The 72,089-nt window shown below is 43.1% G+C and overlaps 1 protein-coding gene across 1 annotated transcript; it reads left to right on the plus strand.

Annotated features, from left to right (window-relative positions):
- The first annotated feature begins 6,845 nt into the window (after positions 1-6,845).
- Positions 6,846-50,855, plus strand: PTPRC (protein tyrosine phosphatase receptor type C). Its single transcript, XM_056844725.1, has 25 exons — positions 6,846-7,059; positions 8,858-8,884; positions 11,566-11,790; positions 13,427-13,591; positions 16,450-16,578; positions 17,513-17,677; positions 20,273-20,470; positions 24,675-24,783; positions 25,208-25,242; positions 28,023-28,132; positions 30,999-31,089; positions 31,223-31,299; positions 31,435-31,471; positions 34,222-34,319; positions 36,049-36,174; positions 37,733-37,890; positions 38,309-38,444; positions 39,550-39,699; positions 40,601-40,688; positions 42,535-42,668; positions 43,275-43,409; positions 45,644-45,766; positions 47,196-47,377; positions 49,462-49,597; positions 50,586-50,855. The coding sequence occupies exons 1-25, from the start codon at positions 6,846-6,848 to the stop codon at positions 50,853-50,855; spliced, it is 3,318 nt and encodes a 1,105-aa protein (XP_056700703.1).
- The last annotated feature ends 21,234 nt before the right edge of the window (positions 50,856-72,089 follow it).

Here is a 72,089-nt window from a genome sequence, read left to right on the forward strand (position 1 = left end):
CCAGAGGCACCTTAAAAACTAACATTTATTTCAGTGCTGAAATAACTGTTTTTTTCCTTGTCAGTTGGCAATTTCTAAATAATGTAGGAGTAACTTCTATGAAGCCCTGACGTGGATGGCCCAGGCTAGCCTGATCTCGTCAGATCTCAGAAGCTAAGCAGGGTCAGCCCTGGTTAGTATTTGGATGGGAAGCCCAGGGTTGCTGTGCAGAGGAAGGCACTGGCAAACCACCTCTGTTAGTCTCTTGCCATGAAAACCCCAAAAGGGGTCACCATAAGACAGCGGCAACTTGACGGCATTTTACACACACGCACAACTTCTATGAAGGAAAGAATAGATTCCAAACCTGTGTCTGCACTGTACAGTGGACCCCTTTAACAGTCATAGCTTTTTGCCAAAGAATGATAATTCTGTGAAGGTGTCACAGAAATAAAAAATATGGTTAAATAAAATGTAAAATATTTTATTAAGGCCTCAGCCTTGACTGATCTCTGGACATAAAGCTATGAGACTCACATGAGTGAAGTATGTATGTATCCCCTGAATGGCAAGGGATAATTCACAGAATTGTAGAATTTCTGACCCTCCCTTACAGCCCTTCCTTCTTGTTTGTTTTAATTGCTGGGTGGTCAGCTCTTGGCAGCCCGGGAGCTTCGAGGAGAACAGGTAAAATAACTACACAGAGTTTAACACAGTACGTATATGTAAAACTTAGGGTTACCAGGCACGTAGCCAGAAGTGACATCACGGCATTGTGTGACACTCTAAGAATTTTCCAGAGATTTGGAATATTCCTAGCATGTTGCATGATGCCATGCCACTACTTCCAGGTATGTACCCAAAAAGGATGCTGTGATGTTGCATGACACCAGTGCCCCCCCCCATTTTGCTTTTGCTGGTCCATCAAGCAATAGCGGGAACCTGGGGGCTGGGAGCAGTAGCTTGCCCATGACAGCAGGCAACCTGGTCGCCCTAGGTTTTACATGTATGTATGTATGTAATTTATTTATTATTTCCACTTATTATCCTGCTCTCCCCAGCCAAAACCAGGCTCAGAGTGGCCTACAAAAATAACTATCCCATTAGATCTGTAAAAACTTTAAAACGTTTTAAAATAGCCCTATAAAATCATATAAATATCATCCTAATTTACCTAAGGCGCCTCTAAAGTGTAGCACAAAACACAAACTTCTGTAAAGTGAGCAGATGGAATAAATACAGATTGAATAAAAGATAAAAAGATAGTACCACAGTGGGGAGGTTAGTAGGGTTACCAACCTCCAGGTACTAGCTGGAGATCTCCTGCTATTACAACTGATCTCCAGTGATAAGAGATAATTTCACCTGGAGAAAATGGCCGCTTTGGCAATTGGACTCTTATGGCATTGAAAGCCCTCCCCTCCCCAAAAGATTGTTATTAGCTGAACAAAGAGTCCTCTGGGGAACATACCAGGAGAGGCAGTCCCACATATATGAAGGTCCCAGACCATGTAAGGCTTTAAATGTAAAAACCATCACCTTGAATCTGACCCGATATTCCAGCTGGAGCCAGTGCAGCTGTTTAATCACTTGCGTAATATGTACAGATTTTTTTAAACTGGTACCACCTTGAGGGGTCTAATTGGGTGGAATGCTGGGTTACACATGTTTGAAATGAATGAACGAACGAACGAATGAATGAATGAATGAATGAATGAATGAAATTTCGTCATGCATGCAAACTGTTATTTGGATCAACATGTTACATTACTTCCCTGAGTGAAGCCTTTGCAAGTGATCCAGATTACGGTCCTCTTTTCTCGCTCTTAATGTTAACCTTTTTCATGCTTGAACTTTGTGTCCCACCACTGGTAATAAGTCCATTGTACTTTTGTTACTACAGAAACCTATCCACCCAGCAACTCCTCCCTTCTCTCTCACGCAGTCCTCAATACTGAGTCCAGCAACCAGACACTCAGCAGCCCTGCTGCCCTTTCTTCACTCCCTCCCGCCACCGTCACACACGCACCATCAGGTTTGCTGTAGTCTTTGTAATGACCACAGTGGGTAACTGCTTGAAAGTTAATATTCATTCCATAAGATGGTTACGCTTCCACAGACTTTATCACTTGCCAGAATCTAATGCTACGTAACGGTTGCAGGAGGTATTGCTGCCTTTTGTTTTCAGAATGTCGGGTAAACTGATCAGGGAAGACCCCTTACTTTTGTCAAATAATAAGTCCTAAATCCTTAGGGTTCAAAGGTACCAGAGGTGATATGATAACCATCTTCAAGTACTTGAAGGGCTGTCATGCAGAGGATGGTGCAGGGTTATTTTCTGTTGCCCCAGAAGGTCAGACCAGAACCAACAGAGTTGCCATCTAAACATTAGGAAGAACGTCCTGACTGTTCATCAGGAGCTGTTCGTCAGTGGAACAGGCTTCCTCCGGAGGTGGTGGGCTCTCCTTCTTTGGAAGATTTTAAACAGAGGCTAGATAGCAATCTGTCAGCAGTGCTGGTTCTGTGAATTCAGGCAGACCATGAAAGGGAGGGCAGGAAGGATTGTATCAGTGTTTGGCTCTCATGGCCCTTTCTTATATGATGACAGTAATGCAGATCACCACTTTTGGGTCAGGAAGCAATTTTCTTCCAGGCCAGATTGGCCAGGGATCCTGGAGGTTTTTTTATGGCCATGTTCTGGGCATGGAGTAGTGGTCACTGGAGGTGTTGGGAAGGGAAGCAGTTGTGAACTTCCTGCATTGTGCAGGGAGTTGGACTAGATGGCCCTGGTGGTCCCTTCCAACTCTATGATTCTATGATTTTATTTGTATAGGATAATTCTCATCAGTCATTGTTGTTTGCTGATATTAATGAGGAGATATTGTATAATTAAATAGTTATTACCAGACTTAATGCTAACTTCTTTGTTTATTCCCTGGCAGATGATCTGAAAAATGCTCCCTCCATGCAATCCATCACACCATCCACTGGCATTCCAGCAAACATCTCTCAGACTCCCTCAGACATCACCACAACCCCAATAGGTGACAAACCTGCACACGTTTAAGAGCAATCTTAACACAGCATTCATGCATAATTTTGTATGCAATCCAAATTTGTTTTAGACCGAAAACATTTTTCTGTAAATCCAATCCAAAGGAATGTGATTTGTGTAAGGACTGGCTCAATTCTGAGTTCATCTCTAGAACCAAGCTTGCAAGGTTTTCTGCTTATAGCTGTAGTGCAAGACTGCTTAACAGCCTGGTTGGATGCCTGCTGGTGCCTGAAGTGCCATCAGTAGGAAATAGGGGCACAAGGCAGCATTGCGCCAGCATCCAGAAGTGCTGCCTCCAAAATGCTCTTGGGGGTTGCTCGCTGCACCCTGGAAACCCTAGGAATAGCCCCAGCCAGTAACAGTGATGTTTGTACATGCTCTGGGTAGCATTTTGAGTTGCCCAACCCAAAATGGAACCAGGCAATGTAGGGTTGCCAATTCTGGCATAGGACATTCTTGGAAATTTGGGGGGGGGTGCTTGGGGAGGCAGAGTTTGGGAGGGGATGGAGCTCAGCAGGGATGTGATGCCACAGATTCTACCCTCTGAAGCAGCCATTTTCTCCATGGGAACTGATCTCTGTTGTCTGGGGATCAGCTGTAATTCCAGGAGAACTCCAGCCCCCACCAGGAGGTTGGCAAACCTACCTAGAATCTGGGTCAGGCCTCAGCCCTGATTATGAACTGTAGCTCAATCCTAGTATTGGACAAAAATTGACATTTACAGCTCATTCTTGAGGCTGCAGGCGGGCCACAGCGCAGCAATGGTGCAGCCGGGAGGCCTCCTAAGGGGTTGGCAGTGCGCGGCACCAAAAAAATGGGAAAAGTTTAAAAAGAAGTGAGAGGTTGAGGAGTGGCACAGTGGTGCAGGACCACTGCAGCGCAGCCTGAGCCAAGCCAGGGCCAGCAGAGTTAGCAGGGCAACTTCCAGGGAAGGGCTTTCGGTGGGGGGAGGCAGGCCACGGAATGGGGATGGGAAAGGCAGGCCGTGAGATGGGATGGCCGCCTCAGGGGCAGGAATGCAGAGGGAAGGGCGGAGGCCACAAGGGAGGCAGGGAGAGCAGGGTGGGAGAAGGAGGATGGGAGATCTCACGGAGGGGCCAGGAGAATGTCAAGGAAATAGCCATGATGACTTGGAGAAATGCAGCCAAGTGTCAGAAGCACGCCCTTCACGGGTACCCGCCACCCTCCAAGTTGCACCCAAGCAGCACTCTCTACCTTGACATGAGCGCCAGGGTGGGCCGGGGGCAGGCAGTGACACCCCCCCCCCGAATGCAAGCAGGGGTTGAGAGCCTCTTGGCAGCTGTGCCATCCGGGGGCTCGGCCCCATTAGCGGCTGTGGGAGGACCCCCGACCTGCAGGAAGGGGGCCACCGCAACTCGAACAGCAGTCTTGTGCTCTGTCTTTACACCATGTAAAAGGTTGTCCCCCTGAAGAGGGGGGGAGGGGAAAGGGTCATGCGAGGGGGGGAAAACACAGCTGTCATCTGCAAGAGCGAATGAAATTCAGCTGGACTAGCTGAATCCTTCCAGCCACCGGGGTGAGACGCGGGGATCCCAGCAGCAATTGCATGGGACGACATGGCTTGGAAGAGAACCAGACCCAATGAGGCTTGGATGAGTGGCGAAGGAGCCACCTGTGTGGGAATGGCACACCGACATGTCATGGGGTCCGCGGCACAGGGGTGCAGTGAGGGGGCCTCTCTCCACTGGCGGCGGTAGCACCGGGAGGGAACTCCTGGCCACGAGCGAGCAGAAAAGGACAGCGGAGCCTCCATGCAGATGTCCATGGAGATGTCTGGGAGCTCCCAGTGCACCGACGCTGACCCATGTCCTCTCTGCCTCCTTTCTGGCTCTGTAGCCACTGTTGGAGCTGGCCAGCCGCTGAATCTCAGCCTTACAAGAGTATAGCCACCAAGAGCTGGCCGCCGTGATGGGATAAAAAGGGCCCCTTCAACGGGTGGCCACATCCCTCCAGGTAGACGAGTGCCATGTATGCCCTGGGTGTCCCTACCTGCCCCCCTCCTCCACCAACAAGTCATGAGTCCAGAGCCGCAGCCTTCTGCCAGAGCATCTTTTCTGGGAGGCACCTGGCCCTGGGGAGGTGGAGAACACACAGGAGGGGGATGGTGAAGACAGAGGAGATGGTGAAGACAAAAGAGCCGCAGCCGACTGCCTTCTATTGGGTGAAGGGGTCATGATGGCTAGCACAAGAGGGCCACCGTACATAGGGTGGACCCGGGCGATAGGGGCACCCAGGTGTGCACGAGGTCATAGACGATAGCCTGGTGGGTGGTCAGCATGCCCCAGATGCATGGGTGGGTGCGTATGGCCAGTCAGAGGCCGCTATCATTGGACATGTAAATGAGGTGGCTGCAAAGGCTCATGGCAGCCGCAATCTCTCAGTAGTAGCAACCCACGGCGTCGAGGCTCATTGCAGTGCTGATCGCGCCCCCCTTCCACCCTCGTCCCCTCTTGACAGGGCTCCCACCCACCACATGTGCTCCCTCGCCTCCCCCCAGTTGATGGGGACCGCATTCCGAGAGTGAGGAGCCCATTCCCAGCGTGATGCTGGATCCCTTGGCTGGGCCGCGTGTACCAGGGCAGCCAGTCCCTCCCATCCCCAAGCACTATGCAGGCTGCCGGATTAACAACCACAACTTTATTTTAACATAAGTTGGAGAGTGGCAGGTAAGAGGGCAGGCGGGGAGCGGCAGGGTAGGGCACAGCTGCAGTTCCAGGTGTCAGACTGGGCGTTGGGGGGAGCCAGGGGGTCGGAGATCCACCATGATGCTTGGAGGCGATGGCAGTGCTCCCTCGCCAAGCTGCTTCTGTCCTTGTGACAGCGTGTTTGCGGGAGGGTGAAGGTGGCCGGATGGCCGTCGAAGAGACCTGCAACGAGAAAGACGGGTCTGAGGGGAGATGGGCAGCTGACTGGGCGGCATGGCAGCTGACCATGGGTCTAGCTCCAACGGCATGGCGGTGGTCCTGGCCCGTGGCTGTAGTGCACGTCAGCAGCATCATCAGAAGGCAGTCCGTGGAGGCCTGAGGCCGTCTGAGAATGAGGGCGGCATGATTAGTGCGTGGCCGGGGTGTGGGCATCAGCGGTGAGGGAGAGGCAGAGTGGCATGGAGCTGGTGCCCAGGCTGGCCAGAACTGCGGCGGCATCTGAAAAAAAAACACAGAGAGGGATGAGAGGCGACCTCACCCCTTCCTTCCACGAAGTCTCTCTCTTGAGTGAGGCCAGGTGTGAGCCTCAACAACAGCAATGGTTAGAGTGGAGGAGGACAGTATGGTGCTCGGCTTCATAGGTGGGCCCCCCAACAGAAGCTCCCCCCCAGAGAGGGCAGCTGGAGGAGCCATAGCACCAAGCCCCCCCCCCCCGAGAGTTGGAGTGAGAACCATGCATAGTCCTCGCAGAGAGGGGAGTTGGAGTGAGAAAAATGCTAAGTCCCGACCCCCCGGCACAGACCAATAGCATGGCCGGCCCATGCGAGGCTTACCTGTCAAGTGAGTGCCGGCTCCGAAGTGCCGCTTATGAGGAAGGTTTCTGCCTCCGAGGTCCCTCCTCCAGGGGGGTGCTGCCACTTCCTGGCCTGGCCCGATTGGCCGGCCTCCTAGCCGGGTTCCAGAGACACCAGGCTGAGATGGGCAGTGCCTGGGCTCGGGGGAGAGACGAGGGTCCGGAGCATTAACATGGTGGTCAATGGGCTGCGCTAGGTCATGGCCTGGTGTAACTTTTCGGTGGCAAAAGTGGGCGTTCCAGGGCTGATAGGGCCTTAGGAGGCCTCCTAGCCAGTGGAATGCCCCCATGAATGCCCCCGCGGCCGGAGACGGCCGCTTCTGCACCACTCGGGCACTGGTGCTGTCCTTGCACTGGCACGGCCGCGCCGTCCCCCTTTACCGACTACCGTCACGGGAGTAACTCGCCTGACACTGGCGCCCAGGCTGTTTGCGCCGGCGTAAGTGCCTTTTATGATGGTGCAACGCCCCTCGGGCCTCCTAAGCACCCAAGCTCAGGAATGGGCTGTTAATGTACTAGTTCAGTTTCTCAAAGCACCCCTGAAACTGAGAATAAATGTTAAAACTGGCCTACCTTTAAACAAGGTTTCAAGGGGTTTAATTTGGGTGATTTTCTCAGTGGATATCTGACACTGGGGTATGGTTGAACAGAACCTAGAAAATTAATAGTTAGGATTTGTGACCACAGATGGGAAATGTTGGGGGAGGGGGTTCTCTGAGCCCAATCCTGGGGGGGGGGGGCAAACTGCAGCAGCCAGGATGGCGCAGCTGAGAAGTTTCTTCAGAGGCTACCCAGCCACTGCATGCTGGGGGTGGAAGGTTTTTTCCAAAATAAAAACAGGGAAAAGGGCCTTTTCTCCCATAGGGGAGAATAAGCCTGTGCCACCTAAAAAGGTGGCACAGGACCGCCGGCATGCCAGGAGGCGTTCCCGGGACAAAAGGGGTTTGGAAGCTGCCTCCCAGGATGCTGGTGCAGGGATTTACTCCAGGAGAATGCCAGCTGAAGGCCCTGTTGGTGCCCGAGCCCCGCGCTGCGGCATGGCATCCTGGGGCCTGAGGGGATGCCCTCCGCGGCGGCATAAGTGCCCGTTATCCCAAGATAACTGGGCACTTGTGTGGCTGTGGGGTCACGTCGGCTATTAAGCCAACTCCCCCCTTTCAAGATTGCACTATCTCTAGTCAATTGGGGAGGAGTAAATATGGGAAAATATCCGTTTCAAATGATCAGTTTAGATATTTTGCAATAATGGAAGATTTTATTTGATTTTGGACAAGTATGATACTGAACTTTAGGTATTTGTCTAACATAGTAATGATATGATGACATTTTACTCTGGTTTATTTAATCTGTGTATTGATAATATGTTGCTTTTGACAAGGTCAGTATTTTTTCCACAAGAAACAAAAATCCAGTTGATACTTCTAGCTTCTAGCCGTTTTACCTAGCCCATAAACAAATAATACATGTCTGGTCTTCTGATACCACTTCTGAAAAGGGACTGTATGCAGCAGGTGAACGGCGCCTTCCAGATGACCGGATCAGGGCAAACAGAGGCTGCCTACAGATAGTTCAGAATTTGAAAATAGTGTGGTGGGGAGGCGTCAATCCCCTCCCCCACTATGCTGCAATCCTAATCCAAATTAGACTGCTGTACAACATCTGCTGGACATCCTTAGAGAATTGGCAACAGCTCCTAGTCCATAGCAATATGCTGATGGTACCTACTGTTGGGAGTTCTTACAGCTGCTGAGACTCATTTCAACCAGCTCCATCTAGGGATGCCAGCTTCCAGGTGGGACCTGGGGATCCCCTAGAATTATACCTCATCTCCAGACCAGAGAGATCAGTTCCCCTGGAGAAAATAGCTGCTTTGGAGGGTGGACCCTATGGCATCATACCCCACTGAGGTTCTTGTTCTCCCCAGGCTCCACCCCCAAGTATCAAGGAGTTCCCCAACTTGGATCTGTCAATCCTACTTCCAATTGGAAAATAATTGTATCTCTGATCTGAGACTGTACATGGATTGGATAAAGATTATCTGTCCTCACTGGACCCAGGGGACTAGTTGCATAGATCCCAGCAGAGCGTGTGGGTCATGCTGTGTAAATATTTCATAGCTCATGTTGAAATATCAGGATTAACATAATATATAATTAACTGCATTTAAAAGCAAAGAAAAAGAGTGCAATCACCATAAGATGAAAAAGTATACAATGTCTAAATATGACAACAGTAAATATTTCTTTTCATTTTTAGATGTTTGCTGCCAATTGCCTTCTTACAGTTTGTCTTCTTTTTTTACAGTACCCGCTACTACTCCCAAGGACTGTGGTGAGTTTTATGTTTTCCTGAAGAAGCAATGCAACCTTCTGAAGAAGAATTATTAATTTAACCTAAATCTGATTTCCCATTTGGAAGCACTTGATGATTCTTGAGAATTATCTGATTACAGATAAGACATCATGCACAAAATATGTTCTCTGCAAATTACAAGATTCTGGAATCCAGTTGGTAGTTGACTAAAATACACAGGACCTATGCTAGACAAGACCTGTATCTGTATAGATATTTACATGATAGCTCCCCCCGCCCCCAGTATCTCATATGTCTCTGGAGATACCTTGTTTATCTGACATAGGGAAATGTTTTTTGGCTTCAGTGGCAGGACTAGTATAGGTAATGAGCAATGTCAGTATTTTAGCATCACCCTTTCTGGCATGTGTATATTAAAAATAATTTGAGCATAACAAGAGCCCTGACCAAATGAGTAGTCCATCTAGTCCAGCGTCCCGTTTCACACAGTGGTCAACAAGTTACCCTGGAGGGCCAACAACAGGGCATAGAGGCCAAGGCACCCCCTAATGTTGCCTCTTAGAACTGGTATTTAGAAGTTTGCTGGCTGTTAGTATAAAAGTTCTTTTTAGTCACCAGGGCTAGTAGCCATTGATGGACCTATCCTCCATTAACCTCCATTATCCTCCATTAACCATTGATGGACCTATCCTCCATTAACCCTTCTAACGCCATCCATGCTTATGGCCATCACTATGTCCACTGGCAGGGAATTCTGCAATTTAATTACTCTTCCTTTTTCCTGTCCTGAAATGATTGCCCATCAACTTCACTGGGCTCCCACAAGTAATATGGGAGGGGAAGAAATAGTGCTCTCTATCCACTTTCTCCAGCCTATGCATAATTTTATAAACCTCTGCCATGCCACCCCCACCCCCTTAGGTTTCTTTCTTTTTTTTCTGAACTGAAAAGTCCCAGATTCTTAGCCTTTCTTGACAGGAAGGAGGCTCCAGCACCTTGATCATTTTGGTTGGACTCCTCTACATTTTTTTTTTCAAACTCTGCATATCTTTTATATACTGCATGTCTTCAGTTAGTGGCTTTGGGAAGATTTGGAGATTCATGAAGTTGTTTGTAAAAAGGCTTTTATGTTTTGTTTGGTGTTCCCCCAGTGATCCTTCCTTCCTGCCCAGTGTTTTCTTTGTTGTTTTTATGGCTTTGCATGTGTACTTTAGCTAGGCTTTAAAAAAATTATTATTAATTTTAATTTTATTAACAAATTAATGATTAAACTGTACTTATGTTTTGTGTGTTTTTTGTTTTGTTGGTGGTGGCTGGTGTTGTATTGACGTTTTTTGTGCTTTTTGGGGGGGTTGTATTTTGTTAATAAAAAATTAATTATTTAGCTAGGTTTTAATTGTTTTAATGATGTATTTTTGTTGGGTTCAATGGTTTTTAAGATGTGGTTTTATTATGTATGTTTTTATTTTTATTTTTGGAAATGTTATTTTTCAGCACCACACCACACAAACATATAAATATGCACATATAAACATAAAAATACAATTGTTAACATTATACTGGAGCTTATTTTGAAATTATGTTTCAATTATTATTTTTTTATTTGACTTACACTTCTCCGTATTCTAATTATATTTTCACATCTGATAATACATTTACTATTCATAAGCATTTGTTACTTATATTTCTATTTCTGTTCTGAATTTTTGACTGTAAAGTAAAAAAACACATTCCATTTTTAATAAAATTCAGAAATAAAGATGTTAGTTTTGCCATAGTTACATATTCTGTTAATTTGTTTATCCATTAAATTAATTCTGGAAGCTCCTCTGCTTTCCACTTTACTGCACATACCACTCCTGCCACTGTCACCATATACCTAAATAATTCATTATATATTTTGGCATATTGTTGGGTAAGATATTTAATAACATGTGTTTAAGATCTAATGCAAATTTGATTTTCAATATTCTTTGCATTTCATAATGTATCATTATCCAATATTTTCTTGCCTTCCTACAAGTTTACCATGTATGATAGAATGCTGCATCTGTGTTCTGACATTTCCAGCATTTCCCATTAAAGTCTTCATTAGCCTTTGCTATGTCTTTAGGTGTTATGTACCATCTAAAAACATTTTGTACCAATTCTTTCTTAACGTTTGGAATTCCATGAACTTAATTTCTTTAGTCCGTAAATTCTCCCACTGACCCATATTTATACTTCCTCTGAAGTTTTGCATCCATTTTGGTTTTTGATTTGTTAATTGCCTTGGTGGCCCTTGTGAGGATAGAAAGGTGGGGTATATATTTTGTAAAATATAAATAAATAAATAACTGTTTTATTTTCTATTGAATTGTGAAAACTGCCTTGAAAGAAGCATAGGGCAATATAGACATTGTTAAATAAATAAATAACCTCACACCACAGGAACACTGCAAGCGGCATTATTGAGCTTTTAGGAGGCCACCGTACCTGTCTTATGGGCTGCATTCAGCTTGGTGGATCACAGTTTTGTGCACCTAAATGCAATTGTAAACAATAATTTGAGGGGGGGGGGACTCTCCAAATCCATGCCAGCACTAGAACAGCTGTAAGTGCCCAATTGACATTATTATACACAAGCAAGTTTTATCATTTAAAAAGCAAGAGAATGTTTCAGACCAAGTTTTTCAACATTTTCTTTTTTCGTCCCTTAGATGCTTATCATTTTTCAGTGATGGAATATACGTTTGACGGCCACTCTGTCAATGCAGAAGTTGATCCGACACACTATTCCGAGTTGAATAGTGTTACTTGTGAACATTGTCATTGGAATGAGCATAATAAAACGGTTTCTGGACTTGAAGACTGCGGACGTTACAACATGCTTGCACATTTTCTTCATGGGTGTAACAAGTCACTACCCATTCATGTCCCCCCTGGTAAGACTAATTCTTTATCAATGGGAGAAAAATCAGGATTATTGGCTTCCTAAACCCAGTTTTATGACCTGACATAAGAGGCGCAATCCTGAGCTGTTGGAAGAATATATTCCAGGGTTGGAAGACAGTATCCCAAGTCAGTCTCTAGCCATTTAGATGGCAAAGATACAAGGGAAACCATGGAACTCCCTTTTGTTTATTTCTCTGGGAAGAAATTGTGTGTGTGTGGGGGGGGAAGAGACTGCAGAAGGTGTTAATCCCTTACTGACAAAATGCATTGTCACCTGATCTGACAGCCCTTCAAATACTTAAAGAGAGCAATCATGTCCTCCCTAAACCGCCTCTTCTCCAGACTAAACATGCCCAATTCCCTCAGCCTTTCCCTGTAGGTCTCCAGGCCCCTGGTCATCCTCCTCGTTGCTATCTTCTGCACCCGCTCTATTCTGTCCAAATCCTTTTTGAAGCAAGGCCTCCAGAACCGCACACAATACTCTAGGTGTAGCCTGACCAATGCAGGGTACAGCAGAACTATGACATTTTGCGATTTGGTTGTTATACCTCTTTTGATACACCCCAAGATCACATTAGCCTTTTTGTCACTGCATCACATTGGCTGCTCATATTTAACTTATGGTCCACCCATACCCCAGGATCCTGTTCCCACACACTGCTACCCAGAAGTGTATCCCCCATCCATTATGTGTGTTCCTCATTTTTATCTGGGGAAGGCACTGGCAAACCACCCCGCAAAGTCTGCCTTGGAAAAGTCGGGATGTGACATCACCCCATGGATCAGGAATGACCCGGTGCTTGCACAGGGGATCTTTACCTTTATAACAAAAATGAGGAACATGCATATCCTTTTTTGTGGTGCATTATTAATGCACATATATACATGGGTAACACAGAGGGAGGGAGGAAAGATCTGTCTTAGTGGAAGGAATTGAAATCTGCAGCGAATTGAACATGCACACAGCTCTGTATAAATTTTAGAAATAAAAAATAGAACAGTGGACAGTTTGTAATGTGTAGGTTCCACATCAGAAATAAATAATGTGGTATGGTAAAGTCTGAGGCTAAATGCAGATGCATGGAATTTCTTCAGTAGAAAATTTATGCATCTGTTCTTTTTCTCATTAGAACCAGGGATCTAATGAGTGTTGCCAGGCCACACCTTTTTAAAATAACTGTTAAAATGTTATCCAAAATTCCTCTCAAAATGTGAAGGCTTAATACTGAAAAGATTACTATAATGGGGTGTTCATTTTTCTTTTTTTCAGTTGGAAGCAATTTGATTCCCAACAGTGTCACTAACTCCAGTGTTACCTTAGTGTGGGATATTCCTTCAGGCTGTGATGATGCAAGATATTCATACTGCTGTCTTGGTAGGATTTTTTAAATAGTTCTTTCATTTTTATCTTAATTTGATGAAGAATACCCTAATTAAAAGGACTTTGATTGGGAGCTTGTTTTTAATCTTGTGCATGGATATATAACAATATATGTAATTAATTAGGGTAGAAAATTATTTTAAAAGGCTTTGCTAGATTTAGAAATTGTGTATATAAAGCTTTATAAAGTAAGGGATAAATGATTTTTGTTTGTTTGTTTTTAACATGTATTTCTGGTTTCCAAGGTGCACAAAATACAAATTGCGCTGGAAACAGTGAGTCAAATGGAGGCAGTACTTGTGAAATCCTGTCTTTATCACCCAACAAAAATTATATCTGCAAATCAGAAATAATTTTTGAAAACAAGAAAGTGAACAGCAAAACTGTTCACATAAAGACAGACTTTGGAGGTGAGTAAATCAAAGTTATTTCTTGTGCTTTACAACTTATTGACTTCCCAGAAAGCAACTTTCATAACAAGGATGGCATTGGTATGGACGTCATGTACATCCTAAAAGAAATTAATAATGCAATCCTATGCATGTTTACTCAAAAGTAAGTCCCACTTTCTTAAATGGGCTTACTGCCAGGTAAGTTTGCATAGGATTGCAGTGTCAGGATAATTATGACTTCCATATTTATATACATATACACACTATACTAACAGATAATGTGGGCCAAGAAGATTGAAGACTTCCAAGTGAAAAGGTGATGTACAGAAATAAGGAAATAAATGTCTCATTATTGTAAAAGATACATCCATAGATGAGAAATAATGGAGACGTACCTTATGTTTAGAGCATCTGCAGAATGACTGTGATGCTTTGCTCGTTTTTAAGGACTTCCAAATGAATAGCCATGTTTGTCTGCTATCGCAAAGTAAAACAGAAATTAAGTGGTGCCTTTAAGATTAACCAACTTTATTTCACCATAAGCTTTTGTGAGTCAGACCTCAGATACATTATAGGAAATGAAATTTTCACACAGTCAGCACAGTCCCGGGGTGGGTGGGGAAGGGTTGAGAGCAAAGATGAGTTGAGGGACATAAAGATTTGAAGTACTTCAGACTGAATGAATCCATGTTGTTGTTACACTAGAACATAGTTGTTACGCTTAAACAATTACAAGAGAGGATACAAGTTCCAGCTCCCTGTAGGGTTCAGTTACAAAGAGATAAAAGTGCAGAGAGATAAAAGTCTACAAACAAGTCCTTTCCAGGAAGGTTCAGCGTGAAGCATAAGATGGAGTACAGTGTACTGCAGCATAATATGCCATGATAAGAATCCGTTAACATTTGTAAAGGTTGGGTTACCAGCTATACTAAGTTAGGAAACCAACATATCTGTATAAGGCCCAGATGTGCTGTGATGTTTAAACTTTTTATGAGTTCTAATTCAGAATTTTTGTGTTAGGTCATTCCTTTCTACACTAGGCTTGGATTGAAGACACACAAATAAAGATTTCTGCTAATCTTTAAAATAAAGCATTAAGTGCTATACAATTTTCCCCCATTGAATATTCATTCAGAAAAAAATGTTCCATAATGTTTATAGAGTAAGAGTTCTATGTAACATTCCTGTGTTACATATACAAGCATACCCTGGAGATACTGCGGCTTCGGTTCTGCAATAAAGCAAATATAGCAATAAAGCGAGTCACACAAATCTTTTGGTTTCCCAGTGCATTTAAAAGTTATGTTTACATGATACTGTAGTCTATTAAGTGTGCAATAGCGTAACGTCTAAAAAATGTACTGTAATAATAATGAAAAAGTTTGAAATATTTCAAAATGTGACACAGACACGGATCAAGCACTGTTGGAAAAATGGCGCCAATAGATTTGCTCAGAAATGCAGGATCTATGAGGCGCGATAAAGCGAAGCTCAATAAAGCAAGGTGTGCCTGTATCATTATTACATTCATCTGATGCTTGCCTGGAGATGTGATTCTTGTAAATTTCTGGTGTTGTACATATCGTGAAATTACCTGTAGTTAAGTCTTTGGGGTAAGGAACTTTCAGAAACTTCAATATAGATTTTAGACGCAGTATGTAACCAGTTAATAGTTGGAACAATAATCTGGATCAAAGAACAGGCCATATCCTCTTTCATAGTGAGCATTTATCCCCTCCAAGGCCCAAATGGGCACTCCTCTGTGGCTAAAAGGACAAAAGTTGATAAAACAAGTGGGAAACTGCACATCTTCAAGCACTCCATCAATACCCTCAGGTTGTAACAACTGTAATGAATCTGGTCAAAAGTGACATGATAATGCCCTGGTTATACCCAGCAATTGCACTGCCTGAAGTGGTACCCAAGTGGGAATGAATGCAAAGAATTTCATCAGGTCAGGGACTAGCAAATAAATAACAGATTCATGCTTAGGATACATGCAAATTGCCCTGGGGTGGCAGACATGTACCACTGAGAAAAGTCCCACTGGATAGTGGTGTCCTAATGCAGTGATGGCTGAATAATATCCTTTCTTTACCAGTAACCGCTGTCACTAGAACCTGAAGGAGTGGTCTAGCTTATATTTGGTTGGAGCTGAGCTCTAGCCAGGTCAACAGGAAACTCTATGAAGGCTTTTAGAAAACCATTTGGATCCATTTGCCTTGGGATTAGACGAATCTAACAAATCCTGCCAAGACAGGGCCATTTAAGTTTAAACCTTTTCAAGAACTGGTACATTTATGATAAGGGAAAATTTCTCCCTTCGTCCTCCGCTTGCCTTGTCATTTTGAATATCAGATCCAAGCTGTGATCTGAAATGTGTGCACAACCATTTACATTTTGGGACATTTGCATATCAGAGCCCAGCTTTGACCTCCAATGTGTGTAGAACCAGTTATATTTCAAGACAGTTGTGGCAGCTTGAATAATCCTTGACAACATGGTCTCTGTAGGGATAGTGAATAACCCCAGGACTAAAGCCTGAAGGTCCTTAAAACCAAGTCTAAGGTTACCTTAACTAGGTCAGGTTGGGAGGCTGTGGTATACTAACAGAATCCCTCATTTGCTCTTGGAGTCCAACTCCAGGTACAAACAGTCACACTTGGAAATCTCCCGGAGAGATTGTCCAGAGAGAGTGATGGAATCCAGATAGATCACAAATTATCTCTTCTCTCTAATCATCTTGCCTACACTGAAAACCAAGGAGGTGCAGTTTGGAAAAATTATTGCTAGTGTCTTATTAACTGTTGACTTGTCATTCTGATAGTCATACAGTGCTTTTAAAAGTGCATTTTCTCCTAATTTTCTGTTAACAGTGCCGGAACCAGTTGAAAATGTAACATACAAAGAACGTTCAAGAAATATTTCAATCCACTGGCAGAAGCCAAGGAATGAATCGAATGGTCCTATTCATGGCTACATGGTCCGTATCAGTTCTATAACTTGTAAGTAAATTTTACCTAAATTTTGCATGAATGTGTTACTGTTTCATTGCTACTGTTGTCTCTCTCCAGTGCAACTATATATAGCTAGCATTTTATTGATAAATAGCACTGTTAAAGAAAGAAAAAGCTGTGGCTCCCTGGCGGAGGCTTCCTGCCCCATGGCCGCCACTGCATCCGTTCTCCTCCTCCCCCTGCCATCTCACAGACCCTTGCCTCCTCATGCTGCTCCTCTTTCAGGCTTGCGCCACCCACCCTTGCCAGCTCTCTTCTCATCCTGGGGGCACCACAGTGCCCATGTGAGAGAGGAGGCAGGCAGGCAGGAAGGGAAAGGAGAAGCAGAGCAGAGAAACTGGTGAATCTGAAAAGCAGCCAGGAAAAGTTTCAGCAGTGAGTGTTAAGATCTGGGAATGGAGCGGGGGAGGGGGGAGATGCAAGTTACCCGCTCCCAAAAAGATTTTCATTTCTTTGCGCATCTCTGTTTTGCTTTTGCCTTTAAAAAAATAATAATAATAATAATCCTCGTGTAAAGTCGTCTTTCCATGGCTACTTAAAAAAAAAAAAAATCAAATGCAAGAATCCCGTGGCAGGGCTGACCGGGGCTGGTGATGTCTTTAAAAAAATATTTTTTTACAGCCAATTACATTTTCAGAGGGGAGGGACTCTGATGGTCTGCATTTTCACTAGTGATTTCTTAATTTTAGAAATTGGCTCCTGGTGCTCATGGAAATTCTTCTAGGTTATAAGTCCTTATGCATAGGGTCTTGATAACTCAGATCAGAACACCAAACCCAGAGAGCACCAAACCCAGCACAAATTTCCCCTGCATAAATGGGGGGGGGGGGAGAGAGAGAGAGAGAGAGAGAGATCTTTTGTGTGCATCAATGGTCTTGGTATTCTTTCCCCTTCATTTCTAATAATTTCTTCCAATATGCAGTGAAAACAGTGGAAACAGATGTTTCCTCAAACACCAGTCACTTCTGGGATGAACTGACGCCTTTCACAAATTATACTGTTTCTGTATGGGCATATACTTTGAAGAGCCAAAATCACAAAATCGCTGGGAAGCAATATCCCCTACACATTTCAACAAATTCTGAAAGTAAGTTGTGTTCACTTAATACTGTGCTAAATTTAGAAAAAAAATAGCTCCCCCCAATTTAGAAATCTACTATATTTGTTACAGCATCATGTTGTTGTATGTGTGACATTCTGCATACAAACAGTTTCATGTAAAAGTATCTGTGAGCAGATTTTTGTTGTTTTAAGCATTAAAATGTAATTTTGTTTTGTTTGGATGCTGCTGCTATGTTGACAATTTCCACAAATAACACTAGAGCATCTTCCATTTTGATGGCTCTCGGGGTCATTCCTATACTACAGTGTGGAAGCTCCTTCAGTGTGCCATTCTGCACTGCAGGAGGCATAGATGTGGTGCCAGTTTCTATCGGAAAGACCAACACAATCGCCACTCACACACACATTGTCACCCTACTCACATATGCATCCCTGCACTCTGACTTAGCAGTTGCAATGGTGAAGGGCATGTGAGTGAACTGGACTTTTGCTATAGTAACAATTACTATTAAAAAAAATGGCCCAGGCTAGCCTGATCTTGTCAGATCTCAGAAGCTAAGCAGGGTCGGCCCTGGTTAGTATTTGGATGGGAGACCACCAAGGAATACCAGGATTGCTGAGCAGAGGAAGGCACCGGCAAACCACCTCTGTTAGTCTCTTGCCATGAAAACCCCCAAAGGGGTCGCCATAAGTCGGCTGCGACTTGAAGGCACTTTATACACACACACACACAACAAAATTGTACTGAATTGTCATCTTTTTGAAAGCACACTGGAATCGTATGTATTTTGGTGCCAACTCTTATTTTATTTATTAGTTAAGGATGTGAGGAGAAGCCCCCATGGTCTTTGCCTCCAGTACCCGCTTTGTCCCACCATGTCAGGAGCTTCCTCAGCCTCAGACCAGTCAGAGGAGGAATCAGGACTGTCTTCCCCCTCTGTAACCACCAGGATTGCCCATTCAGCTGAGCTCCCGAACTGTCAGGAACAATCCTCCTTGGCCTCTGCTCTCATGGGCCTTTATACCTGCCTCCTGCTTAAGCCTGTTTTTCCCAGCTCCTCCCGTGGTCCCACCCAGGGGAGGCCATATAAGGGTCTTCCAACCACAGATCCCCCTCATGCCTTTCTTCCTCCCTTCAGGCCCCGCCCCAGCCGGGTGTCAGGCCTGTCGCAACCCCGCCCTGGCTCACTCACTGCTCAGCTATCTGGCGGGGAGGGGCAGGGCAGCACAAGAGGTTGTCTTGGCCACTGAGCCTCTTCGGTGACCACATTGGGGCAAATGGTGTCCTCGCCCGGCTCGGGTGAGGATGCGTCTGTCTGTCTGTCTGCCGTCCCCTCCCCCTGTTGAGGGGGCGGCTGCAGCGCCACTGGACGCCTTGCCGTGTCCCCCTGGCTTCTTCCTTTTGCTAGTAGCTGCACTGGGTGTGGTCCACTCAGGTGTGGTGCGCCGGCTTCCCAGCTGAATAGGGCTTGCTGCAGGAGTCCTGGTGCGGCAGGCTGTGGGGCCGCCATTCCTAGACAAAGCATTTTCTAACTTCCTTTCAATGACAGTATAGAACTGACACTGAATTGCACCTAAAGTGAAATTCTGAGTTGAAGGATGATGGCTTTCTATGGAATTTCAAACAGCTGTGGAATTTCATCTTGGACATCTTCTGGGTATGGAGTAGGGGTCACTGGGGGTGTCGGGGGGAGGTAGTTGTGAATTTTCTGCATTGTGCAGGGGGTTGGATTAGATGACCCTGGTGGTCCCTTCCAACTCTATGCTTCTATGATGCAATCGAATTTAAGAGAATTCAACAGAGCAAGACAAGTTTCAGTCAGACTAATGGAATTTCTCAGAGATTTCTGCAAACCTCTCTCCAAAACCCATAGCAAACTTTAAACCTATGGGTGGCTTTTATCAATGTTGCTGGTATCTATAACTGGTGAAGAAAGTCTCTGTGGTGAAACAGGACCCACAGGCACCTCTTTCTACCACAGTGGATGTGGAATTTGCTGAGAGGTACAGGTCGAAAGCTGCTAGAGCTGCTAGAGCCTAGTCCCCGCAGACAGAAATGTTTCCTTTCATTACAACAGTCTGCATATGTCTGCTGTTCCTTTTTGCCTTACTTAGCCTGCTCTTCCCTCACCACCATATTTTCCCCTCCCCTTTTTTTGCTGTCAAGTTAAAGCTGACTTGTGGAAATCCCATAGGGTTTTCAAGGCAAGAGATATTTGGAGGTGGTTTACCATTGCCTGCCTCTGCATCACAATTCTGGTATTCCTTGGAGGTCTCCCATCCAAATACTAGCCAGGGTCAGGGCTGAGAATGTGTTACTGGCCCAAGGTCACCCAGCAAGCTTCCACAGCATGAGTGGGGATTTGAACCTGCGTATCCTAACCCACATGCTATTGATTGTGGTACCATCCCTTGCTCCATTCTGCTCCCCCAAACATATCCCCAGCCAGCAGCTGACACGACAAACAACGATGCTTGAATACCAGAGTCCAGACGCCGTCTCTCACCTGGTAGTTAAAAGGACATGTAAAGTAAATGTTGGATTCATCAGAAAGCATTGATACTGTAATGCAAGCTACTATTCACTTCTTTTAATAGAACTTACTTTTATTTTATACAGAACCATCAGTTCTGGAAGATCCACAAGCTTTCATACGAGGGAAAAATAATGAGGTTCGGATTACATGTAAAGGCCCAAACATGATTAATGGACCCAACATAACATACACAGTGCAGTGGGATGGTGAGAAGAAGGAAAATAACTCATGCGTCTTTGATTTAAACCTTTCCTTCCTGACAACATATGTCTTTGAAGTACGTAAGTTGCTGAATTCTAAATGAAAGTATAAACACTGATCGTTGTGATGATATCCTTCACTCCCTTAAATTAACTTTTGAAAAAAATATCATAATGCTCTATTTTACAGTTCTATGTGCAGTTCTGAAATATTCAATTCATACATTCCCAGTACTCATTTCATGTTAAGGGTCAGGAGCAAATTATTAATGGGAGGAAATGATTCTATGTGCCCTATATAGCTGGTTGAAGGACCATGTACACCAATGGATGCTTGCATGTGGACTTCCTCTTCCAGATCCCTCAGCCAGAACTCCACACATGATTTACTCTTTTCAAAGAAAACATTGTGGCTTCAATCCTGAAGATGCTTTCCTGGGAGTTAGCCCCACTGAATACCATGGAACTTACCTCTGAGTAGGCCTGCTCAGGATTGCTCCCAGTCAGGGTCACCTTAAGCTACTGAGCTGCCCCAGATGCCCTCCTCCCATGTCGCCTCAAGCAGCAGCGACAATGGCATAGGAGCCAAAAAAGGCACTTCACAGCTGCTACCTCCTCCCGCTGTTCTGCCCCCTGCTGGTTTGGAGCTCTAAACATCTGCTTGAGGAGCTTGGGTAGTGAATTGGCCCTGCTGTCAATTGTTCAGGATGGGGTAGGGAAGGCTTTGTTTAATCTGCATGCAAAGTGTTGCTTGCTTGCTACACACACACACAGTTGTGCAGCGATGGTTTGAAGGCAAAATACATTTTCCTGTTGCACGTTATGGAAAACATTATAAGCAAAGACCCGTGAATGCAGTTTAAAAAGTAGGGTCTAGGTCCAAAGAACTGAAAAATAAATTCTATGTTACTAAGGGCACGTTGGGTTTTGTTTTTTACAAAGGCAGCAAAGAGTTATAATTTACACTCTTTGAAGTGGAACATAAACACACTTTTGTGGTTTGTGACTGAAGCATGCTGGGGAACCACTAGCAATGGCCAAGACTGTGTTAGAATGGTTAGAACGGTTAAGGGGCTAGTTGTCCACCGGCACAACTGTTTGTTTTCCCTTTCTGGCCTGTCACCAGATACAAGTTTCTTTTCCTTATTATCGAGGTAATAAGAAATAGTGTATTGATAGATTATTGATTTATTTGGTTGAATGCATGCATTGGTTGTGCATCCTATGAGGGAGAGAAGGACAGAAGGACAGGGAAGGACAGGGAAGGCCAACTGGCACCAGCCATCACCTGCCTCTACTGCTATGTATAGACTGGCTGCTTCTCTTCGCCCGCCCATCCTCCTCGCACGGACTTTAACCCAGCTGCCGAGCAACATCTCTTTTAGTTGCTTTCAGTATTTAATGGAGGCAGGCAGTAAGGAGATTGGAGGCCTCCCATGAGGACATGTGATTCCTTCATACAAGAGTTTATCTGGATCCAGACAGCTCAGAAGCCATTACTGGGCAGCAACTTGAGCTGACATACAGACACCTAAGAATGTAAAATGCCATGTGGTATTTGTTTACCTTTTAACAAGAACACCTTTTAAGGTAGAGGTTCCAGCAACCGCGTGCAGTAGTGGGGGGAAATTGGGTGGCAGCTAAGACAAAGCAGAATGTGATCGCATGAGTGCAGTTGTCTTTTCTCATCATTCGGACACATTGGAGCAGGTCGTTACAGCCGAACAGTCCGTTGAATATTCAGTTCCCCTGATCACCGCTACATTTGGTGAATGTCTGTTAACATATTCGTAGGCTTTTGCTACTTTTTTGATGTCTGGATCTTATTTTTTATAAATATTCTGTATCCCTGGAGAACTGAAAAAGCAGCATATAAATGCATGAATAAAATAGATGCATATTTAATAAAACAATATCTAAGATGTCAGGTGAAAGATGGCTACTAAATAGCAACAGAAACAAAACCTCTTACTTCCTGAGCAGTTGACATAAGATAAGGCAGAGAAGCAGTACTTGAAGAGGGTGAGCGTAAGAGAGGAGGCAAGTATTGTTCCTTGAGCAAATAGGTTTATTCACATATAGGCACATGAGGAGGTAAATGTTCAGATAAGAATCTTCCTCAAGAATTGTATTGTGGAAGGAATTCTCTCTGAATGACCATTGGGCTGAGGAGTTAAATGTGACCTCCATTTTCTTACTGGATATTCTCTTACTCAGAAGAGATCTGTCCTCATAAACAGTTCATTTATGAGATAATCTTTATGAGAGAGATCAGATTCATGGGCATAAGCCAGTTTCCCTTTATGGATCTCCCTTGCTGGATGGGTCTATAAACTTACTCCAGGAGCCTGTCACATGTCCAGGTGCATCTGTGGAGATCCTTCCAACTTTAAAATGAGTTTGATCAATGTTTTGCAAAGCAGCTTTGCATACAAGTTGGAATACATGTGGACCTTCATAGTGGAACTGCCATATTCACTTTGGCCTCAGTAATATAAAAGGACTGGATCTTTGGTAACTCTGCCTAAAAGACTATTGTGTCCTAATCTTACCGTATACACCCACCTGAATATCCATTTCCTTATATTCTCATTCTTGTCCCATATATATCCCTTTCTAAATGATAAACAATTCAACAGTAATCATTGGAAGGTAGCAGAAAACTGTACTTATTTTTTCCTACAATTACCGTATATACTCGGGTATAAGCCAACCCGAGTATAAGCTGAGGTGCCTAATTTCACCCCAAAAATGGGGAAAAATTAGGTACCCATGTATAAGCCCAGGGGAAAATGCACCCCCTCCCCCCCCCCCGCAGGCTTACCTGACCGGGCTCCAGGCGCGCAGGCAGGCGGCGGCGGCAGCCCCCTCCCTGTGCGCAGGAGGCCCCGCAGGCCGCTCCTGGCCCACAGGGAAGGCGCGCGGGCAGGCGACGGCCCCCTCCCTGCGCGCAGGAGGCCCCGCAGCATCAGCTGGCTAGCGGGAGGACCGGCGTGAGGAGGTGGGGGGGGAAGAATCCACTGCCGCCCAGCAGAAGGCGCGATTGTGCAAAAGGCGCGATCGGGTGGGGTTGGGGGGGAGAAACCGCTGCCACCGCCGCGCAAAAGGCGCGATCGGGTGTGGGGGGGAGAAGCCGCCGCCGCCACCGCGCAGAAGGTGCAATCGGGTGGGGTGGGGGGAGAAGGCGGGACAGCCCGCCCATCAGCTGGCCGGCGGTAGCGCGCTGGGAGAGGCCCCGGCAGGCGAATTACCGTATTGACCCGAGTATAAGCCGAGGTGAGTTTTTTAAGCCAAAAATCATGGCTAAAAAACTCAGGTTATACTCGAGAATATACAGTATATCTCCCCTCACTGAAGTCAATATTAAATGTAATATTGGCTTAAGTTTCAAGTTCATGAAATACAACTTTGGTTAAAGTAGGAAACACATTTCAGAAAGAGTACAAAATTACTCTTCTTTGGCGATGCTCTCTTGAGTAATAAAATGCATACTTACTCCTGTTTATTTTAGATTACTGCTTTCAATGGATACTTTAAGTCAGATTCAATTCGTGTTCCAATAACAACCAAATGTAAGTTAAAGCTTAACTCACTCTTTTTAATTTACTGAACAATTTCATTTACCTGTTCAGAGTCTCTAACACAAACGGTTTTCTGTAATATTAAAGAATTAACTTTGGCTAGAGATGCTTGAACACCTGCTGATTTGACTTGCATCCTGTTCATTGGCCTCAAAAAGAGATCTGATTTTTTGATGACTGGATCAGTAGTTCATTGATCTGTTCTTGGCAGGTTGCTTCACTGTATGTTTTCCTAACTATGCAGTGCAGCACAATCGTCTTTTGCACAAGTGTGTTTTCACGCAGACCAGTTGAGTTCTACTACCCCCCATCCTTCCTGTGTAACTGCTCTATTCAGCAGACAATTGTTACAAAAGGCAATCAGATCACTCATGAATCATATAAATCTGTAATTAATAAATAAATAAATCATTTAGTGGTTGTCCAAGTAGTTCTTAGTGATGCTAATGGCTGCCAGTCAGTTGAATTGGGAGCATCCATGCGCATGCACAGTCTGATGCAAGCCATTTTGGCAGGCGTTCATGGCTGCTTGGCACAAAGTGAACATACAGAGTGATCAGCTCATTTCTGATTGCCCCCTTTGTACACAGTAAGTTTGACTACTGAACACATTTATGGGGGGATATGTAACAGTCCTAACTTTGGCTGACCTTTCTTAAGAACATTCCTCTTTAGCTGCCATTCTGTGGTTTTTAATTTTACAGATGACTCTGACGCCCTGATTATATTTTTGGCATTCCTTATTATTGTGACAACAGCGGCCTTAATCATTGTTCTGTATAAAATCTACGACCTTAACAAACAGAAATCAAGGTAATGCTCTTCTTTCTTTGCTGTATGTACTAAGATGAGAAGGCCACAACTTTCTCATGGAGATGCAGGCTTAGATTTGATATGGGAGTTTCTCCCCCATTTTCCAGTTCCACACTGCTCTGGAAACTTCTAGATGGAGGATCCACATGGGCAAGAGAAAAGATATGGTTCCTTGCCATGCTAGTGTTAACCTACCAGGTGAGGCTTCCATGGTAATGAGCGATGTCATTCTGCCCTCCACACACTACCATCTTCATTACTGTTACTGCGCTGGCATTGGAGCAAACTACATTTTAAAGTAACCCAGGCATCATTAAGGTCTCAGGGCCAAACTCAACTGCAGTAATCTAAAATTTGATTGCTGAAGGCTTCAGCAACACAGAGCACTGTTCTTAGCATTAATCAATGATCATATTTCTTACAGAGATCCAGATGAATCTGTGATGCTTGTTCTTCCAGGTAGGAATTCCTTTGCTATAATGTTGGAAAGTGCATGCAACAAAAGGATTTTTACCTAGCTCATTGTAAGGCCAATGCAGGATTACTTAACCTTGAAGCAGAGTTCTTGATGGGGCCAGCTATATATAATAACGGCACAGAATTCATAGGACGGTTTTATCTCTGGGCTTTTGAGTAGCCAATAAACACATTTCCTCCCTAGAATCTGTCTGGTTCCTCTTTATCCCTTAGTTGGTATAAGAACTCCATCTGTATTCCTTTCTCTTTCTGACCTCTGACTGTAGGTGTGGGTTCCAGGTGCTTGCCTGGATCCCAGTTTGCCACTCTGGGAGGGGGGAGGAGGGCAGGGGAAGCCAAGGGGAAGCTGCAGAGCCAGCTGGCTCCCATGTGGCAGCAGGGGGAAGAGTGGCAGCTCACTGCTTAGCCACCCTGGCTCTTCAGGCTCAGCTTGGGTTTTCCCTCTGGTCCACCCAGGAAGGTTCATTCAAATCGTCCTTTATTGGCATAAAATCACTGTACACCCAGGAAGGTTATAAGGAGGCACGCTGCTGCCTACTTCTCAGTTTGCCTCTGTTTTTGCCCATCCCTCCCTCCCTATGTTTAATGTTTTAATGGTACTGTTAATTGTCACAACTTGGGTTGTGTTTCGCATGGGGCTGGAATCAGTTTCCGGGGAAAGCAGCCTGCGTGCCCCCTTTCCCCCATTGGGGGATCCCATTAAGGGATTTCGGGGGAGCCTTAGGGTAGGACATGTCCAGCTCAGGGGCTGTTCAAACGACCTCCTCCCAAGTGGCGGGGGAATCACCAAATCCCTCATGTCCAGGTGAAACCCTTGTTCCGCCATCCCTAGGCTACTCCAGTGGGCTTGCTGGTAGTAGGATGACATAAGGAGCATTGGGGTCGAATGATGTCATTGATTCAGCCCACATGCCGCGCCAATGCATTTCAGCCATTAAGTTGTGGCCAATTTTCTCCAAATGAAATTGTTCCAATTAATGTTGTGTTGTTCAGGTTGCTTATTTAACAGTGGTTACACTAATGGGTTGTTGGCCCCCGTTCTCCTCTCCACACTTGGCCCTGGAGCAGCAAGTGCATCCTTGGCTGGACCTGTCTATAAAATTCAAAATGACAGATACTTGCTTCTCTATTTTGGTTCCAGCTACTCTGCTTATCTATTTTTGGCCTTAAATGTACACGGCTGCAGCACAACCCACAAGTAACAGCCCATTCCTGACCCTCAAGGATGAAAGTTCTTAGAAGGCCAGGAAGGGACTGCGCCAGTGTTCGTGTCCCCTGTGTGGGCGCCCATGCCACTTACGCCATCCAGGGTGGCACGGACACTGGTGGGGGGACCTGCAGTAGTGCCACCCAGGGATGGCAGATGGGCCTTCTGCCGGTGTCTCACCGGCATAAAGGCCCATGCCAGCATCCCGGGGGGGGGGGATTCTGGGGCGTGCTGGGGGGCAGAGCTGCCAGTAGGCAGCTTCCTGTTGCCTTTCGCTGCCGGAGAGAACAGTGTTGCTGCGCCAGCTTTTTGCTGGTGCAGCCTCGCTGTTTTCATTGAGGCAAAATGGCCCATTAAAAAATTTAAAAGCTGACAAAAGGCTTTTTAAAGCCTTTCGGCAGCCGGGGAAAAGTTTTGGAGGCACTTCAGCCGCGCCTCAGCCATGCCATCCCCGGCGGCCAAAGGCTCAGGAATGGGCTGTTAGAATGGTAAATTCACACAAAGCAGAGGGTGGGGCATCTTCAACTGGAAAAGCACAACAGTCAGGCGGGAGAGTGGTACACTTTTTACTGCCTGGTTATTTTAATCTCACGGTCTATCCTCAATTACTTTTTCCCCAAATAGGGCTATTTCTGTGCCTCACAAAAAATAAATGTAGCTCGGTTCTTTTTTTCATGCCAGTTTGCAAAGTCTTTTCTCCTCTGTGGAAAAGAAGTGCACTGTTGCTGTGCACTGTTCTACCTCCTGAACCACCACAAACCCCTTAAGCTTTCTCTGCACAAGATATGAAACTACTTGATTGTCTGTCAGAAATTCAAAGTATGAGGTTTAGGGTACCCACAGAATATTTGATAGCAAATTCTTGAGTTCTGCTTGTCAGGGGCTCAAGCCCTAAACAGTGCCTGGATGGAACCATACCCGAGAGCCCTGCTTTGAGCTTGCTTTATATATCACAGAGGGTTCTAAGTGTCCCATGCATTCCATGGAAGCTCATGAGTGGTCTCTTCATCAAGAATTATTCCTTGTGAGGGACCAGAAACAGTGAATAAACAGTGATTAGGCTCCCCTGGGAAAGAACAATGGCTTATTTTTTTCTGTTCATTTGGTATGTTCTATCAAGCATGCTCAGCTACTTCTGGGCACCGGTGAGGCCTACTAGGCTTTGCCGGAGGTGTGCATGAATTGATTTGCATATTTGAGCATGCCCAAATGGTTCCACATTGGCATGGTTTGTGTTCTTCTGCCGATTGCCAAAGGTTCTTCTGCAGACAAGTGGTCAAGCTCTCCAGATGATAGGAAGTTTGAGGACCACTGCTGGAGAGTATAGTTGCATGGGGCATATTAATTTTAGGAGCTGTGTTATTAATTCACTGCAGCATCAGCATGTAGGGATAAATGCATACTTTGAGAGACTTAATGCAGGCATATGATGACATTTCTGCAAACATGTCTCCATTCAACATGCATTTAAGCATGTTGCATGGGGTATTATTAATATTATGCATATTAAACACAGCCAAGGTAACTATATGTGTTTTTTTGCATTTTTTTAAAGATGATGAAAAGCTACTGATGAATATAGAGCCAATTCCTGCAGAGTTGTTATGGGAAAGCTATAAGAGAAAGATAGCAGATGAAGGAAGGCTTTTCCTGGATGAATTTCAGGTTGGTGCCTTGTTAAATATATAAGCCAACCTTATGTTAGAACTGCGGGTTTTGGTTTCTTTTGGGGTTGGGAAGATATATCTGTAAATCCAAGATGTTCTAGATTCAAGCTTCCTGGAAACAGCAGATGACAAGAGATTCCTGATAAGGAATGAAGGTTCATGGTCCACAAGGATGAAAGTTTAATTAGAAGAGCAACATTCTCCATAAAATGAAAGGCATATTTCCAAACTAATCACATGTACATAATTAAGCTGATGACTTTATTATTTATTTGTTTGTTTATTTATTGTACTTCTAGCCCTCCCCTCCCCTCCCCTGGCCAGGCCGGGCTCAGGGCGGGTTACAACATTAAAATTTTACAATATAACAATCAAACAATAAAATGTATAAAACAACTCCAGTTAATTTTAACAGATGGTTGACATATATAAGTGCTCACTGCAGCAGATGATGCTAACCATAAACAATAGTGCATGACTGGTTCGGCTATCCACCCTCAAAATAGATCGTAAACTGAAAAGAGGGGGTGGGGAGTAGGGAGGCCAGCACTGATCTCACTTAATCTCACCTGCGGCCGTCCTCAACCATAGGCCTGGCAGAATAGCTCTGTCTTACAGGCCCTGCCGAACTCCTTCAGGTCCCACAGGGCCCTAATGTTACCAGGCAGAGCATTCCCCCGGGTCGAGGACAGCCGCACACTCCTTGGGCCGGGGACCACTAACAGATTATTGTCAGCAGAGCGTAATGCTCTTTGGGGGGGTATACCAGGAGAGGTGGTCCCGAAGATACGAGGGTCCCAGAGAAAAGAAAGAAATATGGTCTTGTTGCTATTTCTTTCTTTGTCCAAATGGCCACGTTGTATGTGCACTATCACTCAGTGCTAACAAAAGAAGTGTTCCTTTTTGAAGAACTATTTTTCTTTATTGGCTAGCTTTGCTGAATCACTGAGGCCCATTTGTGTTACTTGAAGTCTTTTCAGCTATGCCATCCTTGGAATTTAATTCCACAATGTCATATTTCTTTGGCATACTCCACAATTTAAATTACATATCTGGTGCATAATTATTGCAAAAGTAAAGTAGGCAACCTGGTCAGCCCTGGTTAGTATTTGGATGGGAGACCTCCAAGGAATACCAGGGTTGCTGTGCAGAGGAAGGCACTGGCAAACCACCTCTGTTAGTCTCTTGCCATGAAAACCCCAAAAGGGGTTGCCATAAGTTGGCTGCAACTTGAAGGCACTTTACACACACACACAAAGTAGGCAACCTACATAATAGTTCCTTAATTGTGATTTCTACTGTATATCTGAAATGAGGGGATGCATCCATTAACCTAATTTGTCAGCATCCCACCATTTCTAGCATACCATTCATTCTACTGGTTGCATCCAACCAGCTTTTATCACCTGATTCCAGTCCTCATTGCAGCCCATGTCATGCACATGGGCCCCATCATCTCCAGAATAGCATTTTCAGTAGTCAAAAGGTCCCCCTCCTCCCTTTTTTGTCAATGGAAAACCTGATTGGATCCAACCCTATGAACTGCAACAAACAAAATAGTCCTAGAAACCAAGATTTATGGGACAATATGTGTTTGTTTTAGGGGTGTATGCACACACAGTACAGGAGTGGTGTTTTCCAGTTTTCCTCTTCTGCTGCAGACCACTGAGCCCCCTCCCCCCAAATCTTGCTGCCCGGAGTCAGTGGATCTTCAGGAACAGTATAGTAGGCAAAGTCAGGGTGTGCAGCAGGAAAAGGGAACCAGTAGAAGCTGTTGCCACCTCTTCTACAAATGGAAATGCTGTTCTATTAGAGAAACTGCAGGGTTGGATACAGGCCACAATTTTTAGGATTTTTAAAAAATATTATGTGCATATTCGTTTTGAGCATTTTTTTATCTTTTCCCACATTGTTTGTTCAGTTTACAGTTTATCATTTATTATCATAGACAAATATGTACTTGGGGAGGAATACCTCAAATACCAAAAACAAATACCAAAAATAATGCCATATGTTTGAAACAGTTTCTGCATATTGTGCAACATGTTGACTTCTTCCACCACAAATGGATTTTTTTTGGGAGGGTGATCCCTGGATATGCTGAAAGTTAGTTTTGGTTAGTTTGTAGTGAATACAATTTGTGTAACTTTTTCACATGTCTCCAAGGGATTTATAGTCTCATAACAGTGTGCAGGATATGAACAGAAATAATTTAAATAATTAAAATAATGATTATCTAAATGATCATAAACTGCATACTATCCATTTTTCTGCATTTATCATTATAATGATTGGACACACCATTTCTTTGTATGTGGGCCAAGGACCCACATTTATGCAAGACTACCTCTCCTGATATGCCCCACTGTGACACCTCTGGGGGCAAGAAGTCTCCCGTGTTTCTATTATTCTTCAGAATGTGCATAATAGAATTGTTCGGGAGGGCATTTTTATAATGGGAATAGGGCTGTAGTAAAATGGAATTGTTCAGAAGAGTGTTTTCACAAAGGGACAAGGCTGTTTCATGGCACTGTTTTTACGGCATTATTTTCCAATATCTGTCATCCAGTTTTTGCATTTCTCATGTCATATTTGACGCTGTTTTTTATTGCATTGGCTTCTTACTTTGCTTTTTAAAAATATATATATATATATTTATTGCATTGGAGGTCATTTTACATCTCCATACCTTTATATTGGCTTCTTACTTTGTAATCCAGTCTTATTAGACTGTTTATTAGCCCTCATACTGTTGCTGTTGCATTGTTTTTAATTTCGTAATCCTACTTGAATCTCAGCAAGAAAGGCAAACTATAAAGTAAATAAATGAATTCAAGTGGAATGTTGTTGTTGTTGCTTTGCAGAGCATCCCCAGAGTTTTCAATAAATTCCCTATAAGAGATGCACGCAAACCTTACAATCAGAACAAAAACCGTTATGTTGATATCCTCCCTTGTAAGTAGACATTGCCAATTAAGTTTTTCATGCCAGTTGTTTAAGCCCCGTATTCTTCCTGGTACAATGCCAAATTGAAAGTTCTGAGACAATCTTCTTCTTTTTCTTTGCTTCTAATTATCTGCTTGAAAAGATGACCATAACCGTGTGGAACTCTCTTCGATCATCGGTGATCCAGGTTCCGACTACATAAATGCCAGCCATATTGATGTGAGTGGTTTTTGTTAACTATATTATTTATGTCCAAAATGAGATTGTTGTTGATTTATCTTGGTGAGTATATACTCGTGTTAATATCTCTTGGTAGTTAAATACAGAGTGACAATATATTACTTTCTATCATAGGGTTTCAAAGAACCGAGAAAATACATTGCTGCCCAAGGTAATGTACCCTTTTCTTTTCTTTCTCTGCCTACCTGAAATCTTGCAGGAATGTAAAACTCACATACTTACCTTTTAAACATCATATGGGAACAATGATTATAATGATATCATCAAACAGATATCATAAGCTGTACTGTGGGGGAATGTACAATTATATCTCCCCCCCCCCTGTTTGCACAGCTTGTCTACACCAAATTGTTACTGTGTGAAACAATAAAGGCACGGTCCAGCCAGAGTTCTGCAATTTTAGGTACCAAATTCAATTTTTTTTCAAATTTCAAATACCTTTATTGGCATAGTACAATCTGCAGTATATAAAAGGATAAAAGTTAGAGTAAAATAACATTAAAATAAATCATTCCTTAATGTTGTGATTTTACTTCCGACTAAATTCCCATCGGTTGACTACTATTGTCAAATTTTGCCATGTTTTTGGTTATCTCAGGATCCTTATCAGCTAATCATTTGTAAAGTATTTTCATATTATTTGGTGAGAAGTTCAAAACTATGGGTTTTATTAGGGTTCCTCTTGGGGAATCATAAAGATGGCAGTCCAAAAGTATATGAGCAGGGAGTCAGGACATCCTGCACCACATCCGCAGACCCTTTCAGTGTAAGGTGTTTACAGGAATCTGCCACGAAGGATCGCTGAAGGCAATGAATTAGTCCTAGCCTGCATAAAGACTTTCCTGAGCTTAGGATTGTTAAGACGGTCCAGGTAGTTTAAATGGAAATTAGGTGGAAGTCCAAAGTATTGAGGTGAGCAAATTGGCGATGTTGAAGGAAATTTGAGCTGGGACTCGTGATCAACTAGTCTTTGTTTTATTAGACTTAGGATATAACTCTCGCTGTACAGAAGCAGGGAGTCCAGGTCGATGCCTCCAATTTCAGTAGGAGGGAGTAACTCTTCATTATTGAAATCAATGACTTACAGCACAATCCGTGGGGGGTGGGAACTGTGTCCTGGCAGGGGATGGCCCAGCCGAGCCGCCTGCTAAGTGGCTTGCTGTGTTGTAGCCAGCAACCCAACAGGGATGTTCCCCCAACCCCTATGGAACCGCTGTATGCAGCTCAATGGGCTGTGGCTACGTTTTTGCCAGCGTACATTCACGCCACCAAATGTGGCCATTCCTGTGCTGAAAGGGCTCAGGGAGCTGACTAACACCCCCCCCCCCGGCAATTCCCCCTTTGGCACCAGTGCATCCCCTGCACCAGAGGTGTGCTGGTGTGCGTTGTTGTGCTGGCGCCCATGCGTGGCACTACCGTGCCTCTCCCGGATCCCAGCGTAAGTGCCGCGGAGCCAGTGTAAATACCCCTTATGCTGGCCAAGGGGCATTTATGCTGGTGCTGGGGTCACATCACCTCCTCAGCGCTTCCCCCCCTTTGAGGATTTCACTGTTAGTTTACTATCTTTTGCAAAGTTACCAATTGAAATAATGGGTTTAGACTGGAGCAATTCATACAAAATTTCTTACCTTGGAGTATATGATAATCCAGACTTAAAAACACCGAATTATTTAAGAAATTTCATACCCTGCACACTTCTTTCCCCCTATACTTCCCCCCCCCCCGTTCTTTTATTTTTATAATTGAGGTTTTGGGGACCACTCACAGCCCAATCCTGAGCTTGGGGCTGAAAGTGGTGTGGAGGCGGCGTGACCCCTTTGCCAGCATAAGTGCTTTTTTATCACAGAATAAGGGGCACTTACGCTGAGCATGGGGGCATTTCTGTTGGCACCAGGGCACCGCGGAGCTGCATGGTGCTCCACTGCTACCGCAGCCTTTCCAGGACCTCAATCTCAGAAGAGAACTGTGGTGCTGGTGTGGGGGGCGTTCCCATGGGTGGAGCTGGCTTTAGTCAGCTCCCTCACCCCTTCCAGGCTGGGCATGCCCTCCTGCAGAAACAGTGGTGCTGCGCCATCCTTTTTGTTTGCGCAGCATCACTATTTTCAATTGAGATAATTCCCCCATTTTCTATTTTTTTTCTTTTTTAAAGGCTTTTTTTTTTTTTTACCTTGCAGCAGCTGGGGAAAATCTTTGGAGGTGCCGTGGCGCCGCCTCGGCCACGCCGTATCCCTGTTAGTCTTTTAGTCCTCAGCGAGGGCAATGCTTGGACTCAAGATGCCGCTCTGCATTCACTTGGCCTATTGTGAGGGAATTATAGGCTTGAACGAACCACACGGTAGCCTTGATGGAAATAGCTAGGAAACAGGTTTATATCTATGATATGATATAGGTGGCAGGCGTGGTTTGGCTGTTTCTTTGTTTTCCTTTTATCCAGTCTTCTTAATATTACAGTAACAAAGGTACTGGAGAACTGGGACCTAAGAAAGTGGAAGTACAAAGCAGATTTCTTGTTTGACTGATACAGGCTTATAACATGGAACGGAAAGGCTTTTAACTGTTATGCACCCAAACCTTTATACCAGAGAGCAGATGGTTTCCCCCCCTTTCAACTGTTTTTGACAATAACAGTACCCCGACCTCACCTAGCTTTAAAATACCTGAAGTCCCTAATGGACTCCTTGCCTAACCAGCAGACTTCCTAACACCTTTTCTCACCAAAATTCAACAAGCCCAAACTCTGTCAGTTGGCCATCAGTTAAACTGCCAAATGCCTCCTTTTTTAAACATTCCAGTCCACTATTTGAAAATGGTTGACTGCAACTCCTGGAGGGCAAGGCTTGAAACCATCCATTGCAAAGGGTCATTGGTCTGAGCCAGCTCTTCTTTTGTTCCTTCCACCAGGTCCCAAAGATGAGACAATGGATGATTTCTGGAGAATGATCTGGGAGCAAAAGGCAACAATTGTTGTCATGGTGACTCGCTGTGAAGAAGGAAACAGGGTGAGACAAATAAGCACACTATATTGGTGTGGCCACTGTAAAGTAATTTCCTTAGGCCTTATGATTTTACAGTATATCTTTTCAACTAGTTCTTCTGTGCAGTTACCCAGAATTCTTCTGGAGATGCATCAAGGGAGAGGAAAAGCTTGCTGTCTTGGTCAAATCAAATTTATTAATACGGTCAACTGACCAAACACCTGCCAACACATCAAAATGTCCAGACTCAATAGTTTTGCCTCGCAGAATCACAGACGGCCCGTACAAGTAAAGGTGTAAGATCAAGAAAAACTGCCCCTGATTTAAATTATCACCTTAAAATTTAAAAAATGTAAAATATTTTAACGATCATTCTCTAATAAAGTTCTGCGTATTTTAATAGCAACAGCGCAGAACTTGGCAGTTTGGAGCGTAAACTGAGGATCTTATCCTAATAGGAGCTTCTTTGCCAAAAGCTCAACTGACTCTTCAGGGAATTTACCAGGGAAGGGGGGAATAAGCTTTGATCTAACTTCGTGGTAGAATGGGCAACATATCAGTGCCTGTTCGATGGTTTCAATGTCCCCTGTCCCACATGGACGAAACCTCTCTGATCTAGGGATCTTCTTATATTTCCCTTCTAAAACAGCCAATGGTATTGCTGTCTTGCTCAGAAATATGCCTTGAACTGTTTCACTTGTATTTTCTGGTCCTCCAGTTGATCTGAACAAGGCTTTGAGAGGAAGCATGCAGGTTAAAACCCTCTTTGCTTCATCAAGGAATGATATGGGTGATCTATCAGATGAAATGCTTTAGGGACCCAGTAGATAGGTGCAATAGCACACCAACAGGTTAAACTGAAGGAAAGATATTTTTGCTTACATTTTAATGAATTTATTTATTTATAAACTATCAATTACATGGTACACTGAAGAATAGCATTAGCAATCTCTCCCCTTATGGTTTGTGGTTATGGTTTTTAATGTTAATACTTTTGTGTGCTGTTGTTTTATGCATGGAGGTCCCCCCCACCATAAGAAATAATGGAGGACGGCTGGGGCACCCTGTTCAGGGGACTATAGTATTAGACCCCTTGGTCCAAACTACTTGAAATGTGGGGGTTATTTAAAGGACAGGCACCAGCAGCCCCCTGCAATGTTGGTGCCTGTGCCTTTAAAAACAACACACGCCCCCAGCCACCCAGAAAGTTTCCCCAAAGGGAATAATAGACCCAAAATTTTGGAAACCCAAAAATTTGAATCTGAATACCATATTGGTATTGTAATTTGGGAATATCAGAAATAGTGATATTTTTGGGTCCACTATATGAATTAAAGAAAATTAAAGAAAAATTGGTACACCCCTACTTATAACAGTATTGCCTGAGTGTTTATGGGACAATGTTGTCATCTTCTCTGTTGGGTGGTCTATGGTGGTGGTTGGTGAGAAGCTGTTAGAAGTTAGAAAAAGAAGATGCACCCATGGTTGCTTTCTGTCTTGATGCTTTCCCACAACATCTGCTGTGCGAGCAAAGCAGAATTTATGTATTTCCTCACAAGCAGGCAGGAAAGATGGGTGGGCAAAAGGACCGTGGGGAGGAATGAGAAAGGAAGTATGGCTGCATCTGCTTTCACAGCTGCCAATCTCTGGGTTGAAACCTAGGCCAACTCCAACCTGGGAAACTCCTGAAGAGATGGGGTAATGGAGGTTGTTTCTATTCCTGGTGTGATTGGTGACCTTTGTATTTCCGTAGAACAAATGTGCCAAATACTGGCCTTCCATGGATGAGGAGACTGCCTCTTATGGGGACATCATTGTGAAGATAAGTGATTGCAAAGTGTGTCCTGACTACATTATTCAGAAGCTGCATATCACAAATGTAAGTAAAAATAATACTTGTAGAGCTTTCCCATGCATTAACTTAGTAACCCTTATGACAATTTTGAAAAGTTATATAACTAGTTTTAACTATTCTAATATTGCAGATAGGGAGGGAGGATGGATCAGAGGAAGAGAGTGCTTTGCCTAAGGCCATCTAGTAAGTTCATGGAATACGTGAGATTTGAACCAAAGATTTGTTAGGTCACAGCTGACCATTTTAGCTTCCTCTTCTGCTAAGTAGGGAATACAGTGAGTGACAGAGATTAAAGATAATATTGAGAGAAGGTGGTATCAACCTTCCTCCAGCTGAGTGAGCTGTTCTCCAGCCTAAGGAGACTTTCACCAACTTAAGTGGCTTTTCTATTGGTGGAATGGTAGGACACAGGCTGGCTACCAGCTAATGAGGGGTCCTCATAACCACAGCAGTTAAGAGGGGTAAGTGTGGAAGGCATCCTCCATTCTTTCTGCTCTGCTTGTTAGCTCTGTGAATTCAATCATGATTGATCATCTTTGGATAGGTAGCCTGTTCTGATTGTTTCTTTACCCCAGGGGTCCCCAACCTTTTTGAGCCTGTGGGCACATTTGGAATTGTGACATGGCACAGTGAGCGCAGCAACAAAATGGCTGCCACAGGAGACAGTGCCAACGACAAAAGGATTGTCATAGCTTAACTTCAGTAACACAGTGTGGATCCTTGTGCTTTCTTGTTGGGCAGCAGCTGCCAAAGCAACATATTTAAAAACTCTGTATAGCCAATCAGAACCCTTGCTGGGCAAAAGCTCTACCTGAACCCACCCTAAAACGCTTGGCAGGCACCAGAAAAGGCTTTGGCAGGTGCCTAGGTGCCAACAGGCACCACACTAGGGACCCTTGCTTTACCCTTTCATTTTGAAACGACCGTATGTATTTTCACTGTGGAAGAGCACTGTAAATCCAAGGCCTGGTTGCCTTGTGGGCCATTCTTGAATATTCTTCACAGGTTGATGTTTTTCTTTCGTAATACTTACGTTATTATTATGACCTTGTCATTGCACTTGGGAGTGGGCTGTTTATATGTTAGACTTATGCACCTGGTATGGGAGGAAAGAGAGGTTAGCATCACTATCCACATTGGACACTCACCACATACCACTGCTTATCAGTTGGCCTTGGGATATATTACTCCCCTCCAAGGCCAGTTATGGCTAAACATATACTCAGGTGAAATAATTCATCCCAAAATGCATATATGCCCCTGGTAACCACCACAGTCGTGAACCTCACCAAGTCTGAACCACAGAGCAGCACTGTGCAATAAGCCAGTTACAGGGGTCTTCCCACTGTCATTTCCAGAGTTCTTGACAAGCTGAAGGGGTGTAAGCATGTATCTTCTATTAACCATCTCTTTATTTTCCTTTCTGTATATTGCTGGAGAGATTTCAATAAAAGCTATCTCTATTCCTTCTCTATTTGTGTGGTATTTGCCTTACAATCCCTTAGTGGAAAAGAACCATTGCCCCTTGGCAATACACAATAATAAACAGTGGCACACCTACTTGTATGTCTTCTTTGTCTAGAGAAGAGAAAAAACAGCTGCAAGAGATGTGACCCACATTCAATTTACAAGCTGGCCTGACCATGGAGTGCCTGATGATCCACATCTCCTTCTCAAGCTACGGCGCCGAGTTAATGCTTTAAGCAATTTTTTCAGTGGCCCAATAGTGGTTCATTGCAGGTAAGATTATAATGGAAGCCAACTCAGCTCCTAATCTTTGCTAACTGAAAGCTACTAACAACCCAAAAGCAGAGACTGTTGATTTTTATGACAAGATTATAATTGAAGCCAACTCCGCTCCTAATCTTTGCTAACTGAAAGCTACTAACAACCCAAAAGCAGAGACTGTTGATTTTTGACAATTTTTCTCTTGCTACTTAAATAAATATAAATGAAAAGAAACTATTTTCAAATGTTAGGTTGCAGTTCTTACCTGTAGGGACATGCTGCTGAAAGACTGAGGTAAAATGTTCCTTTGATTTCCTTGAACAGGTTGAAAATTGTGCAGTTAATTGAACATATCAGTTAATTTAACTTGCTCTATATCTTGATCACATGTGATTTGACTGGCAGTTGTCTGTCTTTACCATCTTGTTAGTGCTGGTGTTGGGCGCACGGGAACCTACATTGGAATTGATGCCATGCTGGAGGGACTGGACACTGAAGGAAGAGTGGACATTTATGGCTATGTTGTAAAGTTACGACGGCAGAGATGCCTCATGGTTCAAGTGGAGGTATGTTTCCAGAGCTTTATTTATTTACCAGTGTTAATTACTGAATATGGTAGTTCTGGAATAAACTTATGAAAGATATCGAGATATTATTCACCTTCATGATACATGACTGCAAAAGCTTTGCCAGTGCTTCATCTGGTAAGGGTATTACATGGCCAGGAAATTTATTCCAGAAATAGGGGGAGGCACTAGTGCTTCCTGCCTCCCTTCTATCCTATTGCATCATGTTTGGGCCAGGTGGTTCAAATGCTGCCCCACCCTTCTTCATCAATTGCATCATGAGTGTCTGCCTGCCTTAAGGCAGGTAAGCAGCAGCCTAGCTTTTGTTGGTCTGAGGTCAACTGATACATTTGTCAACTGATACATTTGTTTGTTTGTTTATAAAAACATGTATCCCACCTTTCCTTGTGGTTCTAGGCAGCTTATAATAATAGTTAAAAACTTTTTTATTATAATCCTGCTATGTGATTTTAAGAGCTCGTGCAAATGGTCTGTTTATGTGTGTGGTGTAAACCAAGAGAAGGGTGTTCTCATCTTCAGTGAGAAGTCTTTGACGAATGTCTTGTTTATGGAAGTTAATCTGAATTCACCCTCAAATGTATGCCCCTTATCTGAACTGTTTAGGCATTTCAGCAGCTAAATACACTATATTAATTAGCTCTTTCTCTCCTTGAAGGCTCTCACATTGAGAAATGTAAACACATCATATTCCCCGGTTCTCCACATTCTTCCTTGATTCCCAAGCTATTCAAATGTGAAATAGTGAAATGTGTATAGTGCATATTGTACAGTGAGAAACAGCCATCATGTTTCATAAACTTAGAGAACTGAAAATAGCTTGAGATGCAGTGTGATCCTATGGACATTTACTCAGACGTAAGTCCCACTGAGTTCAGTAGGATCTACTCCCAAGTAACTGAAAATAATACGTACTTACTTGAGAATAAGTCACACTGAACTCTGTGGGGCTTTTGTCTGAGTTAACATGTTTGTGACAACAATTTTAGTCTGGATGTAAATGTATTTATGTCAGTTCACATATATTATTTTAACTGAACATTTGGTTTCTATAATCCATATAATCTGGAATGTTGGGGAACATTAGACACAGTACATCTTGATCCATCAAGCTTTGGTTGAGTACGTCCAATATGGTGAGACAGAAGTCAGCATCCAAGAACTGCACAACTACCTTAATAACTTGAAGAAAAGTTATCCTGTCAATGACCCTTCCCTTTTGGAAGCCGAATTCCAGGTAAATTCCATTTCCTCCCTAGTTCTCTAGTGTTACTTTAAAGGCTAGCTCATTATTTAGTTTTGAGCGAACACAGCCCTTGCCTCTTCATCAGGTCCACTTATTTAATTGCTTTGCTCCAATGCTTAGATTTGCCAAAGAAAAATAGGCGAACTCTAATGTGGAGAACCAGATTCGATTCCCTTCTCCTCCACATGAAGCCTGCTGGGTGACCTTGGGCTAGTCACAGTTCTTTCAGAACTCTCTCAGCCCATACTACCCCACAAGGTGTCTGTTGTGGGGAGGGGAAAGGAAGTCGCTTTGAGACTCCTTAAAGGGTAGAGAAAAGCAAGGTATAAAAACTAACTCTTCTTCAACATTCAGCATTAAAAAAAACTATGTAAAATGAGGGATGATTTAGTACACCCTCTTAATTATTGCTTTTTTTCTCCTTGTCAAGTCACAGCCAATGTATGGCAACCCCAAAGGGATTTCAAGGCCAGGGATATTCAGGGTTGGTTTGCCATTGCCTACCTCTGTGTAGCAACCATGTACTTCCTTGGTGGCTTCCCATTCATATACTAACCAGGGGCGACCCTGCTTAGCTTCCCAGATCTAACAAGATCAGGCTAGCCTGGGCTGTCCAGGTCAGGGCTTTGCTTAATTAGGGCCCTACAAATGTGCCCTTTTATTCAACCATTTTTCATTGTTGGTGTTCTTTATATGATATATGCCTTATGGAATTGATTGAAAAGCATGTTGATTTTAATGAGGAAAATATCAGTAGGGAAACACATAAGTGCAAAATCAAATCAGGGAATTTTGAGTCAAAATCAGCTGGGATAAGAAATTTGATGGCATTCCTGCTCTAAATAAGGAACCATTATGGACAATGTATTCCTATGTCTTTGTTTTTCTTTAGAGGCTGCCTTCATATAAGAACTGGCAGACACAGAGAGCTGGCAGCAGAGAGGAAAATAAAAGTAAAAACCGGAGTTCAGTTATTCCATGTGAGTATTTGAGAAAAAACACATACACACAAACACCCCTGCAAGCAACATATCCTGATTCCTTACCGAGGATTCAAGAAAACCACTGACTGAGATGTGCAGATAAGATTATGCTTTTTTAGAAAGGGCTTTTTTGTGTATGTTCTGCAAGGGTTGGGTTTTTTTAATACTTTGTAAAAAGGTTCATATTTTACGCAGTGGCAAAAGCCATAAAAAGAAGGTATCTGTCACGAAGAGCTTGTGACCTGAAGTATGACCACAGGGAAGGAAAGGGAAGAGGAATGAAAGAGAGCCAGTGGTAACAACAGTTGAGTGTGTGCAAATTTGGGGACATTGACTTGCTTGCAGTTGAAACGGTGAAATGGAAGAGGGAGGATTTGAAGGGACACAAAAGGAGGAGGGCCCATGTTGTGGAAATGAGTTCTTTTAAACCATTTAAGATAGCAAGAGGCCACTGGGTAGTTGAGGGCAATGGAATTAGAGGGTACTTGTTACATACTCTGTCGCTGAATTTCTCTACCAAATTTGATCCTTTGTTCACTAGCACAACACATTAAAATGACCCAACTGTCCTTTATTTCATTGCCTAAGAAATTATTATTTAATCTTGATTTATTAACCTGTCCCTTGAAGTGATGCCAGAAGCCCAAAGTTTGTGCATCCTAGGGTACAGTAACTGATCTCAAAGGCTATGATTTTCTGCATCCCATCTCCCCCATGCCAAATGAGCCCAAACACATACATGCAAGCTCAGAGAACTGTGTATAATTTCAGCTTTCATTCAACCAAACACACATCCTACGAAGAAGTAACTATTCAATTATATCTTCAAACACACATTTTTAGTGAAATGCCAAGGGAGGGAGAGAAGGAGGAATAAATGTCCTGAGGGACAGAATGCCTACATTCAGGTGATTGTTAGGGTTGCCAACCTCCAGGCACTAGTTGGAGATCTCCCGCTATTACACTGATCTCCAGCCGATAGAGATCAGTTTCCTGGTGAAAATGGCCGCTTTGGCCATTGGATTCTATGACATTGTAATCCCTTCCCTCCCCAAACCCCGCCCTCCTCAAGCTCTGCCCCAAAAACCTCCCGTTGTTGGCAAAGAGGGACCTGGCAACCCTAGTGATTGTAGAAATGATGATGAAATAGAGCCAGGATAATTATTTTATTCCTAGTGAAGGTCATAAGGATCAATGGATATACTGGGAAATCAGACAAGTCAGATAGGGTAGGGTGAACAAAACTAGTTCATTACGCAATGGAAGGTTTACCTTTTTAAAAAAAGGTCCTTAAATTACCGTTTGAGTAAAGAAAGGTGGTATAGAAATAGTTCAGTAAATAAGTGTTTGTTGTGTAATCATTAGAAGACATGTATAGGTTTTGCTTACTTGGCTTCTGTCATAGGGCAATGACTGAAATTAACTCCTTGAAATCCATTAACCCAGCACTATTTAACCTTTAATCCACTATCAGCTACAAAGTATGCAAACCACAAGTATTAATTAGGAGATAAAAACAACTCTCCAGACAAAGTAATTTTATTTATAAAGATATATTTATGATGTATATGCATATGATACACAGATCACAAGCTTACATTCAAGGAGACCCTTGTGCTGGAGGACCATCAACCAATTCCTTAATGTTAGGTTTGATTCCTGTTTGCTTTAAGGACCTGGGTAATATCTAGACTGCCAGAAGGCATTGTAAATGGGAGGAGAATTGCCTAAAATGCTGAATGTCCCCCATCCAAATCTATAGATCACCCTTCTGGTGTGCCATTTAGCCCTTATTAAGAATAACTGCATTAACCCTTCTTTGGATTTTTTCTTTTCTGTGCAGATGACTATAACAGAGTATTATTCAAACGTGAAGAGGAGGGTAAGAGAGACAGTGAACTGGATTCCAATGACTCCTCAGATGAGGAAAGTGACTGTGAGGAGTCCGACAAATATATCAATGCTTCCTACATAAGTGTAGGTGTCTGGATAACTTATCTATCTTTTGGGTCTCATTAAGGGTACATGCTCAAGATCATGTCAAGCACATTAGTTTAATGCCTTAAAAACTAACAATAATCTTACTTCATACTTACCCTCAGGTTGGATTGTTCTTCCCCCTTTTCAGTAGATGCTTATTGGTGGAAGGAAGATTGTAACTTGCACAAGCCATTTTGTTTATGGAACAAGGAGGCTGCAGATTTTCAGATTAATAAATGTGTGATCTTTCTTATATGCCCTTTGATAGCTTTTTCACTATGCCTACGGATGTCACGTTTTCTTTTGAAAAGTGCTATTAGCAAAAGGCATGTGTGTTGCCGTAAGGGAAAGACTTGTTTGTTTATTTAGCATCATCAGATTTCTTTTAGTCTATCTTCAGTGCAATAACTCATTGTGCCAATTCTGTGCCCACTCTTTTTGTGGATTTTGGGGAGCAAAAAGTCAATCCACTGGTTTGAGGGGTTTTTTGCTTTCTTAGATTTTGTACTTTGGGAGCAACATTCGAGTTATCATTTCGATATTCTTCTGATCTTCCCAAAATGGAACTCTGATTCTTTGGAATCATTTCTGATTTTTCCCTAGGGCTATTGGCTTCAAAATGCAATGATAGCAACACAAGGGCCACTTCAGAAAACCATTAGCGACTTCTGGTCCATGATTTACCAGAGAAAAGTCAAAGTTATCATTATGTTGACTGAGCTGAAAGATGGCACTGAGGTGAGTCTCCATGAATGTCTATTGTGGTGTGGTGTATCCTGCAGAGAAATATGAAAACTTGGATTCTTGAAAAATGTACTGGAGGTCTCATTTCTAAACATTAGACATATCTGCAAAAAAATTTGATTCCCTGGGCGTGTACTCAAGAAGTAAATTTTGCTTTGTTCAATGGGCCGTGGTAATACAGATAAGGATACACAGGATTGCAGCTTTAGAGTGACATATAAATAGAAAAAGATATTTCCTACAGATTAGTCAGTGTTAGCAGATAATTTAGTGAAATATGTACATAATGGCTGCTCAAAAGAGCTAATTTTTTTCTCAATAATTTTTGGAACCAGTGGCTTCACAATCCATTTTGAATCTCAGACTCAGGTATTGTATGCGTAATAAAGGTCACAGTATAGAGTTCCTTTCTAGTAATCTATCAAGCCATCAGGCACTTTGATTTATTGATTTATTTATGTTTGTTTGTTTCAAACGTTTATTAACCACCTTTCTACCTTATAGGAACACAAGGCAGCTGACAATGTAAACAATAATAAAATATATAAAAACAACAAGTTAAAATCAATATTTTAAAAATGCTAGTAGGCAGAAGAATTAATCAAATGCCAGCATGAATAAAACTGTTTTCAGCTACCTCATAAAGATTGAGAATGAGGGGGCTAGGTGCCCCTCCCTTGGGAGGTTGTTCAATAATTGTGGGACTGCCACTGAAAAGGCCACTGAAAACTTGACTGCTGCGCTACAGGAACACCCATTGTATGGTCTTCAGCAGGCCAGATAAGTACATTATAGCAATTATAATTTAAGACCAATGATCCACCATTTTTAAATTTATCTCTGTCATTCCCAGACAATTCCAGATTATGCACCTCTCTTTTAAAAAGTCTGTTCCCAATTGGCCAGACTCAGAGATGCATGCAGGAGTCATGGTGACCAGACTTATGGATGCCAAAATACATGCTAAGATCGAGGTTGATCTTTTGGAAACACACCAAAATACAGATGGTGGATCTTTGCCCAGTATGCCTACCAGGTAGTGGCTGCCTTTAATGTCTCCATGGAGTGACAATTACAGTGACCTATCGTGCAATTCAAGAGTTTTTCTTCATGCCACCGCATGCATCCAGAAACAGAGGAACCAGTCCATAGGATTTCACAGGGCCACACCATGTAAAAAGGTGGTGTAACTCTAAATAAGAGCAAAGGGGATATTCCCAGCCTGAAGCGGGGTTAGGAAGCTGCCTAAAGGTGGCTCCGCCCCTGGAACACCCCCTGGGACAACAGCGCACAGAGGTTCACCATTAGGACACCAGCAGGAGGCCGAACCGGTGCTAGTCTTGCCAGTGCAAGGGGCACATGCGCCGGCGTGGCCACGTGTGCACCTCCTAACAACTTTCAGCCCTAAAACTCAGGAATGGGCTGAGAGTGCTTAAGTGGTGTTTTTGCTTGCATCACACTATTCAAAGTAAGGGGAAGGGGTATTGTATCGTATAGAGCTGGCCTTTGTGAGATTTGATAGGTGCTTCAAATTAATTTCGATTAGCAAGCACCCTGGGACATTTTAGGAGACAGGGACAAGGAGTAACCAAACCAGACATGTCAGGTTGACTGAGCCTGGGGAGACAACTGCCTTAATGTTGAGCATCATCCTTTGAACCTAAAGTCTGGCATCCCACAAGGCAGCCTTTAAGGAGCTGACTTAAAGGGAGGGGTAGTGTTAATAGAGTTAATAAGCTGCACTGCTCAGTTGTTAATTAAATTACATCTTAGTTGAACCCATGTTGTTAGTTTTGTATTTTCCTTTTGTGGTGTGTGTGTGTGAGAATGGCTTCTGATATAGTATCACTTACTGTTTGGGACCTCAACATCCTCTAGACCATAATCTATGGACAAACTACCAGGATGAGGTGAGCCTTAATCTACAGTGTCAGAGCATTATTCACAAATCTGCTTGCCATACCAAACTAAGCAATTTCTGGTGGCTTTACCACATTTTCACCATGTCCCATTAAAAGGCTCTAAGAAACAAAAGGGGAAATGTGGGAGTATTCTGTGGAAAATTCGTTGGCCACTGGTAATCCATTGGGATTCATCACTAGGAAAAAACACGTTTTTGTAGATGTGCTACAGGGAAGAACAGCTGCCATCATATAATTTCTTCATTTGACCTTAAAAGATAGAGTACTGCTGTGGGAATCACTAACATGGTTTTTATTCACTTCTAGGAACTATGTGCACAGTATTGGGGGCAAGGAAAAGAGACCTATGATAATCTCACTGTTGAACTGAAAGATACCAACTGTTCTTCCAGCTATACCATTCGTACCTTTGATCTAACACATGTGAAGGTAAAACGATGATGGCATTTCTACCTTTTGTGGCTATTGTACCTACGGATGTTACAAAAAAAGGAAAGTGATCACTGAGAGGCACCTAAAGGTGTCAAGCTTTGGGACCATCTTCGCTACTTTTCCAGTGTTTATTTGCCGCTATTAATTTTTAACATGAGTTGTGGGATTCTGATTTATATTTTGAACTTAGGAATGGTAAAATGAGTTCAGAGTGGAATCATGGATCAGATACGGTGGAGTAAAGCTGGAAAATCAGGACTTCCCTCCCCCCCCTTTGGCAGTCCCCTTTCCCCCCAAAATTCTGCTAAGGGAGATCAGGAGACCTTCACAAACAGAGTTAAAGTGGAGGTCTGCAGTGGGGGTAAAATTGGCCAAAAACGTCCTCCACCACCGCACCAACAGGTGCCATTCTGTCAGCAGGAATGTCGTGATGCTGTCCAACTCCATACTGCTTAAGCCTCTTAGGTCAAAAATAGGTGAGACACTTGGCCATTAGTTGAGTTTTGCTTCCCCAACCCCAACTCTTGAGCATGTGAATGCCAAACTTTACTTGTGAGAAACAAAATTCTTGATCATGTGGAGCCCTGATTCAGATTAGAACCTCACTATGGGGGGAGAAGGGGCTTCAGCCTCTCCCTGCATGCTGTTTTCCCAAGCCAAAACAGTCCTATTGTGAGGCTTCTCATATACTATTTAATTGCAACCCACTTTTAATTATGTTTTCTATGTCTGTTTCGCTCCCCCCTCCTATTTCTTTCTTCTTTTTGTCCTTCCCCCCTCTCTAGCTTTATTTCTCTACCTCTTTTTTAAAACATCTTAATTAAGAAAATAGTGATGGTGTCACTGATGTGACACCACTTAGATCAGGGTGCAATTGATTTATAAGCCCTGCTCCCCCCGTTAAAGATCTATGATACAAATTCTTTTCTCATCTCCTGTTGTCACCTCTGATCAAGCCAAACAAGGTCTTCAAACAATATAAGATCAGAGGTAAAAGCAGAAGAAATCTCTAAACTATGAGCAGGGCTTTCTTTCAGTCTACTTTCCTCTTCCTAAAAAGCCTGCTTTCTAGCTATAGATAACTACTTTAAAATAAGAAACTTGCAAAGTCTCAAGTCTGTAGAGTGTAGAACATGCAACGGAGGGTAAAAAAGTCAGTTTTGGTGGTTACCCAATCCTTGGATTATAATTTATTCTCTTTTGTTGGTGAGCATTTAGTCTCTACCTATTGATTGTCTGCCTGCCTGGCTTCTAAAGGGGAAATGTAAGGATTAGCCCAAAGTCTCTGTAACATCTAGATAAGAACTTTATTTCTGCGTAGCTCATTTCATGCTGTAAATCATTATCAGCTGTACAGTTTCTATTTGCTATGAGGATGTTTTTTCTGTCATCGTTGGAAAGCTCTATGTGCATCTGTTTTTTGCAGAGGAAAGAAACCCGAGAAGTGTTTCAATATCAGTATCACAAATGGAAAGCTTTTAGTCACCCTGAATCTCCCCAAGACTTAGTTACCATGATTCAAAGTCTCAAACAGAAGCTTCCAGCACCACCTATATCAGCTGAAGCAAATGTGTACAACAAGAATGTTCCACTTGTTGTTCACTGCTGGTAGGTACCAATACGTTTTGAGGCTTGATTTGGTTTGGTCTGTTATCTTTTCAAAACTGGTGTCTTTGCTGTGAGCTGGAATCCACTGTATTGTGCCTAGGGCTGTGCATATTGGGCTTATCAAACTGAAAATAAACCCAAAAATAGCAGTTTAGGCTTTTTGGGATTTAATTTTGGCCGAATAGCAAAACCGGGAATCTCAGCACAACTGGACAGCTGATACCCAAAAAGCCAAATAGGTATTCGTCTTTTTTTGGCTTTCTGTTATTCTACTTTGCTCAGATTCCAGGCTCTGTGCCTTCTCCCACTTTTCTATCTATTACTGGTTTGGGGGCCCTTTTGAGGTAGGGGCTTTGCAGTCGGAGCCAACTTGGTCAGACCAAACTATCATCACCTTTCAGTGGAGTAATCTGAATAGCAGAAGGGTCTTTTAAAAGACAGGGCTCACCCAGTCCTGTCTGGAGGGATATATATACCCTCCAAGTAAAAACACCAGCTTCAACAGCTGCTTATTGGGCTCCTGAAGAAGACTCCCTCACCTGCGTGGATGAGCAGTCTCCTTCAGAAGAGCCACCTCGATCATTACTTCAATTGGCTCCGATATCACCACCACCACTCTTATGAAAACCTCCTCTAAAAACTGAAGGTCGCCCTTAGTAGCATCTTTGTTTCCCTTTACCCTAACCATCTCTTGAAATCATATTTTTGATTAGTATATTAAAGGACTATTTACAGGATGTCATTTGCCACCAAAAGAAATGTTTTCTGTGCCTTATTTCTCTTGCATTTAAGCCATTTTCCTCAGTTTGGAAGATATTTTGCATGGCCATCATGCTATGCACCCCAGACTCAGAGGCGCCAGCCTTCCTTTGCTCTTTCCACCAGTCTTTGGCAACGCTGACCTTCTGAACCACAAAACCGATTGACAACTTGGCTCTCACAAATGCCTCTGGAGGATGTGGGTGACCCCTTTGCGGGCCCATAAGGTTGACACCCCAAAACCAAACTTAACCAAACTTTGGTGTCTATCTAAAAAGAGTCCCTTGCAGCTAAGCTGCAAATTTTGTGACTCTTCCTTAAAAAACACTCCCCCCCACCGGAGCCTTGAAAAAAATTCCCATAGACATTAACAGACCCTCTTTTCCCTAGGAAACCCAAGGAAAAAGCCGAAATACCCATTTACCAGTATGGGTATTTGGCTTATTTCGGTTTATCTGGGGGAAAAATGGGACCAATAAACCCGAACCTGAAATTTACCAGGAAAAAAAAAATGCACAGCCCTAGTTGTGCCACAAACAGACATTTTTAGAATCGAGACAAACTCATTATTTTTTGTTTTGAGGTTTCTCTACCCAAGAAACTGTACCAAGGCCAAGTAAAAAAGACAGTGGACATTTAAGGGTATTTCTGCTGAAATTTTCACTGGTCAGATACATTGTTTCTGTTTGGAGACTCCTATCCAAAAATCATGTTAGCTGCTACTGTCTGTCATTAGGTGTCTCCAGGAAGTCCAGCTCGCTAGTAGTATTCAGTGGTTGAATGTAATGTACTGAGTTAGGCTGTAAGTGCAAACATCAGAGAGATGACGCATCAATGTCATTCTGTCTGGCCTATTGCCCTCACTAAGCCCCTGAGCTAGTTTGTAAGTGCACACGTCAGACAGATAACACACCAGTGTCATTCTGTCTGGCCTACTGGCCACACTAAGCCTCTGAGCTAGTCAATATCTAGAATTCTATCTAGCATCTTGAAAATATGCTTATTTATTCCATACCAAAAAGGAAATATGATATAATTTAACAGATCTTTAGACCTGTCAATACATTTTATGATTCTTGATGTTCATTTTGTGACCCTGTCCAAGTTACATCCAGGGGAGGGGGCCTCTATCATCCCACTCAGGCAACACTATTCTGGTGTGTAGTTTCTACACACAGAAGGTTGCAAGATCAGGTTTGTATGTATGCGATATCAAGTGCAGAACCTAGAACAAACCTGTGGAAAAATCAAACTCCAATGTGTCACTGAATTCTCTGTCAAATCAACACTATCAACTAAAACTGCTGATCTCCTGGATTTTGTAGTGATGGTTCCCAGCAAACAGGAATATTGTGTGCCTTGCTGAATCTCTTGGATAGCGCAGAGACGGAAGGTGTAATAGATGTTTTCCAAGTTGTGAAATCTCTTCGTAAATCCAGGCCGGGAATGGTGTCCACTTTTGTAAGTAAACCCTGCTACGTAATTTGGAATGAAGAGACCATTTATTCTGTGGTAATCATGCCAGTCTCACCACAATTCATCACAATAACTTAAAACAATAAGAATGCAGCGTTCAAAATAAAGTAACTGAATAACTTTAAAGGGAGGATTATACAAATTTGTGGAGGATTAATGGCTATAAGCTGAGATGACTATATGGAACCTCCATGTTCAGAGGCAGTAAAACAGTTAGATTTGAGCCCAGTAGCACCTTAGTGACCAAGAATTCCAGGGTATAATCTTTTCAGAGTCAAAAATTTCCCTTTGTCAGACACAGTAGACTATAAATATAGATCTGAGTCCTTTTATACTAGTTAGAAGGTGGGAGTAACATACTGAATACCAGAGCTGGGGTCCACAGCAGGGGAGGCTCTGGCCTCTGTGTTCTGGCTGTAGGCCTTGTGCAGGCCACTGTGTAAAACCAGCTGCTAGACCAAAGCTTGTCTGCCATTGCTGATCTTAATTTTTTTAATTAATAAAAATAAAATAAAAGCACTCAACAAATACAAATGGCTAAATTTACTGATCCAATGCAGTCAAGGACTAATGGAAATTCCATAAAATCTTTTCAGCAGCTTTTTTTATCCTTTTGCTAATTATATGGCTAGTAGATAAATTCTTATAAATCATTTTTGTATGTTATTGCATTACCAATGTTCCTATTGAGGAGCATCTGATAACCTTACAAAAAATCCGACAATCATCTAAAACACAGTTTGAAAGCCCCTGTTTTATACCAGTTGAGTTCTCTGAATAAACAACGAATGAAAGCTGGCTGACAAATCCAGCTACCAGTTCTTGCCATCCTCCCCACCCATTTGTGTGCCTCTTACAATTTTCTACTCTCTTTTATGGTCCTCCTCTTTTCCCTACTCCTGTCTGCAAAAACAATTTGAGAATAAGATGTATATAATATTTTTTACTAATGCTTTATTTTTTCTCTGTTTAGGAAGATTACCAGTTCCTTTATGATGCAGTTGCTAGGGTATATCCTGCCCAAAATGGACAGCTGCAAACAAGAAAATCCCAAGAACACGAAATCAATATTCATAATGATTCAGAGGAAGGAGAGGAGGCTAACTCTAGTTCAAAGGATGTCTGTATTCTGGTTCAAGAAAGTGAGAAAGATGTGAACATGGAGGAACATTCCAAAATCCCAGCTGGCTCCAGGGAAGCCGAAACAGCTCTGAATGGACCCAACCATTCCGGTTTTAACTGAAATAGCGTAGAAACACTCTGAACCTTTCCAGTTAAAACATGTGCATGGGCCATAGTAAATTAAGAGCAAGAGTAAATTAAGAACAAGGGGATGTTTCCTTTAGATTCCTAATCTGTTTGTTTATTTCTTTTGTCAAAAGGTTTTGTGCAAATCTTGAAGTTTTGTGAACAGGTTATTTGAAACTTGTTGATAGCTGTGGCACACTGTGAAGTGTGTGTGTGTGTATATATATATAGATAGCAGTTTTTCATTGTTGGTTAAAATGTATATTCTTTAAAAACAGTAGAACACAGAGCTATTAAAACCATAACAAACTGTTTAAAAAAATGAGGAAACAGGTGATAATGTGGCATGAAGGTCAGTTATTCAATTTTTGTTAAAGGCAAAACTCCCACTGGACATGCCCAAGTCTTCGTACAGGCCTAAAGTTGGTTCTCAACCAGTCATTTACATGTTAATTTTTTAGCCCCTAAGAGGGCAAAATATTAGCATTATCCCTGACTGAACAGCTTCAGTGTCCACATGGTAGCACTATTGTTGTAAATACAGAACACACAATGCACAGGGAGCATTCCTTGCCGTTGGTGAACTGAACAGCCTGCAAAGCATTGCAAATGTTTTGCAGGCAAATGGGACCCCAAAAAAGACTAAAAATCAGCAAGCATTCCTTAAGCAAAGATGATTATTAGATGGAAAGGAACAATGAAATTAAGCAATGGTAGTGCTACAAAATATAGCCAAAATATAAGATTTGCATTTCTCACACTGTCCTTGAGATGTCACTATCTTCCCAGAAATCCACCCAGCAGTTTCTTTCTGCATCAAGTAGTACTGAATATTTTGCAAAATGCAGGTTGAAATATTACTCAGTTAACATTTTGTTTTCACAAGTTTTCACAGCTTTTCTGTATGTTCAATGGAAGATGTTTCAATATAAGGTGTTTTCCTCCATTCTTTTATTGTTGTATATCCTATTGTTTTGCAAAAGTGAGAAAATTTTATATGGAGTTTTATATCAGATTTGTGTCAGTTTCATTTCTACTCTGATGACATTTGGTTTAATTTGATTTTCAAGATAAATAAAAATAATGCATTTGTTTTTTTTTTAACGATTAACATAAAATTAACTTAAATATCTGAGGCATATGAATGGATGTGAAGGGCTGAGATTAAGGTGTTTAAATATCAAAAGGCTTTCTAAACATATTTTTCCACTCAAGATGAACTGACCCAAAATGTATATTCAGTTGTCAAGTGACTCTGGATCACCAAATAATATCTTACAGATCCATTTCTACCGGTGAGAGGAAGTTACAGGACAGCTCCTTTAGAGGCTATCATTGTGAAGTGACAGTACTGGGGACTTGCTATATTTTTGCAATGTCTGTTTACAGACTGGACAAAGGGAGCAGGCAGGTACCAAAACAGAAACCGTTAGTCCTGAAAGAGGCACCGCAAAAGTGAGTACACGTCGTTGCATTTTGTCAAGGCTGTTTCTTTGCACCTGGTTGCACAATTCAAGCCTCTCTCTTGAACTGTCCCGCACAAACAGAGCAGCCAGTCTCAGCCCCCTTGCACATGTCTTTGCATAAACCATTTTTTGTGCTTCTATACAGGGAAGTTCTACGAGAAATTGTGATAGTTTATCAAATCTCATTTGGGTTCCTGCAAAATTACCCTTGGGTATTTCAACCAAGCAGAAACCCGTAGATTCTCCTTGAAATTAGGAGTGTATAACTGCGGAAGGGGTGGGAGCAATGACTTGTGGTAGTAGACCAAACACTGAACATGAGTCAGCAGTGTGATGCAGTAGCTAAAAAGGCAAATGCAGTCTTGGGCTTCATCAGCAGAAGTATAGTGTCCAGATCACGCGAAGTGATGGTATCGCTTTACTCTTCTCTGGTTAGAGCTCACCTAGAGTATTGTGTTCAGTTTTGGGCATCACAATTTAAGAAAGATGTAGACAAGCTGAAACGAGTCCAGAGGAGGGCAACAGAGATGGTGAGAGGTCTGGAGACCAAGTCCTATGAGGAAAGGTTGAAGGAGCTGGGTATGTTTAGCCTGAAGAGGAGAAGACTGAGAGGGGATATGATAACTATGTTCAAGTACTTGAGGGGCTGTCATATAGAGGATGGTGCCAAGTTGTTTTCTGTTGCCCCAGAAAGTCGGACCAGAATTAATGGGTTGAAATTAAATCAAAAGAGTTTCCGTCTAGACATTAGGAAGAATTTTCTAACAGAGCGGTTCCTCAGTGGAACAGGCTTCCTCGGGAGGTGGTAAGCTCTCCTTCCCTGGAGGGTTTTTAAGAAGAGGTTAGATGGCCATCTGTCAGCAATGCTGATTCTGTGACCTTAGGCAGATCCTGAGAGGGAGGATATCTTGGTCAGCTTCTGGTCACTGGGTGGTGTGGTGGGGGGAGGTAGTTGTGAATTTCCTGAATTGTGCAGGGGGTTGGACTTGATGACCCTGGTGGTTCCTTCCAACTCTATGATTCTATTCTATGATCTCATTTTCCCCGCCCCAGTATTTCCTCTTTCCTTTCCCTGGCAACCCCCATAGCCTCTCTCCTTCCCACACAATAACCAACCTACTTTTATCTGCCTTGATGTCTTCAGGCTTTACCCCCTTGCCTCCCCAGGAAAACTCTGGCCAAGCCACAGGGCCAAGTTGAGCTGTAGGGAACCTGCAAGGTTTTGTGGGAAGCACCTCAGTTTGCTCTATATCTCCCTCCCCACATTGCTTCCTTATCGCCTTCCCACCCGCTAAGCATCCTACATTTTATCTGCCCCCCATCTTCAGCTGTAGTCATTATGTATTTACTGCATTTATACCCCGCCTTTCACCATGACGTGGACGCAAAGCAGCTTACATGGTTCTCAATTCCTCCATTTTATTATCAGAATAACTCTCTGAGGTAGATTAGGCTAAGAATGTGTGACTGGGCCAAAGCCACCCAGTCAGCTTCCACAGAAGTCTGGGAATTTCAACTTGGTCTCCCAAATCCCGGCCTCAAACTCTTAACACCACATTGACTTTCATGGGGTGACTACTGTTGAATGGTAGTAAGCAGCCAGGCATGGGTGAGTCCTGCAAGGCGCATGGTAACAAGTGACCTGCTGGTTGCTGCTGGGCCCTGCCCCAATGAGTCCTCCCACAAAGGCCAAAATATGCCCTGGAAAGCCCCAGCCCTTTTACTGACAGAAACCACAGCATGAAGGCCTGAAATACTGTTGTGGTTGTTGCCATTGAGGCATTTATTTCTTAAGGCTACAGGCACTGCTTCTATTATTTTGGTGGGGTTTTAAACCCCTGCCCTCATGTACTTCTTTTAGATTTCAGATTTTTCTGCAAACCTGGGGCATTTTTCAGGTTTCAAGAAAGATCTATATTGCCTGTTCATGGCTCCTGTCTCCGGATTTAAGTATGCACAGATTTGGCCACCTTTAGAATTAGATATATTAATGAACATGTTCTCTCTTTTTTTGACTTCATTTTCCTCCCATTTTCTTTCCAGATATTATCAATGTGTTTGTTTTATGCAGCTTTAACACCTGTTTTATGCCACATATATTGTTTGTAATTTATACACAAATGATGGGAGAATTACGTTTAACCCCTTCATAAATTTAACAGGAAATATTTGCCATGAAGATGCAGAAAGAAGTGTGAAAATAACTCATGGGTTTATTTTGCACAATGGAGAAATATAATCATAACAGGGTTTCTCAATCAGAACAGTGTGGTTGAAAAATTCTGCAGCATAGCACCCTTGAAATTTCAAAGTTAGAGTGATATTTTGTGGCTGTTTTGGTCCCATATTTTATTAACTTTGCATAGTGCGTAGAGAGATTTTCTACCAGTCACAGATTCCTGAAGGATTACCGAGGAATGCAAATAATACACAACAGCATACCTCGAGTATCTGTCTGCTCTGATGTTTTCTGTGAGACTCAGGTAGGGATGCACCCCTCAGCAGTGCTTTTAACTTTTTCTTGTGTCAAGTACAAACTTACACAATTTTATTGCACAAGTTTAAGGTTGACAGTGAGGAAATTGAACTAGATTTTCTATTTCTTGGCTCAGTCATCAACCAACAGGGAGACTACAACCAAGAAATCAAAAGGAGATTGAGACTGGAAAGGGCAGCTATGAAGGAGCTGGAAAACATCCTTAAGGGTAAGGATGTGTTGCTGGAAACCAAGATCAAGACAATTAATACAATGGTATTCCCCATTACTATATATAGGTGTAAAAATTGGACAGTGAAGAAAGCAGAGAGGAAGAAAGTTGACTCTTTTGAAATGTGGTGTTGGAGAAGAGTTTTATGGATGCCATGGACTGCCAGTAAGACAAATAAGTGGGTCCTATATCAAATCAATCCTGAACTCTCCCTAGAAGTTAAATCAACTCAACTTAGCCTATTGTACTTTGGACACATTCTGAGAAGACAGGAGTCATTGGAAAAGACAATAATGCCAGGAAAAGTTGAAGGCAGCAGGAAAAGAGGAAGCCCAAGATGGATTGGTTCAATCAAGGAAGCCACAGCTCTCCATTTACAAGACCTGAGAAAAGCTGTTAAGGATAGGTTGTTTTGGAGGTCATTAATTCATAAGGTTGGCAAAAGTCAGCAGTGACTTGATGGCATTTAGCACTCAAGTACAAACTTACAGGCATCAAAGACTTTAATGGTAATTTGCAGGAATACTGCCTAAAGTTGAACATTTGCTCTCTGATGTCTCTGTGTGAATTAACAGAGGCCAGTCAAGACTGTCTTCTGACTTCTCTCCCCTCCACTAAAAAAAACAGCAGTGTAAAAAGGAGGTGATTGTACCAAAAAATACTGAAATATAAGGATAATGAGTCTTTTTTTATGTACTCTAATGGACACTGCTGTTGTGCACATCTGAGTCGGTTTATGTAGAACTGTGTATTTTTTTGTCCACCAGGTTGTGCTAAAACATTTCAAATAGAACTTAACTTTTCCAAATGCATCAAAACAAAGGCAACTGCAGGATAAAGTGATTTATAACCCAGAGTCATCAGTACAACCACTAGAGGGACTGAGAGAAGGACAGGTTCCAGTCTGTTATCTTATAGACTCTATTTCTCTCCTCCTAAGTATTTAAGGTCTTTGCTGAAAGAGGAAAACAGCCTTTTAGACCTGCTTCCACCTCAGTATTATTGAGACCTACAGTCATCTCTAACCTGCTGAGATATGACCCTTTTTCACCTGTGGTCCCATTGTATAGGATCATAAGACTTCAGACCTTCAGAATAAGAATATTTGTCATTGCTTGTTTGAGAGGCATCTCAAGGCTGAGCCCAGTTTATAGTAGGACAATCATGAGATCCAACCACACAGGTTTCAGTTGTGAGACTTTCCTGTCCGCTATTCATTTTTCATACAGGTATGAACGTGCCTTTCAAACACTGAGCTGTCCCAAAATGTGTCTGTTCCTCCATGCTTACTGTGCTGGATATGTATGTTTATATGTACATTAAGTACAAGGATTATATTGAGTAGTAATATAAAGCAAGGCTGGGGGTCATCAGCTTTGTATCAGCATAAGATGGGTAATGAAACAAAGAACAGCTTGGAGCTGCCTATCTGCCCAGGATTTAGCTCTCAGGAGTCTGAGAAGGGTGCTATGAAACTAACCCCACTCCCTTTTCCGCCAGTGCCCAAGTGCTTGTTCATACTCCTTGACTGTCCTCCGGCATTCGAGGGATATGCAGACTCCCCCACATTCAGTAGATCCAGTGATGGCAAGTTTATTTCTACCCATGAGGTTTTTACCCGCTCCAGGTATGGCCTTCTCAAACCCTTGACTTCCCCCCCTAGCCATCCCATTGATGTTGCCCCTGCATTTTTCTATACTCCTTACTCTTGCTACCATAACCTTATTCTCACCATTAGTATTACTAGGGCTGTCAAAAAAAAAATTCGGTACAGTTCGGATTCGGCCGAATTTGACCCTTGTGGGGTCGGTACGTGCCGAAGTCCGAACTCCCCCGCTTCGGATCCCCGGTAATTCGGGGGGATCCGGAGTTCGGGGGAAAATTCGGCCGAAGCGCGCCTTCAGGGATTCCCTGAAGGCGCGCGGGGGCCCTTTAAACTGATCTGAGCCTCCCAGCTGGGAGGCGCATATCAGTTTAAAGGGCAGCCCGCCCCCCTTCAGCGGGCTCCGCTGAAGGGGGGCGGGCTGCCCTTTAAACTCATCTGAGCCTCCCGGCCGGGAGGTGCAGATGAGTTTAAATGACAGCCCGCCTCCCTTCAGGGGAGCCCGCTGAAGGGAGGCGGGCTGCCCTTTAAACTGATCTGAGCCTCCCAGCTGGGAGGCGCAGATCAGTTTAAAGGGCAGCCCGCGCCTTTCAGTGGGCTCCCCTGAAGGGGGGGCCGAATTGGCCGAATTTATTCGCGAACTCCCGAACTCGCTGAATTCGCCCCCCCCACCGGTTGCCCGCCAGATTTGAGTTCGGATCCGTCCGAACTGAAAATAACCGAATCAGGGGGAATTCGGTTGATTTTCAGTTCGGACCGAACCGAATTGACAGCCCTAAGTATTACCTTTTAATATTGCAAATGGGCCCATTCAATAGGCACCATAAGCAACAGATGGACAGAGCAGATACCCTGAAGCATCTGGGGATGAGTTTAATCGGCCCATTCTATCATGAAATCTCATGTAGCCAATTGGGACCTCTGTTTATCAGCCCCTCTATCACTTTAGGCAGCTGGGTAGCCAGTTAACAGGGAGTGGTGGTTCAGCAGTCTTTTTAGAGTCATTATTCACTTTCATGAACACCATGAGCTGATTCAGATGTAATGAAAAACCATGGGTTATTTTAACTGTAGTTAGCCCACAGACAATCAATGAATCATGCTTGTTTTAGCAAATCTAGGGTTGTGATGAGGACAAAATATAGAGATTCTCTCTCTCTAAGGTCCTAGGAAGAAGGAATAATAGATTTCACATTCCAAGAAGCCTAGAATACAATTATAGGATTTGTTAAGGGGGGAGGGCAGCATAGGGTACAAATATACTACCACCCCTTCACACAGCTGCTTACTCATTTCATTAACATAAAGTTCATAATCCAAACTACAACTATATGGTCAGACATTTGAGATCAAGAAAGTCTGTCAGATACCAGTGCCCACTCTGTCTACTGTGATGTCAATAGTAGGCTGAGAAAGGCATAGAGTTTAGGAGAGCCTGCTTGAGGTTGGAGCTTCCTCTCTCCAGGATCTCCATCACCATCGCATAGAGATCATAGAAGACAGAGAGAGCTCAGCCAGGTCCCCCTGATCTCTGCAGCAGTTTCTGTCAGAACCAGCCCATCCTGAGTTGCGCTGGGTGGCCAAAAGGGAATGGCTGCCACCTATTCAAACTACACAGGCTCAAGCTTGCTAGGCCCCATCCCGTCTCCACAGACATTGTTGTTGCAGGGCACATATTGGTTGGAAAAATAGTGCCCAGATATAAGCCAACTGGCATAACCTTTCGGATGTTTCTTGGCCACTTGGGGCTACAGCATCCAGTCTCATCCTAACGGCATCACTGCATCAAGCAGAAAAAAGGCCAAAGTCTCTGCATGCCCTATCTAGCGGACGGCTTCAACCTCATTAGGGAAACTTACATTTTTGTCACTTTGTCATACAAGTATACTTGTTTGTCAAAAAGAGTCACTGAAAGCCTACTAGAAAAACAGGGTAATTGAAAATTTAGTATGTTTGACAAGGCAGGGGATGGCTCCTTATTCTGAGAGATAGCTCCTTCCCTAGGGATGTAGAGAAGTCTGACATTCTGAAATTTCAAGTCAGACCCTGAGACTTGGCAATAGAATATTGGACCTGTTTCTAAGGGCAAAAACAGGTGTGACCAAGATCACCTCCTTTTACTGCATTGTCCTCTGCTTTGTAACCCACTTTCTGCATTGTTTTATGTCATGCCTTAGACAGGCTTTTTCGTTGCTGGAATTGTTTTCTGATTTTGTAATCCTAGTTCTATTGCATAGTTTATTGGATATCTTGTGCTGTCTAGCTGAATCAAAAAAATTTTTTTTTGTAAAGTGCCATGAGTTTCTGCAAGAAAGGCAGATTATAAATGAGGTAATTAAATAAATTGTGATTTAGATCAGTGCTGCATGGTAAAGGAAGTGAAGGTTTAACCTTGCACTTGGTTTGGCTAATTAAAACTGGGCTTCCCATACCTTGTCAGTCCTGTTTTAAATGGAAAAGGCAGGCTTTTAAAGGATACATCTTCCCCCGTCCTTTAAAACACCTCCGGAAGAACAGTTTCCCATAGCAAAACTTAGTGGGGTTTGAAGGGTTAAACTCTCTCTTTCCTTCCCACCTAGCCCAAATGTAAATCATGGCTGTTCATACTCATACTCTTTTTACTGACTTTGCCTCATCTCTTTTGGCCCTCAGGGTCTCTTCATACATCACATTTTTAGGTGCACACTTAAGAAGGTTTAAATATACATCTAGACGTGTTAAATGTGAATATGACAAAACATGTTTGCAACTCTATATGACAATATACAGTGCATTGCTGCATGTATGCTCTGTAACCATGCTATGTTTGCCTTTCCAAAATGCATGAAAAGGCCCTAAGATGTGAAATGGGAATTTGATGGGCACTTCTTTGCTCAAATAGAAATGCAGATACAAAAGAACCCAAGGTAAATAGCTGCAATGAATCAAACTGGAGAGTAAAGCAATTGCTTCAATGTTTTCAACACCCCCCCCTCCAAAAGGAACGGTTATTTTTAATTATTTAAGGGGTTTTATGGACAAATTTTTTATATTCAACCATAAATCATGCTGACAGATTTGCTTCACAATGTGTCCCTTTTGGGCTCAGAGAGATGTTCCAGAGTGAAAATAATGACCACCAAGAATTAGAATGATCCGAGCATCTCAAGTGACGCACCAAAGTCTTCTTGCAAGTGGTTTCAGGATGAAGACTACACAACCGACAACTGCTAAATAAGGAACTTGAGTTAAATACAAACCAAGCAAAAGAACAGGATATAGTTTTAGCTAGGCAAAGAAGAAAGGTCTGTGCAGGTGTTCAACTGTTAGCCTGCTGGACGTCTTCAGGGGAAGTGGGCCTGCCAGATTAAACACCAGATGTTGCTGCCAACTGCATGTTTTTGTAACCTTGTTTCAGAAAAGCCTTACATAAAGCAAGAGTTCGTTTGCCATCAGAAAGGCAAAGGAGATAGTTATGGTAATGAACTGCGTAACAAACACTGCTGACTTTCCCTGGATATATGCACACTAAAGAACACTAGTCACAGTTTTCAGCATGTGTGAATTACTCTTTATACATCATGAGTAAAACTTGTATCCAACTTCAAAAGTGGACGGCTGCTGGACATGGTATAGCAATTAAATATAGAGAAATCAAGTGATGTGCATGTATGCGGGAACCAGTTTACATTAAGAATTCCTGTTATCTCAGTGGTTGCTTAAACCAGTCCACAATTTCACTGGGCAGCTCTTGGGCATCTCCTATCTTAAAAAATAAAAAACAGAGAAAGACCTGCAGATGTTCTTTTTGTACTTTACTGGAATGTGTAAATGTCAATGTGGGACGGAGTTAATTGGCATGAAAGTGAATTAAGAGAACAGAATTAAGTTAGGAGGGATGGATGGATGTTAAATGCATAGAAATTCAACCACTGAAACTCAGAGTGGTTCCATGAGAAGACTATGGAACCAAACTTGGTAATTTGCATGTTTATTTCTGCAATCATATGTTTTTCCCAATTGATTTCCAGTGCAGGGTTATTGCCTCTCTCCATATGTTTCCAAAAGGGATCTATTACAAAAGAAGGACTAGGGTTGTCAGCTTTAGGTTGGAAAATTCCTGGAGATTTGGGGGGTAGAGATTTGGGGAGGGACCTCAGCAGAGTATAATACCATAGAGTCCACCCTCCAAAGCAGCCATTTTCTCTGGGGAGTTGATCTCTGTTGCCTGGAGAGCAGTTGTAATTCCAGGAGATCGCCAGGCCCCACCTAGAGGTTGGCTACTCTAAGGAGGACCTATGAAGACTCATGGGGAAGTGAAATCCTTCCCAGCTAATCATTGCTTCCCCTCCACGTTGTTCCAGTTCCATTAGACTGGCTTCCATCCTCTTTATCTTCCCTCCCCCACACTTCCCCTCTTCTCTTTCATTCACCTTCCTGATATTTGTTTTTTATCCCTGTCTTCTCACAGCTGCTCTCCTGGTCTTTCCTCTACCCAGTTGGGTTACCCTGTGCAGTCCTTCCTTTCTTCCTTATTGGCTCTTCACCTCACTTGCAACTATTGTGGTTTCTCCTTCCTGATTCTTCTCCACACTCCAGCTTCCACTCCCTGTACGCACCTTTTTTATTGTCTGACACCATTTATGGTTGCTGGAGCAACCCAAATTCCAGCCATCTGAAGGTCTTCTGCTTAACTCCAGGCTACTAGAAATATATACCTTGTATTTTATTTTATATTAAATATTTATATCCCACCTTTCCTCTTGATTCAAGGTGGATTACAATAATACTTAAAACATTTCAGTTTTAATCAAAAAATGAAATAACAAACCCCACCCCACCCCTTTAAAAGATACTGGCCAATTTAGACTCCCTCAAAAGTCCTGGCTTCCTTGCGGGTTTTTTTTATCCATAAGGGGGCATACTTGGCTGTGATGATGTATCACTCAGAAAGTGATGTGAAAACATGCTGGGAAAGGAGGGTGATTGAAAAACTAGTATATGTGATAAGGCTGGACATGGTTCCTGTGGAAAATAATTTATTTCCCCTTGCTTCTGGTTCCTCACCATGGGAGATAACTTCTTCACTGGGGATTTAGAGACTGCTAAAATCCTGTTGTTTCACATCAACCCTGAGACTTGGCAAGCTTATAACTGTATGTTACATTTTGGTGGTCTTAAAAATCTAGCTGCTTACACAAAGCCCCATGGACATTTCAACAGGCTTGACGCACTCTACTTGAGAGAGGGCCAGTTTTGGGAAGCCAGCCATAAGTTGGCACTGCTCAGGACTGAGGTGTGTGGAAGTTTACAAAGACTCTTCACATCACTGTGTGTGTGTGTGTGTGTGTGTGTTAAGTGCTGTCAAGTCGCTTCCAACTCATGGCGACCCTATGAATCAATGTCCTCCAAAATGTCCTATCTTTGACAGCCTTGCTCGGGTCTTGTAAATTGAGGGCTGTGGCTTCCTTTATTGAGTCAATGCATCTCTTGTGGGGTCTTCCTCTTTTCCTGCTGCCCTCAACTTTTCCTAGCATGACTGTCTTTTCTAGTGACTCTTGCCTTCTCATAATGTGACCAAAATACGATAGCCTCAGTTTAGTCATTTTAGCTTCTAGGATCAGTTCAGGCTTGATTTGATCTATAACCCACTGATTTGTTTGTTTTTTTGGCAGTCCACGGTATCTGTAACATTCCTCCAACACCACATTTCAAAGGAGTCTACTTTCTTCCTGTCAGCTTTCTTCAATGTCCAGCTTTCACATCCATACATAGTAATAGGGAATACGATGGCATGAATTAACTTAATCTTGGTGGCCAGTGAAACATCCTTACACTTCAGAATCTTTTCTAGCTCCTTCATGGCTGCCCTTCCCAGTCTCAATCTCCTTCTGATTTCTTGGCTGCAGTCTCCCTTTTGGTTAATGATGGAGCCAAAGAATAGAAAGTCTTCAACTATTTCAATTCCCTCATTGTCAACCTTAGAGTTGTGTAATTCTCCTGTAGTCATTACTTTTGTCATCTTGATGTTCAGCTGTAGTTATGCTTTGGCACTTTCTCTTTTAACTTTCAGCAGTAGTCATTTCAAGTCTTTGCTATTTTCTGCCAGTAGTGTAATATCATCGGCGTATCTCAAATTGTTAATGTTCCTCTCTCCAATTTTCACTCCACCTTCATCTAAATCTAATTAGGGCTGTCGATTCTGTTTGTCTGAACCGAATAAACAGCCAAATTTTCCCCATTCGGCAGTTTTCAGTTCAGATGGTACCGAACTCAAAAAAGGCGGGAAAACGACGCGCCGAATTCGGCAAGTTTAGGGCGATCGCCAAATAAATTTGGAAAATTCGGGGTCTCTGAATCAGCAGCATAACCGTCAGTTAGTAAGCAACTAGCAGCATTCTCCTACGGCCAATCGGTGGCCAAGCTGGGTCTTCTTCTGGCCAATCAGTCGCGGTTGAGTGTATGAGCCCAGCTGCTGCGCAGCCCAGGGAGAGAAAGAGAGAGCGTCTGTTTGTGTGTGAGAGAGATCCCCGTGGGGTTGTGTGCATGTGCACATTGGTGGCATTCCACGGCTCCGGGGGGCATTTTTGGAGGTAGAGGTCCCAAAATTTCAGGGTAGCTTGAGGGACCCTTCTTGCAAGAACCCCCAAGTTTTGTAAAGATTGGATCAGGGGGTCCCAAGATATGGGGCCCGGAAGGGGTTGCCCCCCCCCAAATTGCCCACAGGAATAAAGCCACTTAAAGCACATTGGCGGCATTCCGCGGCTCTGGGGGCATTTTTGGGGGTAGAGGTACCAAACTTTCAGGGTAGCTTGAGGGGACCCTTCTTGCAAGAACCCCCAGGTTTTGTAAAGATTGGGTCAGGGGGTCCCGAGATATGGGAAGGTTAGGGACCTCTACCCCCCCCCAAAATGCCCCCCCAGAGCCGCAGAAAGGTGCAAATGCGTTTTTAATGGCTTTATTCAGCCGAATTTTCCCCCGAACTCGGAACTTGGCACCGAATTCCATGGATCCGAATCGGGGGAGTTTGGACTTCGGCATTTCCCGAATTAAAACGGGTCAAATTTTGCCGAATCCGAATTTTACCGAATTTTTTTCCCAACAGCCCTAAATCTAATCCATTTTTCCTAATTATATGTTCTGCATATAGAGTGAAGAGATAAGGAGATAAAATACATGTGGTCTCTTGTCCAGAGTACAGGTTGCGCATCAAAACAATCAGATGTAGTGGCACACCCATTTCCTTTAAAACCAGCAATAGCTTTTCATGATCTACACATTCAAAAGCTTTCCTGTAATCTATGAAACAGAAGCTGAAATTCTCTTGTATGCTCCAGTAACCAACATATATTTGCAATATGATCTCTAGTGCCTCTTCCTTTTCTGAATCCAGCTTGATCAGTCATTTCTCGTTCCATCTATGGTAACAGCTTTTGCTGTAAGATTTTGAGCATCACTTTCCTTGCGTGAGAAATTAATGCAATGGTCCGATAGTTGCTGCAACCTTTGACGTCTCCTTTCTTGGGAATTGGAATGTAAATGGATCGTTTCCAGTTTGTGTGCCATTGTTTTGTTTTCCATATCTGTTGGCATATTCTTGTCATGATTTTGATGGACTCTGTTTCTGTGGCTTGGAACAGCTCTACTGATATCCCATCTGCTCCAGGTGATTTGTTTCTCCCAATTGCTCTCAGAGCAGCTTTCACTTCACTTTCTAAAACTGTAGGTTCTTCTTCAAAAGATTCTTCTTGGAAGGAATCTGTCATCCTTTCATCTCTTCTGTATAGTTCTTCAGTGCATTGTTCCCACCTTTTCTTTATTTTGTCCTGTTCAGTTAATGTATTTCCTTGCTGATCATTCAGCATGCCTAACAGTGCTTTAAATTTCCCTTTGATTTCTTGGATCTTGTGGAACAGGTCTCTTTTTCTTCCTTTTTTGTTGTTCTCTTCTATTTCTTTACACTGGTTGTTATAATAGTTCTCTTTGTCTCTTTGTGTGAGTTGCTGGAATGTTGCACTTAGACTTTTGATTCTGTTTTTGTCACCTTCTACTTTTGCTTCTCGTTTATCTTTGGCAATTTTAAGAGTTTCCTCAGACATCCACCAAGGCTTTTCATTTCTTTTGGCTACAGATAGTTTTTGCACATTCTTCCTTGATAATATCTCTAGTTTCCACCCATAGTTCATCTGGTTTACATTCACTTGAACTCAGTAATGCAAATCTATTCTTTACGTGATCTTTAAACTCTTCAGGAATATTGCTTGGATTGTATTTTGGTGCTATGCATGTTCTGGTGTTTCTCTTAAGCTTAAGCTTGATTTTCGATATTAACAATTCATGATTTGTACCACAGTCGGCTCCTAATCTTGTTTTTGCCGAGAGAATAGAGCTTCTCCATCTTCTGCTTCCAATTATGTAATCTATTTGATTTCTATACTGGCCGTCTGGTGATGTCCATGTATACAATCGTCTATTTGGTTGCCTGAAACATGTGTTTGCAATGAACAAATTGTTGTCTTCACAGAATTCTATGAGTTGTTCTCCTGCTTCATTCCGTGCTCCTAGCCCAAATCTGCCAACAACATCTGATTCTGCTTTGTTTCCTACTTTTGTGTTCCAGTCACCTATGATTACCAGCATATCTTGTTTAGGTGTGTGATCAATTTCTTCTTGAACACGTGCATAAAAACTTTCCATTTCTTCCTCATCAGCATCTGTAGTTGGGGCATAAACTTGAATGATGCTTATGTTGATAGGCTTTCCCTAAAGTCTAGTTGATATTATTCAGTCAGACTTTGCATTATAGCTCCTGACTGCCTTTGCTACATCTTGCCTCACTATTAAAGCAACTCCGTGTCTTCTGTTTTTGTCATTCCCTGAGTAAAACACTTTGTGATTTTCTTTTTCAAAATGTCCTAATCCAGTCCACTTTCGTTCACTTCCTCCCAGGATTGAAATGTTCAAACGTTCCATTTCTTGTTTTACAATTTCAAGCTTACCTTGATTCATGCTTTTCACATTCCATGTTCCAATTATATGTGTCGAACAGCTTTGGACTTTCCTTTTGCATCCATTCGCGTCAACCACTGAACGTCCTTTCGGCTTTAGTCCAATCGCATCATTAAGAACAGAGCTACTTGTACTTGTCCTCTGATCTTCCCCAGTAGCTGATTGAGTGCCATCCGACCTGGGGGTCTCATCTTCCAGCACTATATCTTTTTCTATTTTGGATTGTCTCATCATAGGGTTTTCAAGGTAAAGGTTGGTCAGAAGTGGTTTACCAGTGCCTTCTTCTGCGCAGTGCTAACCAGGGTTAGCTGTAGTGGCACTGCCGTTGTCTATGAAAGATCCTCCGCCAGTGTCACCTTTCACTACTGCTGCTGCCCAGTAGCTAATCTTCAAGGATTCCTCTGCCCCCATCAGCTTTGGAACTGCCTGTTCTCTTCTATGGATGTGGCCACTGATCCCTTAAGGAGGTGGATGCATCTTTGTCTGGTGTCTCAGCTGAGACCATTCTGTCTTGAGTGACTCTGCTAGGAGTTTAGTCTCCTGAAAGAGTCTAGACCCCTTACGGTATTGCTCTCAGCTTCCCTGGCACACACAAACCCCCTCAACACATTAAGGTGTGCATCCAAAAGGGGGCACATCACTGTACTCAGGATTAATTTACCATTTATCTGGGCACTGAGGTACACAGGCATTTAATCCCCCCCCCCAAAAAAAAGAATCTGTATTACTAAAATAAACAGATGCTGTTTTTTCTTGCATGCAAATGTAAAGAAACCCCAAAGAATATTACACTTTTGATTTTACATAGCAGGAGTGTCTTGTGATCACAAGGAACTGGACTCCTTTGGTGATCATGGGTTTGGATCTATAAGTCACACGTTGGTGTGGAAAAATGCTTGTCTTTTGTCAGATTCAATGAATGCAGATTAGACTACTATGTTTTTGACCCAGCAGAAGAAATCACTAGTGTAAAACAGAGCCTCACTTCAGATATAATATTCTCTACCACACACTTAATGTAGTGCATTATGTTGGATGTATGACTGATGATTGTGTGCTATCTAGCCCCCCCAACAATTTTGTGAAGAAAGTTAATATAAATTGACCAGCCTACAGCATCCCTCTGAAGAATCCTTGCCTCATTACAGTTTCGGTGCAGCAGGGGAAGGTGCACTTGGAGAAGACAGGCCACATTAGAACCAGAGCTCTGTTGTATAATAAAGCAGATTTTATTCAGCTACTGACAATAGTTCTACACCAATCAACTCTGGCACAACTGCCATTATACATACACAAAGTCACAATGGTGGTTCCAAATGAAATTAGTAACACTTTCCTGTTATTCCCCCATTGTAGTTCCCATCCTTCTATGAGCTTTTTTGTTGTGATTAGTTTTTTTTATTATGGGGCAACAGAAGCACAGTTTTGTGAGTGGTCCTTGAACTATTTTGGGAGTTGATCCTTTCTGTTCATTGCAACTTTCTGCCCTGTTACCACCAACCACAGCAATAAGAGTTGCTTAACCCTCCCTTTTAAATGTCATTGGCACTATAACACCATTAAGAGTTAGTGCCATTTCTCAGTGTACTGTTTACCAGTACAAACTCTTAATTTGAGGAGAAGGACTTGGAAGATCGAACTAGAGTTGGCTGAAACCTGGCTGCAAAAATACCTATGTATGTGGAGTGCATTGTTCTACGCGCATATTTGTCACAGCTGGCTAGTTGGTGTTTAGGCATCAGGCGGGGGAACATAGTACAGGGTTTTGCAGGGCGGGCTCCCTGCATAAAAGGGGCACTGGGCCTGACAGCCATCTTAGGAGCTTGCATGCTAAACCCCCCGCAAAGGCTAGTGATGGGCAAGAACAACAGTTTCACTGCTTCTTGCCTTATAACTGATTCTATTTCCTTGGTGGTTCCTATCAGTTCTAAGAAGTAAATTTGGTTGAGAGACAGTGACTTGCCCAATGCCATCTAGTGAGCCTGGCTAAGGAAGAAAGCCATCAGAAATATCGTTTTGCTAAGGATTTGAAAGTCAAAGTATTGGCTGACCTGGAATTTGCTTGGTTACTAGTGTTCACGACATGTAGTTCCCCAGTTTAATATATTTCCTGGAGATCATTGCAATGGATTTTTAACTTAGGGCCACAGTACATCATTGGTTTTGTTATCTTTGTTCTTCTGGAAAAGAGAGGAACAGTGGTGAAGCAGGGAATAAATGCTTCCAATTTTAAAAAACCTAAAATGGCTTGAAAATGTGATAGGATTACAGGAAGAGTTCTAAAACATTTCCCAGATGACTGTGCAGTGGATTTGATTAAAGCATCACAGATTTCAGTACGGCTGGCTACCATTTTGAAAGACCATTTCTGTTTAACAGAAAAACATATTTCAGCTGCCAATGGCAAACTTTTGTGACAACCCCAGTTCTGTCCTGTGCTTTGTCTCCTGCTCCCCCACACTCCTATGGCAGAACAGGAGAAAAATATGAAAGAAACAAGTGGTTCCAGCTAGAGGCATTGAGAGTTGGGACGATCTAAATTCCCCCAAGTTCTAAAACAGCTTCTCAATGGCTGGAGTGTGTTCACAAATTCCTTCGGTTCTGAGTCAAAACTACTTTCCACTTGGGTTTCTTTTATCTTGAAAACTAAACTTTAGATGTTGGATATGGTGCAATGACTGATGGAACTAAAGGATCTGATGCCTGAATTCAGGCTGGTATGGCTGCCCATGCCAACAAATATATTTTACCACAGTGCTGCATGTCTGTGCATACTACAGAGGCCTGTTTTGTATTCAGGCATCTGGTATGTTTGAGATTTCTTTATGATGTTTGTAACAAAGTCCTTAACACACGAGCCACTTTTACAAGGCTTAGTAAAGTTCTCCCTTCCTGAAACTGGAATCTGTTTGCTGTTGCCTATTTGGGGCATCCTGTGCAAATTACTTTCCCTCATCTGCTCCAGTGTTCCCCCCCACACACACATACACTTGGAATATCGAGACTCATTAAAAAGCCTAATTCGACAGCTGTTAGTGATCATGTGATTGATATGGTTTCCCAACAGATGTAGAAATGTTAAAAGTTGAGCCCATGTAACAGAGTATTTGCCATTTGCTGACCTGATAGCTTTCTTTATTATCAGTGTTGTGAATAGGTTTGCCAACCTCCAGGCACTAGCTGGAGATCTCCTGCTATTACAACTGATCTCCAGCCGATAGAGATCAGTTCACTGGGAGAAAATGGCTACTTTGGCAATTGGACTGTATGACATTGAAGTCCCTTCCCCCCAAACCCCACCCTCCTCAGGCTCCGCCCTAAAAACCTCCCACCTGTGGCAAAGAGGGTCCTGGCAACCCTAGGTGTGAAGGGACCCCCTGACCCAATGTTTACAAGGGAAAGGTACCCTTTCTCCCTCTCGCCCTTTTCAGTTGCTTCTTGCCACTGCAGTGGGTGAATGGGCAGGCCCAGCTGATCTCATTCCTGCTATAAGCAAGGAAAATACTGCATAGTTTGAGGAAAGGATTGTGAGAGCTATTAAAGACAGATTTTTTTTAAAAAATGCACATGGTACAACTGGTATGGCATGTATCACAAAATGTCAGCCATTTAGCAATATTCAAAACAGTACACTGATAAAGGAAAGATAAATTGGCCCAGAGTACAGAAATTATAAAATTCACCACAGCAGAGAGTATGCATATTTAAAATTAAGTAGTTAGGGGGCAGTTTTAAATTGCTTAATATGCAAGTAGGGATGGACCATGTTTTCATAGCATTTGTCCCCTTTGTTGGGGCCCTCTCCATTTGGATTTAGGATGAGTCCAACCAAGCAGAACACAAGAGATGAAATGTGATGTAATGGTTAGTGCGTTGGAATAGAACTGAGGAGACCCAAGTTCAAATCCCTACGTGACCATGGGCCAGCCAATGTATCTCAGACTGACAGTGCAATCCTGTGCAGAGTTACTTCAGTCTAAACATATGGCCTTTGACTAAAATATCTCTGCATAGCATTGCTCTGTGATGTACCTCCCAGGGTTGTTGTGAGGATCAAATGAGCAGGGGAGAACCATGTATGTCACTCTGGGCTTCTTAGAGGAAGGGCAGGATGAAATAAAACTCATCTAAAGAGGAGTCAGTGGTAAGAGAGACTAAATGAATATTTGTAAACATTTTCCATTTGGATTTGCATTTTGAATGCACCTTAGAGACCAAGCTTTGACTCTGGAAAGCTTATACACTGAAAAAAATTTTGGTCTCTAAGGAGCTGCTGGACTTGAATTTAGCTGTTCTACTGCAGACCAACATGGCTACCCTCTGAAACCATGATGAATGTGAAATGTAGGGCTGTTGGGAAAAAAAATCGGTATAGTTCGGATTCGGCCAAATTCAGCCCGTCTGGATTCAGGATATGCCGAAGTCCGAACTCCCCCACTTCGGGTCCGTGCAATTCGGCGCGAATTCAAAGTTCGGGAAAAAAAATTGGCAGAAAAAACCATTAAAAACACAACCGCGCCTTTCCGTGGCTCCGGGGGGGCATTTTTGGGGGTAGAGGTCCCAAACTTTCAGCGGAGCTTCAAAGGACCCTTCTTGCAAGACCCCCCAAGTTTTGTAAAGATTGGATCAGGGGGGGCTGAGATATGGGCCCCGAAAGTGGTCCCCCACCCTTAATGTGCATCTCTGAACAGAGCTTGCCGCCCAAGCACAAAGCTCCCAGCCCCGACAAACAGCTGAGAGCAAGGGCAGGGCAGGTGCTAAGAAGTTTGCAAAGCAACACAACTGCAAAGAAACACTGCAAAGCAGCACAACTGCAAAGCAATACCCACAGCTGCAAAGCAACACCTTTGCAACCATGCAAAGCAACACCTGACACCTGGGAGTTTGCAAACCATGGAAAGGGACAGAGGCATGCTAGCTATGCATAAGGAGCAGGAGGGGGGTGGAATTTCACCTTTTGCATCGGACCGGGACCAGGAAAATGCATTCTTTAAGTAACCATTTGAAAACCAGTTTTGAGCAAGCATCAAAATAGACCTAACCAATCTTATGAATGAGGGAAAACATGAGGACACACAACTGAAGCTCCCCCTCAAACCAGGGAGAGAGAGACTCGAGGGGGCACACACACCCCAGGCAGAACGGGCGAAAGCCCCCTTTGGCTTCCCCCCCACCCACAGAAACTGCTCCCTCCGCACACACACACAGACTATGCTTCCCCCCCACACACACACACAGAGGAGAAAAATTATAGATTAAAGCCCCCAAAGGGGTCTTACTGTGGCTGTCTTCTGTTCCATCAGGAGGGGCTGGGAGGACTGGGTAATCCAATATGATTCTATTTAAGCACGGGAGGTTTGCCTTGAATTGCCGCTCTGGAGATGCATACAGGATAGGGTGATCCATTCATCCCAATAGGGAAAAGGGGAAAGACCATATCTCGGGACCCCCTGACCCAATGTTTACAAAACTTGGGGGGTCTCTTAAGAAGGCTCGTCTGAAGCTATGCTGAATGTTTGGGGGCTGCACCCCCAAAAATGCACCCCCTGCAGCCACGGAAAGAGAAAAGGGGGGAGCCCATTTTTCTGCCCCCACTGAACCCATCTTTACAAAACTTGGGGGGTTTCTTAAGAAGGCTCGTCTGAAGCTATGCTGAAAGTTTGGGGGCTGCACCCCCAAAAAAGCACCCCCTGCAGCCACAGAAATGGAAAGGGGGAGGGAAAAGGGGTGGAGCCCATATCTCGGGACCCCCTGACCCAATGTTTACAAAACTTGGGGGGTCTCTTAAGAAGGCTCGTCTGAAGCTCCGCTGAAGGTTTGGGGTCTCTACCCCCAAAAATGCACCCCCTGCAGCCACGGAAAGGAGCAAATGTGCACAAGCACCCCCCTATGAGGATTTCTCTCATTCTCTCTCTCTCCCCGGCCCGGCCGCGCAGCAGCTGATTCCTCCAGTACTCAATCCTGACTGATTAGCCAGAAGAAGACCCAGCTTGGCCACTGATTGGCCAGGGGAGGAGAATGCTGCTTACTGAAGGTTATGCTGCTTACTGACGCCCCGAATTTGCCGAATTTATTCATGAACTCCCGAACTCATTGAATTCGGCTCCCCCGGTTTCCCGCCATTTTTGAGTTCGGTTCGTCCCGAATTAAAAACCGCCGAATCAGAGGAAATTCGGCTGTTTTTCAGTTCAGGCCGAACCGAATCGACAGCCCTAGTGAAATGTTATTTGTTGCCATCTCTTGATTGCTTTGATTTTGGAAGGCATCAAACACAAAATCTCATAAGCTCTTCTCAAATTGCTAAATGCCATCCCAGGTCAAGTATCAAAAGCTGAATGTTGATCTAAACATTGAAATTAAATTTAATTAGAGGTCAAATATAGCCAACAAATATCGGTAGAATATTTGGAAATATTCCAGAATTCAAATAATATCTGGAGAATATTCAGTATCGAAATTTTCAG

The sequence above is a fragment of the Euleptes europaea genome, chromosome 2 (assembly GCF_029931775.1).
Source record: "Euleptes europaea isolate rEulEur1 chromosome 2, rEulEur1.hap1, whole genome shotgun sequence".
In the NCBI taxonomy this organism is placed as follows: Eukaryota; Metazoa; Chordata; class Lepidosauria; order Squamata; family Sphaerodactylidae; genus Euleptes; species Euleptes europaea.

Bases quoted from the DNA above. Each gene is read 5' to 3' on its own strand.
- PTPRC (XM_056844725.1), top strand. From the start codon at position 6,846: ATGCCCCCGCGGCCGGAGACGGCCGCTTCTGCACCACTCGGGCACTGG. The intron at 24,784-25,207 runs GTAATGCTCTTC...TATTTCTTACAG, and splicing joins CTTAACAAACAGAAATCAAG to AGATCCAGATGAATCTGTGA. The intron at 38,445-39,549 runs GTATGTTTCCAG...GGGGAACATTAG, and splicing joins GCCTCATGGTTCAAGTGGAG to ACACAGTACATCTTGATCCA.